The following is a 72,089-nucleotide window of genomic DNA, read 5'->3' as shown; positions in this document are numbered from 1 at the left end:
TCATGATCAAGATCTTAGCATAGCATAGTATAATAGAATAGTAGAGATGGAGAAGAACAAGCTTTCATTTGCTTGGATTTGTATCCATATTCAAGAGCTTGAACATAGAGTCTATCTCTAGAGCTCCCAACTAGGGTGCTTGTCTATAGCGTGAATTTATCCGAACATTTTTTCTTTTTAGAGTCGATGTGTCATTCAAGTGTAAGGTCTAGGTGGAGGCCCTTACAGGTTCACCCAAATACATTACAAGAAACTCACTAGGCCTCATATTTAAAGTCATGCAAAAACTCACCCTCTATAGTTGTAGCATACATGAAAGTCAACGTTGTCAAATGATTGGTTGGAAAGCACATGCATCTCTTGTTACCATGCTTTCTCAAAAAAACGATTGAACTCATTGGAAAAATATTATCCCCCTCCATCTGACCTCAAGCACTTTACATGTTTCCCAATCTAATTTTCAACCATAAATTTGAAGTTCTGAAAGTGCATAAACACCTCACTTTTTTTCTTCATGAAATAGACCCATACCTTCCTTGTATGGTCATCAATGAAGCTTACATAATATCTATATCCCCATGGGTGCAGTCTTTGTCGAACCCCATACATCTATATGCACTAATTCCAATACATTCCTACTTGTATGCTTTTATCATGAGGAAAGGATGTGTTTGCATGCTTTCCAAACTGACAAGCTTCCATTGCTAACATCATATGTAGTACAATCCACATATTTTAAGAGGGAGTTTATATTGTGCATCATTTCTCTTGAATTTGAATTTCTTGAGGATAACAACTTGTATGTGTTATTGAAATTCAGAGTACCCTTCCTAGAGATTGCCAAAAGTGCATTTGGGCAGGCACAATTAGACATTTGATTGGTTGGAATCTTGTTTTCATCCCTTGGGCATCTCAAGCGAACATGCAAGGGACTGCTTGGGCATGACTCAACATGCTCCACCAACATTGGCCTTGCTAAATATTTTCTTGGAAGAAGATGGACAGTGGAGCTCATTGGGCCAAGTAAGCCCAACATAGTTCAGCTTACACCATGGGATCGTGGGCATAACCAATGCATGGAAAATTAGCTTTTCAATTTGAGAAAAATAGCATAAAGGAAAACATAAGGAAAAGGAAAAAGATAGGACAAGGAAAAAGGGAAAGAAAAAGATAAGGAAAAAGGAAAGGAGAAGATAAGGATAAGGTGAGTAAGTAACTTGTTGAAGAAGTTTTGAAAAGCAAGATAAATAAAAAGAACCTATCGATAAGGAAAATAAGCTATAAAGATAAGAGAAGGAAATTATCAAAAATTGCATTAAAAATGGACTTCTCTTCTCATTTTACACTTATCTCCTTCATTTCTCAAGGTGCAAACTTGAGAGTAAGATTCAGGAATCAATAGCCAAGTCTCTTTCACACAGACACCCTTTCCAAGAGAATCCATAGCCAAAATCCTAATCAAGTTTGTCAAAAACTTGATCTTATTCTTCATCTTACACTCCTCTCTTCTCTTCTAACCCTCAAGCTTTCGTTAGCTTGAATCTCGTTTATCTCATTCCTTTCTTTGAATCCAAGTAGCAAAATTGGTGGTCTTCAAGTGAAGGTGAAGAGGGAGAGAACCGACTACGTCCAAGGTGAGGAGAAGACTCTACCGTACAGACACTAAGGTAATGTTTTTTTGTTCTCTTTATGTTGTTGCACTTGCTTGAAAGTGATTTTCCTTTCATGCTTACTTAAATTCATGCTTAAGCTCTCATGTTTCCATAAGCGAGCATTTTCCTTGTTTTTTTGGGAAGAAGAAAAACTTCTTAATTTTGTTTTCTTTCTAACTATGGTTAATTACTAGTCATAACTAACCACGTTGCTAACCACTATATTATTTTAAATTCCGTTATTTCAAGTTTCTTAGATTGCCAGACTAATATGGCATAGAGAGAGTAGAAAGCACTCTCTTTAACAATAGGTTTGTGACTATCATATTTACCTAGATAGTATGCATGATGAATGGTGACTAATATATTTAATTATTTCTTAATCTCCCACATAAACATTTTTATTTATTTTTAACATACTTTTATTCTCTTACCTAAAATACTCATATAAAGGTAAATGTCATAAATCAAAGGCAACTAAGTAATGGAATTGTTTTTGGAATTAACCTTATTTTTCAGGAGAGGGATTGTAATTTTTCCAAAATAAATGCTCTCATAAAAGGCTCAAAACTTTTTCTTGATTTTTACATAAATTAGGTGTGTAAAAGTTTTAGTGACTTACTTAAGTTAATATCTAATTCTCTTAAGAAGGAGTTGAGTTTTCAAGGGTAATGTTATCATGACCAAAGGAGTTCTCTTTGACAGAGGATTTCCCTTCTTCCAAGTAGGGTTATCCTCCCTCCCCTCTTGTCAACTAGAAACCCTCAAATCCTTAAACCACTCCTAGCTATGGAAATAATCCTCTCCATAGTATCCAGGTTTACCTAAATCCCATCTTAAATATAAAAAATTTAAATCATTCATACTTCATTGCATGCACATTTCTCACTACACTAGCATGTCCAGTCTTAGGAATGTCACATTTCTACTCTTGCACTACCATTCATTGAAGGGTTCTATTCTTGCATAACCAATTAAAGTAGAGGAAGTTTTGAGGATATTTACCTTAACATTTTAAATTGGTGCATTCTAAAGTTTTGTGTTTACAACTCATGGTTCACAGCAAAGCAAAGATCAATGTAGAGAGCATTTGCATTGTTCATTTCAAGTTTGTCTACTTTCAAATTTCTTTTATAATGATGAAGAAGGGGGGGAGAAAGGGGATAGATTCATAAAAGTGTCAACCGTGTTTCTTGAACATAAAACTTCCATCGCTTCCATGGAGATGTCCCATGGATAGAAAATGATCCAAGAAAAAAAAATGAGATTCACCCAAGACGATGTTAGCTTAAAACTTACTTCCAAACAAAACCGTAACTCTCAAGATACTCGTTGTTTTCTTTAAGTCTTACTTTGAGTAGACATCAGAAGGAAATAGGAACTAAGGGATGATAACTCAAGGAACCTAATGCAAATTTCAATTAGGATTAAAAACTTTACAAAGAAGATTTGACATGGATAGCCCTATACTAACATAGAAGTTTTAAGTGTGAAACTTGTCTTACATGTTTGGAAAAAGGCATATGCATTGTTCATTTCAAGTTTTTCTACTTTCAAACTTTTTTGACAATTATGAAGAAGGAGGGAAGGAAGGGGATAGCTTCACAAAAGTGACGACCGTGTTTCTTGAACATAAAACTCCCATCACTTCCATGGAGATGCCCCATGGATGGCAAATGATGCTAGAAAAAAAAAATTGAATTTGCTCAAGATGGGGTTAACTTGAAACTGACGTCGAGACAAAATCTTAACTCCCAAGAGATTCGTTGTTTTCTTAAGGTCTTGCTTTGAGTAGACATTAAAAGAAAATAGGGACTAAGGGATGATAACTCAAGGAACCTAATGCAAATTTTAACTAGGATTAAAAACTTTACCGAGAAAATTTTACGTGGATAGCCCTAGCATAACATAAAAGTGATAAGTGTAAAACTTGTCTTACATTTTTTTTTAAAGACCGATGCAGGTGTTTACCTATGGGATGCAATAGAGGATGGTCCTTTCTGGCTAAGACTGATAACCGTTGGTCTAGCTCGGGTTCATTCAATATCCTAGAATTGGGATTGGATGGGAGTGTGTCCCAGCTAGGTGTGGTGAGACCCGCGCATGCGTTTGGAAAACGACCTAGTCCGGGTAGGCCTGATGCTGACGAAAAAAGAAGGAAAAAGGGATTCTACGAAGGGATTGCATAAGGGAGGAGGATGTGATTCAATTAAGGAACTCTTCTAATTGTTTGGTAAAAAATGAACCTTGGAAAGGCTAGGAACCTAAATGGGCTATCCCACAATTGTCCTCATCAGACAAAACTTTGCTCTGCTTCTTGGAATATTTATCCAAAAGGAACTTAAGGTAGATTTATTTTGTAAGCCTTTTCCAAACAAGATAAAGAAAAATAAGAATTGAAAATTGTGTAAATGTGTCTCCTCCACACGTGACAGAGGAGAGAGGATACCCGATTCTTGGGACAAGGATAGGGATATGCTTGGAGTAGTTTATATGACTGTTTGAAAGATAACTAGATAACTTTAATAATATTAAAAGAAAAAATAATTAAAATGACCTGATAAATGACCTGATAAATACACACTTGTAATGGTATGCAACAGTTTGCATGCTGCTTTCAAATGCTTGATATGTATTCTTGGTTCGACGTGTTTGGAATATTGTTTTCTTAGTATCATAGTACTATCTTGGAACAGTGCATTTACCAAATGCTTCAGTGGGAGGGTGGATTCTAGAGGGTATATTTGTTGGCCAAAAAGTTGAACCCAATTTTATGTTGTACATTCGGCTAAGTCAAGAACAGGCGAAAAGGATTCCGATCTATGAAGTGAGGATCAAACTTGGGAATGAGGGATTCATGTAGTTAATAAATACACTCATCTTAGGGGAACGCATTGATGGCTGTGCTTGGTAATAACCAAAAAAAATACATCAGTGACCTTGAACCAAGGGTGATTTAGAGGACTCTCACCAGTTGACCGTGGAAGGTAGAGTTCAAATTTAGTTTGATGTCTTTGTTTGAAAAGTTTTGAATTGATAAGGAAAGATATTTTGGGGTTAAGGGTTCCGTATGAAAAAAAGTGAATATTATTACCCCCTTGAGTTGGTATCGAAGAGCAGGAGGAGTCATGTCTTGGTACAGTCTCAACCGAGAGGGATATCAAGAATCATGGTGTATCCATTTGGAGATGGTGCAGTCGGTGGTCATTGGCATGGCCCTCACAAGTGGTATCTAAGCGCAATTTCTATCATTGGCTAGATAAAAATTTTAGTAGAGCTTTTGTAGGAAAAGAGTGAGGTACGGACAGATAATGGCATAGAACTCTCAAGAATGAGAAGTTCTCAAAAACATTGTGTAATAGCAAACAAAAACATAAAATGGCCAAGAACTCTTGAGAAAGAGAAGTTCTTGAAATTTTACAAAGAGGAAATGGAAGTAGCTTTTGTCAAAAAGAAACGGAAACCATGCTAGAACATTTTTTCCACCTCATCTTTCTTGCAAAAGGGGTTGTTTGTTTTCAAAAAACAATTGGTGAACAAGTTTTAGTGTAAGGTAGAGCAAGAGAAGCTCTCTTGAAGGTACTCAAAAGACTAGTGATCTTTTGTAACAAAATCAGATGTTAACAAGATCGTTTGGGAAATTAAGATTTTTTTAGGAACAAAGAAACACAAAAAATAAAAGAAGACTATTTAGATAAGTTCAAATCTAATTTCCTCATTAAGAGGCTGCAACTTGAGGCTCGGCCCATGGGTAAGGAGTTGAGAGCATCACTGGGCTAGTAGGTCCACTATTTTCGTAGATGAGGAAGGCATAGATCTTCAGTATAGCTTAAAAGGTCATTCTAGTTCTCATTCAGTTTTGTGTATGCAAGATGAAAAAATATGTATAAATAATTTTAGGATGGAGTGGTTGAGCAAAGATCAAGTTATTGCAATCAAAGAAATGTAACATTTTCATACAATTAAAGGGAACAAGATACAAGTACAAGATAGAAGAGTAGTAATAGTTAATCAGTCGGTCAAGAGACTTAAGAAACGTCTATTCAATTGTTTCATCAACTTAAATAATTTCAAGAAGGAATCACCAAGCTTAGAACCAAGATATATTTCCCAAAATACTAGATATAGGAAACTAAGAACGAATTTCATTGTATCTGTCAAGAGAAATCAAAGAAGGAAGGACTTAAGACAAGATCCAAGATCTTAATATACAAATTTCATTGTATTTGTCAAGAGAATCAGAGAAGGAAGGACTCAAGACAAGAACCAAGATCTTAATATACGATAAGATTGTTAAAAAGTACAATGATAGATTTTTTTTTACAACTCAATAAGGCCATCCATCACAAGATCACAAAAACAACTATGACAAGCAGGGTACATATTAGGCTTTTGATCCATAGGAAGAATTTGCTATAAAATTGTTGCACTAATCTCTCTAGTACGAGGTGAGAAGTTAAAGAGCCCTGTAAGAGGTAAACCAAAGTGACGGTAAAGATATATCTTTCGATGAGGAAGGAATTGTGCAAGCAAAAAGACTCGTTCAACAAACCCCCAATGCATTGACCTCATCACGTAGTAATATCGAGGACCCAGACGGATAGCTTCAATAACCATAGCCAAGCGAACAATGAAAGTGCTCTCGATCCCAAAGTGTCACCCTCGTTATGCTTCAAAACGTCCACCATTTGGTATGTGCTACTGAAGTTCCCAAGTGGGGGAAGAGCACGCACTCATATCGCTCCACAAAATTTCTCATGTTGTTTGTTGAAGATGAGAAATGGCCACAGATAAAACCAGCTCATGCCACTGGTCCATAAAGTAAGGAAATGAGCAAGAAACAGTGTAAAGGATTAAAAGAGATAATCCTAAGAAGTTATTGATAGGAGTATGAAAAGAAGAGAGAAAGATGGAGGTAAGAATATTGTAAGAAAGAAGGAGAGATTGCGCCTTATATAGATGAGCCAACTAGCAAAGAATGGATTAGCATAATATAGAAGTTAAAGGTGTAACTTGCAGGATGAAGATATATCACCTTCCTATTTGTTTCTAGCTGAGGACAACTCTTTCTTTTTGGGGAGAGTTTGTAAGGGCCTCATCCTAGCCCTTACTCTTGACCGACACATCTAAGCCATCAACTTTTATATATATATAAAAATTCAGATAAATTCGAGCTATAGCCAAGCAACCTAGTTATTGATGAGACGCTTTCAGTTTACACCATGGGAACATGGGCATAACCAATGCAAAGTAAATTATCTTTTTATTTTGAAAAAATTATCATATACGAAAATATGAGAAAAAAAGAAAAGATAAGATAAAGAAAAAGGGAAAAAAAAGATAAGAAAAAAGGAAAAGAGAAAATAAGGATAAGGTGAGTAAGTAACTCGAAGAAGTTTTGAAAAGAAAGATAAGTAAAAAACACTTAACGATAAGGAAGATAAGCTATCAAGATAAGAGAAGGCACTTATTTAAAATGTGAATAAAAAGAGGGCTTCTTTTTCCATTTTACACTTCTCTCCTTCATTTCTAAGGGTGCAAACTTGAGAGTAAGCTTAAGAAAGCCATAGCCAAGCATCTTTCACACACACCTCCTACACACACACCCTATCCAAGAGAAGCCATACACAAAACCCTAATCAAGTTTGTCAAAAACTTGATCTTATTCTTCACCTCTCTCTCTCTCTCTCTCTCTCTCTCTCTCTCTCTCTCTCTCTCTCTCTCTCTCTCTCTCCCCTAACCCTCAAACTTTCCATAGCTTGAATCTTGTTTATCGCATTCCTTTTTCTCAATCCAAGTAGCAAAATCGGTGGTCTTCAAGTGAAGATAAAGAGGGAGAGAACCGACTACGTCAAAAATGAGGAGAAGACTGTACCATACACACTAAGATAATGTTTTCTTGTTCTCTTTATGCTATTGCACTTGCTTGAAAGTGATTTTCCTTTCATGCTTACTTAAATTCATGCTTAAGCTCTCATGTTTCCATAAGCAAGCATGTCCCTTGTTTGGGAAGAAGCAAAAATTCTTAATTTTGTTTTTTTTTTAATTATGATTCATAACTAACCAAGTTGCTAATAATCAACCACGATGTTATTTCAAGTTTCTTAGATTACCATATACTAATATGGTATAGAGAGAGTAGAAAGTACTCTCTTTAACCATAGGTGTCTTATTACCATATTTACCTGGATAGTATGCACGATGAATGGTGACTAATATCTTTAATTATCCCTTAATCTCCCACATAAATATTTTTATTTATTTTTAACTTGCTTTTATTTTCTTACTTAAAATACTCATATAAAGGTAAATGTCATAAATCAAAGGCAACTAAGTAATGAAACTGTTTTTGAAATTAACCTTATTTTTCAAAAGAGGAATTATAATTTTCCAAAAGAAATGCTCTCATAAAAGGCTCATAACTTTTTTTTTCATAAATTAGGTGTGTAAAAGTTTTAGTAGCCTACTTAAATTAACGTCTAATTCTCTAGAGTAGTAGTTAAGTTTTGAAGGATAATTTTATCATAACCAAAGGAATTCTCTTTGAAAGAGGATTTTCCTTCCAAGTAGGGCTATCCTCCCTCCCCTCTTGTCAGTTAGAAGACTTCAAATCCTTAAACCACTCTTAGCTATTGGAATAATCCTCTCCATGGTAGCCAGGTATAACTACACTAGCATGTCCACTCTTTTACAAATGTCGCATTTTTACTCTTGCACTACCATTCATTAAAGGGATAATTATATTTTTGCATAAACAATCATTCAACTCTTGCATAATCACTTAAAGAAGAGGAAGTTTTGAGAATATTTACCTTAACATTACAAGTTGGTGCATTCTAAAGTTGTGTGTTTACAACTCAGGGTTCACACTAAAGCAAAGATTATTGTAGAGAGCATATGCATTGTTCATTTTAAGTTTGTTTACTTTCAAATTTGTTTTGCAATTACGAATAGGGGGAAGTAAGGGGATATCTTCACGAAAGTGACGACTGTGTTGCTTGAACATAAAGGTCCCATCACTTCCATGGAGATGCTCCATGGATGGCAAATGATGCCAAAAAAAAAAGGAATTTGTCCGAGATGGGGTTAACTTGAAACTTACGTCGAGACAAATTCTTAATTCCAAAGAAACTCGTTGTTTTCTTAAGGTCTTGATTTGAGTAGACATTAAATGGAAATAGGAACTAAGGGATAATAACTCAAGGAACCTAATGCAAATCTCAACTAGGATTAAAAACTTTATCGAGAAGATTTGACGTGGATAGCCATAGCATAACATCGAAGTTTTAAGTGTGAAATTTGTCTTACATGTTTGAAAAAAGTTTAGCTCATGTATTTACTTGTGCGATGCAACGGAGGATGGTCCTTTCTGGCTAGGACTGATAACTGTTGGTCTATATTTTGGGCTTGGGTTCATTCAATGCCCTGGAATTGGGATTGGATGGGAGTGTGTCGCGTTGTCCGGTGGTGAGACCTGGGGATGCATCTGGAAAATGGCGGAAGGTGCCGTGGGAAGCGTGTGCGAGTGCAAGTGCGAGAGCAGAGAGAGAGAGAGACCTGCTTTGGATGGAGCACACAGCAGCATTATCTGTTGTCTTAAAGAATAAGTGTATACATGGGTTAAGTTAGTAGATGGATTAGTAGTAAGTGGGATGTCCGGCCAGCTGGACTGAATCAAAACAAACTCCCACTTGAAGGCCGACGCAGCCCAAGTGACCTGGTATGTACAACCGTGAAGCAATATAGTGGCTTCAACCTATACCCATCAACTCGCTGCAATGTGTAAACCGCTCCAAAGCTAAGCCTTTCATCAAAGCATCTGCTAGGTTATTGTCAATGTGTACCTTGACCAAATCAATGAGCATTTTGGCCAAGAAATCTCTCACGAGATGATACCTGACTTCAATGTGTTTCGATTGTAGTGAAACACGGGATTCCTTGCCAATGCAAGAGCACTCTGACTATCACAATATATCACTGGAGTCTCATCAATGCCAAGATTTCTAACCAAGCGAGATAACCATGCAGCCTCTTTACTTGCATTCGACAATGCAACGTACTCTGCTTCCATAGTGGAAGAAGACGTACAATCTTGAAGACATGACCTCCAAGATACTACTGCTCCAGTAAATATGAAGACATAGCCATATGTCGATCTCCTATTATCGACACAACCCGCATAGTCTGCATCCGCATAACCCATGATGGATGCATCGCTGTTCCCGAAGAGAAACACCTGTCGACCGTACCTTTGAGGTACCTAAGAATGTGCTTCATTGCTTCCCAATGCTTGCTGCCAAGATTTTCCATATATCGGCTCACCACTCTCACTGCAAAAGCAATGTCTGGTCTTGTGGCCACCATAGCATACATGAGACTGCCCACTGCCAAAGAATATGGTACCTTAGCCATTTCTGCTCTCTCAGCATCAGATTTGGATGCATCTTCCTTGTTGAGTTTCAAGAATGCCTGCATTGGAGTACTCAATGCTTTCCCCCTTGCATATTGAAACGCTGCAAAACTTTCTCAATGTATGTTTCCTGAGATAACTCAAGAATACGACATTTGCGATCTCTTTTGATTTGCATGCCAAGAAAGTGTGTAGCGTCTCCCAAATCTTTCATTGCAAAATTGTTGCTAAGTGTTTTCTTCAAGTTGGCAATCTCCGCAATGGATTTCCCAGCTATAAGCATGTCATCAACATACAGAACTAGAATGATCATTGAGCCATCATCTAGCTTTCTTGTGTACAAGCAATGATCCTGTTCGCTCCTTTTATGTCCTTGAGACCTCATACATGCATCAAATTTATGATACCACTGCCTTGAACCCTGCTTTAAGCCAGAAAGTGCCTTTTTGAGCTTACATACTAGCTCCACACGAGATGCGTTCTCCTGAACAAACCCTTCAGGCTGCTGCATGTAAACATCCTCATCCAGATCCCCGTGAAGAAATAATGTCTTCACATCCATTTGGACAAGTTCCATGTCCTCAATTGCTACAAGACCAAGTACGGTTGTAAGCGTTGTCATCTTGACCACAGGCGAGAAGAGTTCATCAAAATTGACTCCCTTTTGCTGTTTGAACCCTTTGGCTACAAGTCTAGCCTTGTACTTTGGATTTGGATCACCTGAGATAAATTTTTCTTGTAAACCCATTTGCAAGGTAAAGCTTTCGCATCATTTGGCAGTTCTACCAAGTCCCAAGTGTCATTAGCCAGAATCAAGTTATACTCAAATTCCATAGCCTTCTCCCACTTCACCACATCATCCGTCATCATGGCTTCTTGGTAGCAGCTTGGCTCACCGCAATCGGTCAACATCATGTAATCAAGACCTGGCTCGAAACGCACAGGTGGACGAGAGACTCTAGTAGACCGTCTCACTCCTTGACCATTGCTATCCACTCCCTCTGGAGCATTGCTAGTGGAAGGTACATCACTAGCCCGCTGAGTTGATTTCACTGTCTCTGAGGCAACATCCTCAAAAGTGACCTTTCGAATCTCTATTTCCTTGATAGGTTGTTTATGCATCTTCGACTCATTGAAGATCGCATCTGAACTACGCATGACTCGATGAGATTCTGGGTGCCAGAGGCGATATCCCATCTATCCATCTGCACCATATCCAATGAAAATACATTTGTGTGACTTTGGCTCTAACTTTTGTCGAAGTTGTTTAGGCACGTGAGCATAAGCTTCACAACCAAAAACACATAGATGGTCATAGTGGGGCTTATGTTTAGACCATAACTCTTCTGGGATCTCATAATTCAATGGTGTACTAGGCGAACGACTTATAATGTGAACTGTGGTCAAGACGTCTTCTGCCCAAAATCCTTGTGTGAGATTTGCCCTAGAAATCATGGTTATGACTCTTTCCTAAATCGTATGATTCATGCGCTCAACAGCTCCATTCTGAGCTCGTGTGTATGGTGCAGTAAACTGCCTTTTAATCCCCCTTTTAGCACAAAAATTGTCAAACTCCTTGGAGACATACTCTCCACCGTTGTCAATCCGCAACCTCTTGAGTTTCTTGCTAGACCGATTCTCAACAAGTGCTAAGAATTTATGGAACATGGGAAGAACTTGATCCTTATGTTTCAAAGGATATGCCCACACCTTTCGAATAGATTCATCTATGAATGTCACAAAATAGCTGGCTCCCCCTAGAGATTTAGCTGACATAGGACCACAAACATCACTATGTACTAAATCGAGAGGTTCAACGTGCTTTTGACCCGATGGTAAGTGCAGGACCTAGTATTTTTTCCATAGATACAGTGCTCACAAACAAGAAAGTCAACATAAGACAAGACAGATAAGTAGGCAAAACGAGTTAGAGTTCTCATTCCTTTTTTGCTAATATGACCTATCCGGCAACGCAACTCAATAGATGGCAGCTCGGCTATAGATATGTAATCATGACCAACATTTGACACATGCATGGAATACAAGGTACCATGCTTCTGACCTCTGAGTACAACAAGATTACCTTTGCATACTATCCACGAACCATTTTCCAAATGTGGTGTTGTGTCCCAAATCATCAAGCTGACAATCAAGCTTTTAGTCAACTTGGGCACATGTCTGACATTACATAAAGTAAAGTGTGTGCCATTCCTTAATTGCAATTTGACATTTCTGACACCCTCAATGTCTAGTTCATAAGCATCACCAAGTCTCACTTTGCCACAAGAGTGAGAATAAGTAGAGAACCACTCTCTATGTGGTGTCACATGGAAACTCGCACCAGAATCTACTATCCAATTCTGTGCATATTGCGCATCTTCTGTAATAAGAGTCTCGACAGGGAGATTTGTTGTGAAGACCAATACATCAGAGGTAAGTGGTATAACAACCACTAGAAGAGTCTTTACAATAGGAGCATTTGAAGACTCTAGCACATTGATCTCCTCTAACTTTGCTTTGCCCTTGTTTGAATCATCAGACTTAGAAATTTCATTGGATTGTTTATCCTTCTTGCTTTGCTGCCATTTCCTACAATCCTTCTTCACATGCCCTTTTTTATGGCAGTGATAGCACTCGACATTACGCAGAACCCCGAGACTTACTGCGTGAGCCCCCACGTTCCTTAATTTTGGCACGACTTTGAGTGCGATCCCTCTGTCTATCACTAGCAACATACGCCTCACCATCCTTCTTGCCTTCGAGAGATTTTCTACGAATCTCCTCGGTAAATAGACTCCCAAAGACGTCATTGTACACTAGACCAGTACCAGCTACTGAGTTGCTAATTGCAGTACAAAACATATCTCAAGATGAGGGTAAATTGCATAGCAAGAAGATACAGTTGATTTCCTCATTGAAGACCAAACCCTGAGTGGTCAACTGAGTGAAAATGATATTGAACTTATTAATGTGAGTAGAAATAGTGCCCTCTTCCTTCATACGAAGGTCAAACAACTTCTTCATCAAGGAAACCTTAATAGTGGCACTTTTGTTCTCATAACTAGAACACAACTTATCCCATACATCTCTAGCAGTCCTTTCTCCAACTATAGTAAAGTACACAGATTTGGCCAAATGCAAACGGAGGGTAGATTTGGCCTTAGCATCAAGTCTCTCCCACTCAACATCTGTATACTCGCCCTCTGGGCGCTCCATGATAGGATCCACCTGGACTTTTTGTATAGGAACATCTTAAATCTGCTCTTTCCATATGGCAAAATTCGTCCCATCAAATTTTTGAATATTGTAAATATCATTTTCACCACTAGATCACATGGCTGTAAGCTAAAGATAATATGGCGATAAACACTGGTAATTCTGAGAAAAATTCGATAGAGTTTTCCCAGAAAAACTGACAAAATCTCAATCCAAAACTGTCACAAGAGATCAGTCACGCATCAAAAGTAATGCTCTCAGAGCATAAGACAAGCGCATCAACCACTAACTGTGCATAAGAAGTCAAAAGTTGACCCAAGACTGCAAACACAGCGTCAAATACACCTAGCTCTCTCTATACATGTCCTATGGCGAGGCCACGAAAAAGGGGTATTCCAGCAACCTGTATCACCAAAAGGATCTCAACATTCGAGAATCCCCCAGCTCAAGAAAACCGCACGCTATCGACCCTCACAAAAGGTTATGCAGACAACAAACCAGCCCATTCTCAGAAAGGGCCTCCGAACCGAGTCTCAGAAACGGTCGGGGCTGCCAGAAACAAGCCAAATCGGCTCCACAAAAGGTACATGTGGCAGTTTCCGCAACTCAACATACATCCACTGTCAACAATATTGCAAGGTGTAGTATATGCGCTCAAACAGACGCCAAACAAAATGTGCAAGCAGTAAAAAAATCCCTATGGGGAGTAAAACCGCTTTGAAAAGAGCTCAAGCACTATCAAAAGTTTCAAAACAATGCATATGCGCATCAAGTACTCCCACTGAAATCTGTGATGATACAAAACACTGCAACCTATTAGATGCCTGGATGTCCTGTATGTATGCAAGAACCTGTGAGGAAATGGATGCCTGAAAAACCCGAGACAATGTCGATGCCGAAAAGTACTCCTAATCAGTCCATAAACACCATCTCAATAGCACATAATAGCCATAAAACGGCTATATACCATCCCAAAATAGTCTCTGAACAACCTGCACCCGTGTCCTGTACATGTACCTGTAGTTGTAGCAAAAGTGGAGTTGAAAAATACAACTCCTGAAGCGTAGCTCGGATTAAGCTTTTGACTACACGAACAACTTTGAAAGACGGGTAAAACCCCATGACGCCTACTGGAAACGCTCTCGGAACGCTGAATTTGCCGATGCAAAAATCAAAAACCTGTTTGCACTTTTGAAAGTGCACGCACGTAGACGCGAAAATGGCAAGCACAAACCTCGCTCTGATACCAATTGTTGAAGGTGCCATGGGAAGCATGTGCGAGTGCAAGTGCAAGAGCACAGAGAGAGAGACCTGCTTTGGGTGGAGCACAAAGCAACATTATCTTGTTGCTACTCCTTATTCTGTTGTCTTAAAGAATAAGTGTATACATGGGTTAAGTTAGTAGATGGGTTAGTAGTAAGTGGGATGTCCGGCCAGTTGGCCTGAATCTTAACAACGGCCTAGTCTGGGTAGGCCTGATATCGGAAAAAAAAAGGAAAAGGAAAAAGGGATTCCAAGAAGGGATATTATAAGGGAGGAGGATCTGATTTAGTTAAGGAACTCTTCTAATTTTTTGGTAAAAATGAATTTTGGAAAGGCTCAGAACCTAAATGGGCTATCCCATAATTGTTTTCATTAGCCAAACCTTTGCTCTGCTTCTCAAAATATTTATTTAAAAAGAACTTAAGGTAGATTTATTTTGTAAGCCTTTCTCAAATAAAATAAAAGAAATAAGAATTGAAATTTGTGTAAAGGAGTCGCCTCCACACGTGCTGGAGGAGACAGGATACCTGAATCCTAGGACGAGGATAGGGATATGCTTGCAGAAGTTTATGTGATTGCTTGAAAGATAACAAGATAACTTTAATAATGCTAAAATAAAAAAAAGTAAAATATTTTATATAGAAAAAAGGTGGGAACGACTTGATAAATGCACACTTGTAATGGTATGCAAATGTTTGCATGCTACTTTCAAATGCTTGAAATGTATTCTTGGTTCCACATGTTTGAAATATTGTTTTCCTAGTATCATAGTACTACCTTGGAACGGTACATTTTCCAAACGGTTTGGTGGGAGGGTCGATTACGGAGGGTTAAATTGTTGGCCGGAAAGTTGAACCCAATTTTTATTTTTTCCATTAAGTCAAGAACGGGGGAGAGGAATTCTAATCTACGAAGTGGGGATCAAACTTGAGAATGAGAGATTCGTGTAGTTAGTAAATACACTCGTCTTAGGGAACACATTGACGGTTGTCCTTGGTCATAACCGGAAGGAAAGCGTCAATGACCTGAACCAAGGGTGAATTACAGAACTCTCACAAGTTGACCCTGGAAGGTAGAGTTCAAATTTAGTTTGATGGCTTCGTTTGGGAAGTTTTGAATCGATAAGGAAAGATATTTTGGAGTTAAGGGTTCCATATGAGAAAAAGTGATTGTTATCACCCCCCTTGAGTTGGCATCGAAGAGCAGGAGTCATCATGTCTTGGTGTCGGTCTCAAGCAGGAGGAGGGATGTCAAGAATCATGGTGTATCCATTTGGAAATGGTAAAATCGGCGGTCCTTGGCATGGCCCTCACAAGTGGTATCCGAGCACAATTTCTATCATTGGTCATATAAAGGTTTTAGTAGAGCTTTTGTAGGAAGAGAGTGAGGTACGGACAAAAAATTGACAAAACTCTCAAGAATGAAAATTTCTCAAAAACATTGTATAAAAAGCAAACAAAAATAGAAAATGGCCAAGAACTCTTGAGAAGGAGAAGTTCTCGGAATTGTACAAAGAGATTCCTTCCCTCATTTCCATGAATAAAAATCCATTGTCATGGTGATAAAGATTGCCCAGTTCCGCATTCCAAACGGAAGAGATAAAACTCCATATTTGGCAAGCCAGGGGGCATCGTATGAATCTGTGTTGACTTGTTTCTTGGCAAGCTCAGTAGAAACAACAGTATCCATTAGAGAGATTTATGCGCTTCAAGTTAGATGCCAAAGGTAAGCCTCTCGTCATGGCTCTCCAAAGAAACGCTTTCCCTTCACAAGGAAATTTAGAATGCCAAGCAGTAAGAAGAATCCTCTTCCACCAAGATCCTGTTTTTCTTTTCCTCCAAACTTTGTTTCCAACATCAGCAAACCAACCTTTATATTGTACTAGATAGTGGTATGAATCATTAGCAGGGGCTTTCCTTAATCGTATACATTTATGTAAGATCCAATCATCCCAAGCATTTGAAGAATCAAGAGAATGAAGTTGCCCAATGATTGAACATATTCTGGCAATTGTGCCCAAACGAATCGATAATCAAGAGACAGAGGAAAATGATAACGCGCACAACGAAATGACAGCATTCGAAGTTGTCCCGGAATGAATGTACCAGATTGCCTTACCACACCCAATTCGGCCATGCAATTAAACTGATGTCTACATGAGGTCTTCTCCGGCCAGGAGATGTTGCTAAAACTTCACCAATAAGAGAATTCGCATCTCGACGAGATCTCAGAGGTTTCCATGTAGTACATTTGAGCACCTCCTTCCATGACTCAACCAAATTATGAAAAATTTGTGATTTTCCTATCCGCACTGACTGCGAGGCATTCAAAATATCCCACCAAGAAGCATGGATGCATGTCTTGCCCTGTGCAATGCCAATGTACTCTATAAGTGCAACTGCCATGTCAATCCATGGTTGAGTATTGTTGCACATTGCTTGAAAAAGGGTCCATCTTCATGCAATAAGATGCAATCAGACATCCAATAATGTTGCCCCACCTAGACGTTTCGGACATGTAACATGCTGCCAAGATATCCAAGGCATGCCAAGTTTATTACCTTGCTTTTCCCACAACATGAACCAGATTGGTTGAGTAAGAGTTGTCAATACTTTTTGAGACCAAAGCAATAGAGGCAATAAAAGGAAAGCATGGATAGCATGATGACTTGAGCAACTTTCAATCTTATATGGAATGGCCATGCTCGAGATTTCCAATAAACAAACTTATCCCCAATACGACCTGAAATCCAATCAAGTAATTGTTTATTGGATACATTGGCTCCAATGGGATATCCTAAGTGACAAAAAATAGTCCCCCTTTGCAGCAGAGAGCCTTGCTAGCCAAGATGCTCTAAATCTTTCTCTGTACAACTGATAAGAGAAGATTTTTATGCATTTATATGTAAACCACATGATGTCCCTCTCATATATACACTAAACGACGGTCACGGTGTCCCCTCTCTCTCTCTCTCTCTCTCTCTCTCTCTCTCTCTCTCTATATATATATATATATATATATATATATATATATATATATATATATATATACACTGAATGACAGCTCAAAACAGCTCCCCCCCCCCCCCCCCCCCTTCCTTTATCCGAGGACAAGTCACGCACTTGGTTTTATTACACCGAATCTTTGTAGATCCCGATTGAAGCCTCCGCTGACCCGTGCATGGGCGCCAACCAAACACTCCCCAAAACTCCTAAATGGAATCAAACCCAAATGGACGCTCACATGATCTCAATCAAGTTGTAGTAACCACCTCACCCAAGGGATTTCAGTGCTCCACGGACGTCCGCATATATATAAAACAAGTGAAAGGATCACAGTAGCTTTCTAAAACAATAAGAAAGCGATAAAATCATTAAGTTGAGTTCAACTAAAAATTTAGTGTTTGGGAAAGGAATGCCTCAACATAGCCTTCAACCAATTGAAATTCGAGACTAGCCGGTTGCAAACCATGGTAAAGGAAATGTTTGAGAAAATAATTCAACAATCATACAAATTTTAAATTTTTGCTAGTATTTCTAGTTTTCTTCTTTGTGAGGAGGAAACTCGACCAGTGACCACTTAATAAAAGGGACTTTTCCAAATATTGACTAGAATTAAGTCTTAGAATACAAGAAAAGTCAAGCCATGGAAGGCTGTGAAATGAAATGTAAAATAAAAACAACTCATCAATGTGTGTGTGTGTGTGTGTGTGTGTGTGTGTGTGTGTGTGTGTGTGTGTGTGTGTGTGTGTGTGTGTGTGTGTCTGTGTGTGTGTGAATATAAATGTGTGTGTGTGTGTGTGTGTGTGTGTGTGTGTGTGCGCGCGCGCATATGTGTTTATGTATCTATAGAATTTACTAGAACTAGCTCGCGCGCCCCACCTACCGGCGGGCCTCGCTCGCTCTTACCACCTCACTCTGTATGTGTTTGAGTGTGTGTGCATCGTTATACATCTCTCAATGACACACACACACGATCAACACTTTACATAAAAAAAATAGTTTACATTATTGCCAAAAAGGCTTAGGAACATATCTGCATAGCACTCTTAGTCGTGCTATTTCAACAGGATCAAGATATTGAGCTGGAGTTCTACAAACTTCTCTTAAATCTATTTTTTGAACCCAACTCAAGTAAATCTTGTAATGACGAATCATCCCAAGCTCTTGCTTTAAGAGCATTAGCCTAATGTTGGGAAAGAAATAGGGATCAATCAACTTGATGTAAATCGTGTCCAACTCTTCATCTATATATGACCCCCAAACAGTGTAGTTTTTCTCAATCCCTTCCCATGCCCATTGCCACCTCCGTTCAGCAGGTAACAAATTTTCTTCAAAGGCATCAATAATAAATTTTTTTACACTTGGAAAAATATTCACAATTTCGTGGGCCATTTAATTGGTTGCAAGAAAAGAAAACAACATTAGTACTCAAAGCTTAAAATGTGTGTGTGTGTGTGTGTGTGTGTGTGTGTGTGTGTGTGTGTGTGTGTGTGTGTGTGTGTGTGTGTGTGTGTGTGTGTGTGTGTGTGTGTGAGAGAGAGAGAGAGAGAGAGAGAGAGAGAGAGAGAGAGAGAGATGATCAACATGGCCACTTAAACACTTTAAAAAAGTATAAGCACAATACAAATACTTCAATTACTGATTGTCATGCCAAAAAGTGTCAAGAGCTTCATTAGGTCAAAGTCTTTACAACTTTCCAATTTTTTTGCTTACAACGACTCATATTCTACTCTATAATTGGACGGTTCAGGATCGCTCCAATATACCCCATTGATAAACTTCACAATTAATTTCAAAATTTCAAACTCTTCATCCGAAATGTAAGATTTGTGATTGTGATATATCTTTCGCAACTGAATATCACAACCACAAACATTGACATAATAAATATCAACCATATGTAGTTCTTGTAGGACTCTCATCAATTTTATTTCGCTCAATATTTGTGACACTTTGCATAGTGAAATGCTTAACCGTCCACAATTTCCATACCACCCATCAGCATATGAATACACCCAATGATGCCACCAACACCATGTACCATATCCTTGACAAATGTACTCTTCCTTAACTTTCAAATATATAATCATCCTTATATGTATTGGGAGAATAGCCAATACATCATGACCCATATTAACCTACATTAGCAATTCGCAAATCTCTCTCTCTCTCTCTCTCTCTCTCTCTCTCTCTCTCTCTCTCTCTCTCATTAACCTATCTAGTAGATAAAAATCCACTTCAATAAGCCACCAATAACTAAAAAAATATGGTACTTAGCATGCATATACAATGGATCAAAGTGTTCGATCATCTAGAGAAGTTGAGCCTACGACACACTCTACTTGGAACTCTCAAGATCCAAGGTCCGAACACGTCGAGCACTGCGACCGAGGCGTCGAGGTGATTCACCCAAAGAATAGATTCTAAACATCCATTCATTCACTCCATAGGGACCGTATGAAAATTTGCAATTGAGAGGCCGTTGCATACCTAACTCTCGTATAGTGATTCGCATATCATCTATATCAAACTCTATGTGATAATAACCTACAACACTTCTAAAATATCGTGCTTCATATAATGCCAAGACAGAATGTCTGCAATAATATTGAAGTCTGCAATGAAAATAACAACCAACCATTCAGACATAAAAAGTAACAACACATTTAACGTCATATGGATTCAAATTCAAGCTATATGCACCGAAGGATCTCAAAATCCTCGATAATATGAACAATATCCTCAGCATGTGCAGGACCCCTCCACAATGGAGGATCTAGAAAAAATGTAACACGTGTAAACATACAAAATAAAGGCCACAACGTTCTCATTTTTTGGAAATGTAAGTAACAAAGATAAGATTTTACATTTACATACCTCTAATATAAGTAGGTACATCATTGAGGGTGTATGAAACCATGATGTATCATGCCATTCTTTATCTGCTCTAACAGCACAGATTTGGAAGTTTAAGAGGAACAAAGATGAAACAGAATAAAGAAGACTTTGACGATCATGCCGAAGAGAACCATGTCCTTCTTTCTTTTGTTTTAGTGAAGGATTTAAGAGAGAGAGAGAGAGAGAGAGAGAGAGAGAGAGAGAGAGAGAGAGAGAGAGAGGAATGAAAGCAATTCAAAAGACTTTGAAATTTCACAACTTCACCAGAGACAATACAAAACAGTTATTCAAAGTGTAGCCTTCGAGAGACCACATTAGGGATTCTATAAGTCCAAGGACCTATGTTGTATACGTTTCGTAAGATACGGGGTGGTGTTTCAACTTGAGTAAATATCCTCAATTGATATGGTGTAGTGTGGTCTCCAGCAACCCCCACCTGTTGTGCATTGACTGGCCTCTCGTCACTCACAAACCAAATATTAACTTGAATTTGACGATGGTCGTGGTTCGAAGAAAAGGCAACATGATAATATCCAAGAACTTCCATGGGCATATCTCTTCCTAAGTATAGCATTTCATAAACGCCTACGATGATAAAACCTCGATAAGAGTGATCTCTGCAAAGGCATCCATGAATTATGTAGAGCAATAAAAGCTTAAAACTACAAATATACTATATATAAAAACTCTTACAATATAATATGATTTTGATCAAATAAGATCACCAAAAACATAGTAGGAACTCTTCCCCTCCATTGCGGTGGATCTTCAACATAGTAAGTCAATGTATAAGCCAATCTTCTCAAGAAAATAATAGGTCAAGGTAATAAACTAATTTAAAAAAGAAGATAAATACCTCGAATGAATTCAGTGATGTGACCCAGTACATAGGAGGCACTGAGTCGAGGATCCATCTGTGGGCAATACTTTGATCTAAGAGATATGAATATAATTTAACATCAAGTGTGTCTGACTTTAAGTGAGAGCCACAATGTCAATTTGAACTTATTGTTATGAGCTTGCTACTTGTAATACATCCTTGAATACAATGTTTAGAGTGTAGTAACACTCCGCTTGACTGTTTTCAGTATTGACAACAATCCTCATAGAAGCTGCACTTCGTACACGTGACATTGCAACATAAAACTGTCCATGAGAGAAGATCGATGATGCAAGATATAGACCAAGAATTCCAAGTGTTTTTCCTTGTGCTTTGTTGATAGTCATCCCAAAAGCAAGCCTGATTGGAAACTGACGACGCTTCATTTGAAATGGAAGCCCTTGTTGGTTTCCAATAATAAAGTCAATCCTTGGAAGAAAAACTCTCTCTCCAATATTCGATCCTGTAACTATCTCTGCCTCAATTACCTTATGATGAAATTGCTTGCATATCAATCTGGTTCCGTTGCATAATCCACGTCTTGGATCCAAATTTCGCAGCAACATGATAGGAGCATTTTCTTTCAAGACTAAAGCATGAGGTGGAAAACCACCACCAAGAGTAAGGGTATTAAGATATTCAATTGTGTACAAATGTGTGTTTTCCTCTGACATACAAATTGAATCTGCACTCAGATACTCTTTGCAATCTCCATGCATTCTTTGCAATGCATAGTCATTAATTAAATCCACCTCTTTATTCTGCGGAGCAAGTATTGCTCGATCTCTGAAAAAAGTTGCATGATCTTGCACATGACACAAATCTCCATATATAAAGCTTAGAAGATCTTCCAAACTATTTCCTGGAAGCATCATGTGTGAAGGTATTTTGACTCTATCTATATCTCCTCCATCATCCATAACCCCATTGCCAATATCAAGCACCCAACGGGAAAAACTTTGTTGAAGTGAATTTGAACCGCAATCAAGTATACGCATATTTCTAGTAAGCTTAATATCTTCGTATATTTCCATATGTGAGAATGACACAACAAAGCATTTACAATGTCTGTACGACTACCTTTTGGTACAACAGGTAGTATTTGTCGAAAGTCACCTCCAAGCAAAATGACTTTTCCACCAAACAAAGTATCTCGATGCATAATATCTCTTAAAGTTCTGTCCACTGCTTCAAATGCATAGCGATGTGTCATGGGAGCTTCATCCGATATAAGTAAAGTTGCATTCCTTAGAAGTTCTACAAGTTGACTATTTACCTTTATATTGCAAGTTGCTTCAGAGTGAAGCTCCAAAGGTATCTTAAACCTAGAATGAGCAGTTCTTCCATTACTCAAAAGCAAAGCTGCAATACCCAAGGATGCACATGCAAGAGAAACTCTACAACTTCCTCGCACTCATGAAAGAAGTGCATTATATCAGTAAGTTTTTCCTGAGCCACCAGGACCATCTAGGAAAAATACCTTCCCTGAATGTGTGTCAACAGCTTGTAGCACTTGGTGGTAAGCATCTTGCTGATCCTCATTTAAGGAAGTCTCCATACAATCTGCTATACTACACTGTTCATCAACATTGAACATTGTTTCTTCAGCCATAACACCATTTTCACTTAAGGATACCATTGTTGAGTCTATTGCAGGCAACATATAATCGCAAAGCCTCTTGCCATGTTGTTGCAAAAAGCATTCTATATAAAGCAAAGCTTGATTTTTTGCCACATCAAATCGCACGCTTGCATCTGAAATACGCATCCTTAGGGCATAAACATAGTCCTCACAAAATTCGGTACAAAACCTGTCCCAAAGAGCAGCAGGATGAAGTGGCTCACAAAAGACTAATATGATTGCAAACAGTTGTCTCAACTGCATTCCATTTTGAAAAAAAGATGCCTCTTGGAGGCAAAGTGACCATTCTTCATCATCTTGCAATAATCCTCTAGCTATACGTGCCTCCTTGTATGTATCATAAATGTGACCATCATACATCCGCAAGTCTTCAAAAGACTTACATCCCTTTCAAATATTGAGAAGCATTCGTAGGTAATAAACCTCACTAGCAATAGGGACAATATTATACATTCTCCCGATAGAAACACCCTGTTGTCGTGGAGACCATGTCTTTCGACTTTTATTCCATACCCAACCATTTGGAAAGTCAGTATATGTGAAGCTATTTGCTTCTGGATAGTTTGATTTGCAACAAACCATTCTGTCAAGGTATTTTTATTTTGCTCATTATCCAGCAAATGTGATACATCATCACCATCTTGAAATGTAACCATTCTGCAATGGAAGGTGTACTTGCAATCGTTGATAGCTGGCCTTTCACTATGCATGTCGAAGCCAATTATTCTCCACATAGCCTCAGATGAAGAAACATAACGTGCATTGAGATAACTCTTGATCTCATCAGTAGCTCCTTCACAATCTTGAAGAACAATAGTGGCTTGAGCAATCCCTTGTAGACATACTTATAAAGATATTTCACGGCAGTGATAGTTGAGCAGATCTCCACATTAATATGGGCTTGGTATCTTAGTGATAAGAGGGGGCTATAAGGTACAACCCAACGATTATCTAAATTGTAATTTTTAGACGGAACAAACCTTCCATCATCTCGTCTCATGTACACAGGATATCCACTTTCGTTTACATTTGTAGACGTAGAAAATGTTCGTGGAAACTTAAATCTACACTTTCCATCAACCATACATGGAGAACTTGGGTTCAAAGGACCACATGGCCCATGAACATTACAACGACTCACTACATCAAAGAATTCTGGAAACACATTCTTGTCAGGGAGCTCTGCACAAACCAACTTATCATAGTGTAATGTATCTATGGGTTTATATTCGGATGCAAGTATCAACAATACATGAGCATGAGGAAGACCTCTCTTCTGAAACTCAATCACTGAAACATGTCCAATCACCTCCCCAAACACGGCTTGCTTGATAAGTAAATGCATCATATCTTGGAACTTCTGATAAAACACTTGTATAGTCAGATCAGGATGATCAACAGCACTTTGTCTAGGTAGTAATGCATCATCTATTTCCTTCCATCGTGGATTACATGTGAATGTGATGAAGAGATCCGGTTTACCTCTGCTACGAACAATTGCCATTGCATCTTGAAATAGTTGGCACATATATCTTGGACCTCCAACAAAAGATGAAGGAAAAACAATTCTACGGCCAACATTTTGACCTTCAGCCCTCTCTAAGCCATCTATAGCCTCAACCATGTCCACCAATCCTTGGTGCACTTCACCACGAAGTGTTTTTTGGTTATTTCGCATCCACAAAAGCCGTGACTCCTCTAGAGTACTATAAGCATCCACGACATACTATTGTAATAGCCTACCCCCTCGAAGAAGACACTCCACGGTATCATCTCTTATTTGTAAGCGAAAGGCATAATATTGCTTTTGACTCATTTTTTTTCCATCGGTAGTCTGTAAATAAAGATGCCACCCATCCTCCCCACTTGGAAATAATAAAACATACAATAAGGACATGTAAGCTCGATGCATACTGGAGATTCTTTTCAAGCCCCCGTGTCAAAAATTCAATACAATGTCGCGATATCCAATATTTCTATCATCCCCTTGTCCTGGCATAATTGCAGCAACCTCCGAACCCCTTGGAGTAAGATATTGCCAACCATCACAACGATGCTCCGCAATAACCATCCTCATATTGGGTACAATAGTATCTCCAGACAAAGAAGCAGCAGATCATAGAGCATTTGCATAGGGATTTACTCTATGCATCATCAATTGTAGACACTCTAGAATACTACGATCTAAATTTGAAACATGATGCAATCTGTTGCTCAACTCATGTTCGGTATCAAAAAAATATAATTGTGCAAAGCGTGGAACTTCATTTTGTCCTTCAGCAGGCGCTAAAGAACCAATGCTATGATAGACAGAGCCATGAACCTTAAAAGTGTATACACCTCGCCCACCATAATTAATAGTCTCATCGATATGGGCACCAAGAGGCGCTAAAGAACCAATGCTATGATAGACAGAGCCATGAACCTTAAAAGTGTATACACCTCTCCCACCATAATTAATAGTCTCATCGATATGGGCACCAAGAGACACAAATGCCAATGCATTATTGTATCCCCGAATGTTTTGTAAGAACTGTCTACTTCTTGTTGTGGTTGAGCTCATCAAATCTTTCAATTCATTTGGTGGTTCATTCAAAGGAAGTAATCGAACTCTTCCATCAGAGCAACAATATTTACCCACAAATATTTGGATAGTCTTTCCTTCGTCCTTCCATGCCTTTGCTCCACATTTGGAGCAAACAAAATCTAAGCTTCCTAAGTTGTGCAACACACACTTTTTGGATAGAACTGGTGCCATAGACTTGTGATGTAAAAGGAGAGATGTTGGATATTCAAAGCGGATGGACAAACAATGCTTTTCTACTTTAGAATAGTTTCCCTCTACTATGTTCATTGTTGTCCCAACATTCATAGCTTCAGAGTTTCCTTCATGTACATCATGTATGCTCTGCCTTTCATTGCACTCCAATAAAGTTCCAATAGTACTTTGAAGTTCATGCCTTGTTCTCTCTCGTGCTATTTGGCACCTCGCCTTTCGCGAATCATCACACAGTCGACTACGTCGTGCATGACCAAGTGATAATATGCGTGGTCCAGATACCATCTATGAAATCAAGTGCAAATAGATCTTATATTATAATATAATATACTTGCTATAATTTTGGGCAATCACTAAAAGTACATTCTTATGCATAATAGAAAATCGATATAAAAAGGAACATCTAATTATATACTCTAACCTAAATGCATGTGCGCTCCTTGCCGCACTGTCGAAGCAAGGGACTTGCCAATACACCGTGTGCGAGCCACAAACGGCTCCAAGCACACAACAAGCCTAAACTAGCAAGCTCAAGAGAGCAAAGGGTGTGTCACTCACCGCTCTACGCTCGCCTTCGTGGTGGATTCCTCGCCGCGATAAAGAAGAAGCTGCAGTCGTGCCGCGCTCAACCGCCTCGCCGCCGTCGTGCCTTCGTAATGCTCGATTGCACACACACTCTCCCTCTCTCTCTCTCTCTCACACACACACACAAGGAGGTGAAGAAGAAGAAGAAGATGGAGATGGAGCAAGAGCACTCTTCTATTGCACAAATGAGAGAATGAGTAAAAATTAGGTTTAATTGGCTTTTATAGGAGCTCACCCCATTCACACTTGGGCGCCCATGCTTAGCCAACTAATCCCTTGAATGTCCAAGTTAAAGTGCGCCTCTCATCAGCGATCACTCTACCTTTCCCTATTGGTCCGACAAGCCCGGTACCTGACTCTAAATAATACATAATACGCGTCCATTGTAGGCGATAGGGTGTCCGTGTGCCATGAGGGTTAACATGCCCCCCTTCCTGATGTAGATTCCATCCTCGGAAGCTATTGAGTTGAAGCTGGTTCGTCGAGGTGGAAGAGCATTTGAGATGAATGTCCTTAGCCTTCTTCAGTCACTGCAAAATCAAACAACATTGGCACAGTAATTGCATTCTCATAAGTGATTAAAAAGCATATGCAGTTTTAGGTAGACACATTGATTGATAAAAGAATTTCAAACAATTTGTTAGCAATGAACATTAAATTGCAATGTAATCAAATGCATAAACAGATGTAAAGGTAAAAAATTAAACAAGTCTGGGGTCGCTAATTTGACGGTCGAAAGGCACTAGAGATCGAATATTAATACCATGGGTAAGCTTCTTAATTTTCTATGATCAATTAAGTTGTTTAATCGCGAGAGCCAAGTATTCATATTCGAGGGCTGACTAGAGGCTATATCTAGAAAACCTTGTAGTTAAGCTATTATAAAAGGAATTTCTCATGAAATCATCGCCTGACTGATTACTTTTTCTTTGACCCCCCAAAGTCTTTTCACATTGATTCAATTATGATGTGTGTGCTTATTTTGTATGCCTTGGGTTTTTTGCTTTTCAAGGAAAAGCGCCCACACTGGGAACCTCTAGGGCTCTAGTACCATAGGCAATACATGTGAGTGAAGTACCAAATCAAGCTGAGATTTCTCTTCCAACTTAAAATTTTACATTGTGGCACTTTGATTTTTTGTTTGTTCATTTTCAGCATTTAAATTTTGTAACTTTGGGGGGTCATATAACACTGTTACCCTCCCCAGGCTCATCACATTAGTAAACTCCCTTTATAATACTTAAGCTAAAGGTCACTAGGGTTAAGCCCACTAGAAATCCCTAGTACATTTCATACAATGCTGCCTAAATCGGATTAAGAACCTAAGTAACCATTGATTATTAGAAAGGAATTCCCCATGGTATTAAGAGAAGATTTCTAATACCTAGCTTGGTCAAACTAGCTTAGTCGGACTGCTTGATTTTTACACCTAGACAAGTGATTATGATACTAAGCCAATGCGCTGAATATTATGCTACCAATCACAATCAAAGCAGACAAACATGGATGCAAAAAGATAAGGGCAATGCTAATGGACAAGAAACACCTGTTTGTGTTGATGGTCGCGCTTGATCTGAAGTGTGAACGAGAGAAAGGTTCCATGAAGGTCCAAATCCTATCAATAGCAACACACTCCTGTACACACTAGAAAACAAAAGGAATACCTCCAGGAGGCACATTAGTGGGAAAAGAGAACTTCGCTAATCACTCAACTCTAAAACAGAAACACTCCTATCGTACTAATCTTACCTACCCTCCATCACTCAAGTGATGAGGATCAAAGGTGTTTTATGGCATAGGTTTCTGTTTCACTGTACCAGATGTGACATGTGTAGGTCTGAGTCAATGTTTTGGCTTTTAATGTGCATACTCGTTTGCTAATTGCTCTTGCTCTTTATTTTTATTTTTTTTGTGAGTATAAAGCTTTATATGTACATTCCCTAAGATCGGAGATTAAGAGCTCAGGAAAAAAGGTTGAGAGGGAAGCAAGTGAATAATGGATGTCCACAAACACTCCCCCCTTCCTTGGGTAGATCATACCGTTTGAAATGAGCTTGTCACCCTTTGAAACCAATTGTTCCAGTTGGTAATAGGTGAGGATTTTTGCCAGTAGTTTTCTATTACCCTAGGTGCCTCGTCAAGTTGCAAGGGTGGTAAGGTACTCTCCCAAGATCGAACTTGAAGTGGTTCATCAGGTGATTCTTGAACACTGGGAGGTGTGGATTCTTTGGTAGCTTCATGGAGGTCCACTACTATAGATGGAGGCTGTGTAGAAGCTTTCACCTCTATGGATGTATTACATGAGGAGCTAGAAGCTTCATGGGACTCCCCCCTTCTTGAGCTAGGTGGAACAAATCGTTCTTTCTTTGGTACCCAAACTAGCTCGGGAGCGGGTGTGTAGCATTCTATGATTTTTTTCTTTCCACGATCATTGATTCGTTTTGGAGCTACGGGATTGGGCTCACTTGGGTCAGGTGTTAGGTAAGAGCACAATCTACGTTTTGGAACCCATATTTGATCATTTCCTTGATAGTAGCCTTGGGCTTCCAATAGTCGTTTAGGGATCCATCGCAACATTTTCTTACTTTTCTTGGAGCGAGTGGTACGTTTCTTACAAGGCTTCTGTTTTTTAGCACTAGCTATGGTCACTAAAGAAGCTTTAGGGACCCACTTGTATGTTTTCTTCGTTACATTAGGATGAGTCTTGTCGGAAGCGATATGCATTGCTTGTAGCATATTTAAGGGTATAGGCATTTCATCCCCCTCAGGTGTTACCCAGGTCGTCCCCCTATTTCCCCAAGTGTCTATGGTTGATGCTAGGTGGACCCAATCCACATTGTCTGATTCCGTCATACCCGGTAACACATCCATGTAAGGAGAATCTTGGCCAATGTCTGTATCCTTCTTACAAGTGTAACAATATTGTAGTGGGGCCGAGTGAACTGTGGTGTCAGAGCGATGATCAATAATGGTTTTACTCCCTAAGGGTGTACCTTACCAGTCACCAAATCCACTCTAAGGACAGAGTCTTGGAATTGCAAATAGACATGATTTTTAGACCAATCGTGAACCATTTGTGCTTCCCTCATGAATGGTCGTCCTAAAATCATTTCATATGACATAAGGTGTTTAGAGAAATCCATTACAATGAACGTATGTCGTACCTTGTGTCCTAGAACTTTGATCTTAAGATCCTTGAGCATCCCCATAGGTTTGGCTATGGTACCATTTGCCATCTTTACCACAATGTTAGTAACACTGAGGCGGGGTTTTCCCATGGATTCCCAACAATCTTTTGTAACGATGCTAACTCCCGCACCACCATCAAGAATTCCCTTTATAGTTAATCCCTTGGTAGTGATGGGTAGGGTCGCATTAGACTCGTCGCCTTCAAAATACTGCCCTAATTCGTTAATGGGTACCTCGATCACAGACTCGTGTCCATCTAAGTCAAGTGATTGCACATGATTTTCCTCATCAATCATAATCGAGTCAGGCCTATTTGGTTGCGCAAACTGCGGTAATCCCGTTCGTAGCTCTCCGTTAAGGAATGCTCGAAGTGCAAGGAATAACTCAGGATCTCCATACAGCTTTGCTATGATCGTGGTTCGGACCTCAGAAGACATGAAGTCCACTAGTTTGGCAACATTCATTGGCGTTTTGCAGGGTGTAGGTCCTTGACTAGGAACTGGTGAGGATGGAATCTCATATTCCTCAATGGGATCAGGTATTCCTTCGTTAAACATCCTTTCCAACAAGAAGGGTGTATGCTCACTTTCTGATGTCCCGTCCTCACTCCCTTCTTGGATGATACTAGATATGGCTAACGGTCTATGGTTCATGTGGGGTGGATGAACTTGCGTGGGAAACACTGTGTCATGAATTTTGACATGCATGGGTTCTGGTTCTAGTTTCCTTTGAGTCTCCTCCACTAAACCTCTTAGATGTTTCACCTGCTCAATCTCGTCTACTGGGTTTGGGTACGTCCCAATCTTCTTTTTACGATTCTTCCCTTTTTGCCCCTGCGGTTTATCTTGGGGGTCTTGGATTGGATTTGGAAACACTTGTGGTGTTTTCAGAGGCTCTTTATGGTTTTCTCTTATTCGGTTTTCATTTGGTTCCATGTTACGGTTTTCTTTGTCGGTCTTTCCCTTTGTGGTATTGGTTCTAGTCTCCATTGTCTCGACTGAATCTGAATCATCCTCGAGGTCATTCATATACACGGGGTCATCTCCTGTTCCTATGTTTGTTTTGGAACTTGGCTTTGAATTTTCCGTATTCTGCGACTTCTTCCTTCGTGTCTTCTTTTTCTTTGCTTGGATAACTGACGCGGTATCTCTCTCTTCGAGGATATGGCCTGGCCCTTGAAGCATGGACCGTGTAATCGCATAAGCGGGTGCGACGGGTGGTATTGGCGATGTCACACTAGCAATTTCGACCAAATTTAGGGGTGTGATTTTAGGCGCATTTGGGTTATAGGGGCATTGGGCAATCAAGTGATCTATGCCACAACGATTACATGTGAGTATTGGCATTGCAGACGTGCTCCCTTGATTCATTTGCATCTGTGCAGCATTCTTTTGCAGCCTAATAGGGCACTCCGCTACTCGATGTGGTCCACCACACTCGTAGCATTGAAGAGGTGGCCTCCTAGCCTGGGTGTTGATATTTTGACCTCTGGATGCGAGAGCAGCAGCTTGATAAACCGGCTTGACTTGCCCCCAACAATCTTCCATGTAGTATATAGGACACTCTTCCAATGTATCAAGTCCGTAGGCAATACTAGTGTCTATTTCCTCCTCACAGCCATCTGGATAAGCATTTGATGGCTCGCAACCCACTTGGTTCATAGGGGCGACTCTTGGATGCGGGGGTTGCGGTCCTAGCACAGGAGGTGGTAGCGGTGTAGCTTGTACAACATTTTGAGATCTAGGGACCATGTGTTGCGGTAGTTGCTCAACAGGTGGAGTAGGCATCAATACAGGAGCTCGAGGCGCATCCGTCCAGGCTACAGGTGGTCTATTTGCCATCATACGTTTGATCATTAAACAATCCTTAGCTTGGTGACCATACCTACCACATGCGTTGCAAGTTCCATTAAATTTTACTCTAAACGTAGGGCACTCACTAGTGCTATGTGGACCTAAGCAAATGGAACACCATTGTTGCTCCCTTCTTGGATACATGTGACTATTTTGAGGGGGTCGATTATCCTTAAGAGACTCTTGGATTGCCTTGGTGAGGTCTGTCAAGAATGTCTCAAATACCTTTGGCTCATTGGCAATGGGCTTTGCAGTCATGGGTTCATACTCAATGGCTTGTGAGCTAGTGGATCTCGTGTCAGTAGACACCCTCATGCCTGCTATCATCAAGTTGTCCTCTAATTGGATTGCATTGGCAGTGACATCTTCCCAGGTTGTGATACCTCTAATCACTAGTCCATTATAGATTCCTTCATTCCTCAACCCTCGAATGAATCGATCAAGCAGTTGGTTATTGTTGAAGCGCTCATTTACAGGGCAGCGAGAGTTTAAGTGCTTTAGACGACTAATGAAGTCCCTTACTGACTCTCCTTCCTTACGTTCGGCCTTCTGTAGCTGAGATGCTACACCCCAAAGCACACCTTCTCGTATGTACTCCTTTAGAAACAACCTTCGAAGGGTAGGGTAGATTGTTTTCTCGTCCACCCTTAGGGTTCTATACCAATCTCCAGCCTTCCCACTTAATGTCAAGCTTAAGGCATTGCACTTATGTAGTTCGTTGCGTTCCCCTAAGGAATCACATACTTGTTCAAACACTTCAATGTGTTTCCTAGCATCTTCGTCCCCATTGAATTTTTGCGTGAGTTTGGCAATTTGTACTGCCTTACTTCTAGGCTCTCTATCAGATGCATGACGCATATTTTCCGCGATAGATCGACCTATGGTTTGAGCAAACGCTGCCAAGTCACCTATGTGAGGAGGCAGGGCCGGTGGAGGTACTCTTGGAATCATATGTGGGAGAGGAACGGGTACCGGTCTTGGCATATGTGTGGATGATGCAGGATATGGAACATAACCGGGCATAGGTCCACTCGGATAAGGGCTAGGGAGCGGCACTCGAGGAGCATAAGCAAGTGGTACAATTGGAGGTGTGGGGGCCATGTGTGCATAAGGGGCTAGAGGCACATACGGTCGAGGCCCCATATTAGGTACTACGACACTAGGTAGTGGCACTGCGCTAACCGTAGATGTCATCGGTACATTCTCTGTCAGGCTTATCCCTGGAGTGAGCACTGTGTTTTCCTTAATAGAGGGTTGAGCCAAGTTAGGGAAGCTAAAGTTTCGCTCGGAGGCTCAGATTGCATAGAGACCCCAGGTGAAATGACGTAAGATGGGTCCATGGGGCTCATTAGAGGAGTCTCCATTTGTGATAGAGTAGGCTGTTGAGCCTTGCTCGTATCCAGAAATCTCATGGGGCCAGTTGAGAGTATATTTACCCCTCGGTTTTGCCTTTCTGATTGAATAATGCCATGGATAACATTACAGATCATTTTCTGTTGATCTTCGATGCTCGTGGCACTAGAGGTGGATTGTACAATCTCTATCCATCCTACATGGTAGGCGTGGCCAGAGTGTAGATCCGTCAACACCTCAGTGTGGAGGTCGTATGTCCAATGATCATTAATGAACCATCCTTCTAGAGTCGACGTGTTAACGGTTTCTTGTGAGGTAGAAGCAATGTTGCTCCCCGTGGTTTTACTTGTCACCAACGGTACTCTAGAGGGAACTTCTGAAGGAGGCAGCTCAACAGGGCCTTCTTGGTAAGAAGTTGGTAGGATATCCACATGGACACTCTTTGGGGGTGTGGGGTCCACGTGCGATGTGAAAGGAGAGTCCACTTCCCCACCCCCTTTGTGTGCTTCATTTGCATCAGGTTCCGAGCGAGTAGCTCTACCTAATGTTTCCATGAAACGGCTAAACATACTAGTACTAGGCTGTGGAGCTTCGGGAGGTGCATGGCCTTCTCTCTCAGTGTTTTGGGTAGGGTATGCTTCCATGATTTCTGAGTCGGAGGAGGAATCACTAGTGGCTATCTTAGGGTCTTGGGTGGTGCTACCTTGTGTCCCCGTCGAGGGTCTAGAGCCTATCGTCGATGGGTAATGGGTGTCCGTATGAACAGAGGCACCCTCAATATGCTCGTGTTCTAGCACCCGCCCAGAGCGTAAGTGCATGTGCTTTTGATACCCTAAGGTGTCAAAAAGCTGCTCTAGGAGGCCTTGTGACTAGTTTTTAGCGTGTTTTTTGTTTGTTTTTTTGCTAGATTTTTTTAGAGCGTGTCGTGGAATGGGCCGTGTGATAGCTTGAAACGAGCGTATCGGTCAGAGGGTCGTGTCGTGCTTTACAGCCCTCCGTTTGGTCACTCTATGCCCTCGGAATCCCTAAAACTGTCAATTTCCAGTAGGGAACTAGGCCCAAACTAGAAAGTCTAAGGGTGCAAGTGGGAAGAGAAAGGAGGAGAGTGGAGGACTTGTCCCACATGCTCTCATTCTCTCTTGAGGGAGTAGGGTATATATATAAGAGTGAGTCTAGTATATATCATAAGACTGAGGACTGAGGCCTGGGCCTGGGCCTGGGCCTGGGCCTGGGCTTGATCCCGATCGATCTTTTATACAAACCAACCCGTCCGTTTTAAGAGTCACGTTTTTTATTTTCGAAAAATTTAACCGCCCGTTCACTCGCGTTTTTATTTTCCGTTTTTTTTTTCAGTTTTTTTTTCGGTTTTTTTTTTTTTTTTAACTTATGATGCAGAAAACGCAGAAATTGCAGAAAATTGAAAACGCGCAGAAATTGCACAAATTAAAATGCAGAAAACGCAGAAATTGCAGAAATTGAAATGCAGAAAACGCAGAAATTACAGAAATTGAAATGCAAGAAATGCAGAAAATTGAAAAAGCACAGAAATTGCAAAAATTGAAACTTGACAGAAAACGTAGAAAACGCAAAAAACAGAAATCTCCACACAACTACACACCCTCATTCCCTGCCTTTCCTATGATAGAGATTGCACCATAAGGAAGCGTAAAGTGCTAACCGAGCTTAGTGTAGGGCATATCCCCGGCAGCGGCGCCAAAAATGTGCGCTCCTTGCCGCACTGTCGAAGCAAGGGACTTGCCAATACACCGTGTGCGAGCCACAAACGGCTCCAAGCACACAACAAGCCTAAACTAGCAAGCTCAAGAGAGCAAAGGGTGTGTCACTCACCGCTCTACGCTCGCCTTCGTGGTGGATTCCTCGCCGCGATGAAGAAGAAGCTGCAGTCGTGCCGCGCTCGTGCCGCGCTCAACCGCCTCGCCGCCGTCGTGCCTTCGTAATGCTCGATCGCACACACACTCTCCCTCTCTCTCTCTCTCTCTCTCTCTCTCTCTCTCTCTCACACACACACACACACACACACACAAGGAGGTGAAGAAGAAGAAGATGGAGATGGAGCAAGAGCACTCTTCTATTGCACAAATGAGAGAATGAGTAAAAATTAGGTTTAATTGGCTTTTATAGGAGCTCACCCCATTCACACTTGGGCGCCCATGCTTAGCCAACTAATCCCTTGAATGTCCAAGTTAAAGTGCGCCTCTCATCGGCGATCACTCTACCTTTCCCTATTGGTCCGACAAGCCCGGTACCTGACTCTAAATAATACTTAATACGCGTCCATCGTAGGCGATAGGGTGTCCGTGTGCCGTGAGGGTTAACAATGCATTTGACACATTGATAGTGACTCAATTAAAAAGTATAGTTTGATGAAGATACAGCATAACATTACATATTTCTACCATAATTAGGACTAAATACATTTGACACAACGGCTTGACTCAATTAAAAAGAACAGTTTGATGAAGATACAACAAAACATTACATATTTCTACCATTAGTAGGATTAGTAGGATTAGTAGGATTAGGTCGTTGAGAAACTTGACGCTGCTTTGGTCGAACTAATCTAGCCAAAGCACTTAATTTATTTGAGGTAGCTCGGATATCTGAAAGTCTTGAACCTTGAACCTTTGTCAAAGCACCAAGCTTGTTGACGATACTTCTCAATCCTGGCACGATTTGTCGTAGATTATTGTCTTGCATTCGTCCTTTTGATTCACGTTGACTCCGCAAAGCCTCTTTTTGAAGATTCTCAATAGATGCCAATATCATCTTTTGAGAATCCTCAACTTTGGAAATTTTCTCTCTCATGTATGCCTCACTCTCTAGTCTCTGCAAGTTTGATGCTTTTGTCTCTTCTCGCAATTTCTATAGTATCCCACTTTCAATCTCCAATGCAGAGCTTAAAGTTTCAACCACATCCGAGACATTGGTTTGCATTGTCTCCATCCTATTGCAAGAGGCTTTGATCTCTAGCAAGGTTAAATAATTTGCTTCTTCGAATTCCACTCGACATTTTGAGCTGCTCTCTTTGCCACACGCATGTTTTGAATACAAAGAGATGAAAGTATCTCCCATTCATTAGCAGATGCACTATTCCTCCCGACATTTCGAGCTGCTCTCTTTGCTGCACGCACATTGCGAATAGTAATAAGAGATGACACTATCTCCTCTTCACCCGCTGATGCACTTACAGCTATCCCAAAAGATATCAAGCCGTTGGTTGCAATAGCCAATGGAATGGCACAACTAATCTCCATTTTACTGTACAGAAAAACCTAAAGTGGTTGCAAAGAGATATGTGACAACCAAAGAGAAGGTTTGAATGCTTGTAAATTAAAAAGTAACCCTCGTAGAATATTCACTTTTTAAGTACTTGCTATTTTAGAATTAAAAAAATACATCATCTCTATCTAGATGTGAAAAACAACAAAGGACTGCATGAGAAGTGGAAAACAAACCAAAATGGTCATGAATCACTTTTGTTTAGTAGATAAAAGTTTTGCTCAATACATAATCAACCCCATCTACATTTGAAAATGGGAAAAGAGCATTTAGCACTGGGATGCTTGAAAATAGGCTCCTTATGATTCTCTATCTTATCAGGTCCTACAATGCTCTTTAGCGCATTACTTTTGCTATAAACTTCAGATATAGAACAACAACCTAACTCAGAATCAAGGTAGAGTGCATCTGAGTATCCCATCTTTACTCGAATCTGCAAAAGGCGTAGGTTGCGAAACCATTGACTGGGATCATTCTGGATTCTGACAAACACCTGGTGAAAGGGTGTTCCATCTCGAGTCATGGAAGTGCGGTCGTAGGTTCTCCAAGCTTGTTCTATAGTAACACCCGGAAAGAAACCTCGAACAATGCTTTGAAAGAAGTCAGCTTTGTTTTCCGGAGAGTAGTGAATCATTATATGATTCATTACTATCTCCATCGCTTCCAATCCATGACCAAAACATTCAGCAGATACCCTAGGTGCCATAAAGTTCCTAAGAAAAAAGAGAGACATTGTAAGTGTAGTTGCTCTAGGACTTCATCCACAAAACTTGACTTTACAATATGTCTCTTTAAATAAGTCTGTTTCTAGGTGTGTTTCCTATCCCTCTCTCTCCCTTTCCATCTCTCTCTCTCTCTCTCTCTCTCTCTCTCTCTCTCTCTCTCTCTCTCTCTCTCTCTCTCTCTCTCTCTCTCCCTATATCTAAAATTTATAGGGGTCGACCGCAGTACTGGATCTTTCAATCACACGTGTTATTTTCTCTATCCAACCCTTTTTGAAATCTATAATGGTTTCATGTGATCTTCTATCAATGTGGTCACCTTTTGGTGATCAAACTATGGATAATCTCACATCACAATTACCAAAGTCGGCACGATGTATAGAACAATCAGAAGAATAAGATGTTGATTATCCAAATTCCCTCTTGATTTTCTTACAACAGGGCACTTATAATATCCTTGGGATCTTTTGAAACTATTCGTATGAAAGTGACAAACTGGTTATGTTAACTATCATTGGAATAGCATAGCTAGATTTGGAGTGCCTATCATTAGATAGATCCTTTAATACTTCCATAGACAGGACCCTAAAAAACTCTTCCTTATTAGGGTGAAGACAAAGATACCATCTTAGTTCAGTATGAAGGCTCTCTTGGGATTTCCTTTTGAGTATCATGCCTTGAATTTCAAGACTATGCAAGAATCTCTAAGGTCTATTGGAATTGCTCTAGGCATTTACGTCAAGCCCGAGATCTTTGGAAACCCTCTCTATGACATTAAAATCTACATCTTTGGATGGAATTGTTACTCACATTTACCTCTCCCTATGTCCCTCCCTCCCTCTTTCTCCCTTATCTTTAATTTTATTCACTTTGGTCTTTTTCTTCTCTCTCTCTCTCTCTCTCTCTCTCTCTCTCTCTCTCTCTCTCTCTCTCTCTCTCTCTCTCTCTCTCTGTGTGTTTGTGTGTGGTTGTGTAGCATGCACGCGTGTATGTGTGTAAGTACCTTTCAAACTCAGTTCATTTTCAACTTTTTGTCTCTCTATGTGTGTTTGTGTGTGTTTTCTCTCTCTCTCTCTCTCTCTCTCTCTCTCTCTCTCTCTCTCTCTCTCTCTTTGTTTGTGTGTGGTTGTGTAGCATGCACACGTGTATGTGTGTGAGTACCCTTCAAACTCAGTTCATTTTCAACTCTTTGTCTATCTATGTGTGTTTGTGTATGTTCTCTCTCTCTCTCTCTCTCTCTTTGTTTGTGTGTGGTTGTGTAGCATGCACACGTGTATGTGTGTGAGTACCCTTCAAACTCAGTTCATTTTCAACTCTTTGTCTATCTATGTGTGTTTGTGTATGTTCTCTCTCTCTCTCTCTCTCTCTCTCTCTCTCTCTCTCTCTCTCTCTCTCTCTCTCTCTCTGTGTGTGTGTGTGCTTAGTTCACGCCTACCAGTTTAGGATCCCATAGTACTTTTATCTTATCATTTTATCATTTTATCGTTTTGTCATTTCATTTTGTTACTCTGACTTTGTATCAAATTCAACACATTGTAACCCTCTGGTCTCATATGTCATTTTGGCCTTTTGAAGACATTAATATAACATTTCATTTCATTTTATTTCTCTCTCGATCAAGCACAGGAGCTATGGAGATCTAGACGGCTATGTAGCTATGGGGCTACATACCAAAGAGTACAACAGAGGATTTGAGCCATACTCTCTCAATATCTAGAGTGCAAATGAGGATGGATTGTAGTAGTAGTAGTAGTAGTATTTTTGTTCTAGTCTTTTAGCACCTAGAGATGGTATCAGATTCACAATTTTGTAGCAGTTTGGACTCATAGTTGATTTTGGCCTTTGGAAGACGTTAACATAACATCTCATTTCATTCAACTTTGTTCTCTCTCTCTCTCTCTCTCTCTCTCTCTCTCTCTCTCTCTCTCTCTCTCTATATATATATATAATATATATATATATATATATATATATATATATATATATATATATATATATATATATATATATCGATATATATCGTCACATTTTTTGTAACAGTTTGGTCTCATAGGTTATCTTGGCCTTTTGACCTAATTGTGAAGATTAGTAGAACATTTCATTTCTCTCTCTCTATCTTCACATTTTTTCTAACAGTTTGGTCTCATAGGTTATTTTGGCCTTTTGACCTAATTTACCTAAGTTCAGGTCAAAACATTCACAATTTTGTAACAAATTGGTCTCATATATCATTTTGGCCTTTTGAAAACATTAGTATAACATTTCATTTCATTTCATTTCTTTCTCTACTATGTAGCTATTTCTTTCTCTACTATGTAGCTATGGGGCTACATAGCAGAGAGTACAATAGAGGATTTGAGCCATACTCTCGAAATCTAGAGTGCAAATGAGGATGGATTCTAGTAATAGGAGTAGTATTTTTGTTCTAGTCTTTTAGCACCCAGACATGGTATTAGATTCACAGTTTTGGCTCTCTCTCTCTCTCTCTCTCTCTCTCTCTCTCTCTCTCTCTCTGTCTCATAGGTCATTTTGGCCTTTTAAAGACGTTAATATAACATTTCTGAGCCATCTTCTCTCGATATCTAGAGTGCAAATGAGGATGGATTATAGTAGTAGTAGTAGTATTTTCTAGTTTTTAAGCACCCAGACATGGTATCAGATACACAGTTTTGTAACAGTTTGGACTCATAGTTGATTTTGGCCTTTTGAAGACGTTAATATAACCTAATTTACCTAAGTTTAGGTCAAAACATTCACAATTTTGTAACAAATTGGTCTCATACATTAGTAGAACATTTCATTTCTTTCGATCTATCTTCACAATTATGTAACAATTTGGTCTCATAGAACTTTTAGACTTTTGAAAACGTTAATATCAATTCATTTCTATCTCTCTATCTTGTATTTTGAAGACGTTAATATAACTTAATTTACCTAAGCTTTTAGCACCCAAACATGGTATTAGATTCACAGTTTTGGCTCTCTCTCTCTCTCTCTCTCTCTCTCTCTCTCTCTCTCTCTCTCTCTCTGGTCTCATAGGTCATTTTGGCCTTTTAAAGACGTTAATATAACATTTCTGAGCCATCTTCTCTCAATATCTAGAGTGAAAATGAGGATGGATTATAGTAGTAGTAGTAGTAGTATTTTCTAGGTTTTTAGCACCCATACATGGTATCAGATACACAGTTTTGTAACAGTTTGGACTCATAGTTGATTTTGGCCTTTTGAAGACGTTAATATAACCTAATTTACCTAAGTTTGGGTCAAAACATTCACAATTTTGTAACAAATTGGTCTCATACATTAGTAGAACATTTCATTTCATTTCATTTCTTTCGATTTATCTTCACAATTATGTAACAATTTGGTCTCATAGAACTTTTAGCTTTTTGAAAACATTAATATCAATTCATTTCCGGTTACTTGTCAAATCTCTCTCTCTCTCTCTCTCTCTCTCTCTCTCTCTCTGGTCTCATAGGTCATTTTGGCCTTTTAAAGACGTTAATATAACATTTCAATTTCAATTGATTTCATTTCTTTCCATTACATTAACCTAACTTACTAAAACATCTCTCTCTCTCTCAAATAATCAACAAATCAAATAATTAAATTGAAAAAAAAACTAGCCAACACATTTTACCTGGCTGCACTAACTGATTGAACTGCTCACCACAACACAACTCCACTCTCCTTGGCTTGCACACTTGCTGCCAACAATAATAATAGAGATTTTTAAGAGAGAGCTCTCTGCCATATTGCATGTGTCTCAAAAAAACACACACACACAAATGGAGTCACCCAGTGATGAAGACCAGTGATGTAGGTTCCCTTGCCCCCTTTGTTCTCTCAAGGGCATATGCATAGACATTGCCTATTGCCTAATAAAAAAGAAAGAAGACGCAGCTTGAGCATGCAAAGAGAGAGAGAGAGAAAGAGAGACGTCGGCATGCAGCCTCTCAGGTCCGAGAGAGAGAGAGAGAGAGAGAGAGAGAGAGAGACGTCGGCATGCTTCTGCGGTGGCGACTCTCTGCAGCCTGCCCATGCCTCTGAAGGCAACGACAAAGCTTGACGTACCCAACATGAGGAGGCAGTGGCGTGTGCATGCGTGCGCCAATGCCATGGCGGGAGCAGGACGGAGAGAGAGCGGGAATGCAGGGCCGTTGCGGGAGCAGGAGGGAGACTGAGTTGGACTGCCGCTGCAGCAAGCTTGATGCCACTCCATCTTCAAAGTTGACGCCGCTGCAACTGCAAGATAATGAGGTGCCTTTGCTTTAGGGATTGCAACAACTGTAGCACTCTCTCCATCCCCTTTGCAAGCGAGAAAGGGCTAGCATCATTGCGTAGGTCTAGTCTCTGCATCATTGAGTGTGTGTGTGTGTGTGAAGCCTCATGCAGAGTCACCTGTCGAGTTCGAGCTTCCGAAGGCTGCCATGTCAAGCTCAACATCATCAGGCAGATTTGGCAGGTGCCCTGTTGGTATGACGAAGCTGCCTACGACGTATGGAGGGACACTGCCGTGCTGAGGGACAGTGGCGTGAAGGGGGGGGGGGGGGGGGGGGGGGGGGGGGGGGAGGTAGTGAGAGATGCAAATGTAGACAAGCAAGTACATGCAAGCAAAGGGGGGGGGGGGGGGGGGGGGGGGGGGGGGGGGGGGAGGAGAGAGAAAAAAGAGAGACCATACCAAGCCTTCCTCCTCTGCGTCTTCTTCTTCCTCTCTCTCTCTCTCTCTCTCTCTCTCTCTCTCTCTCTCTCAACAGGGAATGTAGCACAGCTATTAACTAAATGAGGTTCTCTATCGCGAGTCGCTTGTACTTCACTGAGAAGGAATGAGGTTCCCTGCAACGTACTTGACTGTACTTCAAGTCTATGCAAAGTCGCCCTCCAATGTAGCGCTGCCGTTTAAAATTTTTTTTTTTCCTTAGCTAAGAACGTGCAAAAGTTGACACGTGGCATGGTAACTCGTCCGCCATAAGATGTTAGTAGATTATGCAACGTGCAACATTCTAGAACAGTACAATGCAAGAAAAGTCAAGACATGTCATATGCTAAATGAAAGGTGAAATAAAAAGATCCATCGACTATTTTATAACTGCAATCACATTTAACGTAAGTCTCAATTATCACTGAAAACATTGAGAGTATGCCTACCCCAACTCCTCCTTTGAGAAAGCCAAAAAAATACTTCTGCATCAGCTTCTGCGAGCAACACTTAAAGCCCGACATGTTGCGCTCTTTCCTCAACTGCTCTCTACGTCGCCCAACGCCTCCAGTGTTCTTTTCTTCTTCTTTTTTTTGACACCTTCATCAGCATCTACTGAAGATTCGCATTAATTCAGATTTTATTTCACTTCAATTCAGTTTCTATTAAAATCGTCAGGACATACTCGTCTCTATAAAGTGAACTACGTAACAACATAAGAGTTTTGCACTTTGATTCACAGGCTTGCAATTTGTGCCATGCATGTGTCCATGTCCATGCCTCCAGGAATGGTGTGTTTGTAGTCTCTGATAAATGTTTTCAGATGGCTGTTGTTTTATACGAGCTTGCATGAAAAAGAGGTTATTTAGCTAATGTGGAGAGAGAGAGAGAGAGAGAGAGATGCCTCCAGCACACACACACAAAAAAAGAGAGAGAAAAGAGCAGCTCCACATCGGAAGGCTGTAGATGAAATCGTCATTGAAGCGATAAGCAGCTTGTAATTTTATGTACAAAATGCTGCAGCCTGCATAGAGGCACTATCATCACATTTTCAGCCATTTTTGTGCACCCATAATCATAAACATGTAATCAATTAAAATGAGTTTCTTGTCTTCAGAGTACTCCATCAAAACGTGCTCTCCCATATAATTTTGAAGAGCAGATTGGCAGAACATCATCAGAGCAGCTTCCATCTTATTCAACTCTTGGAACAGTAGGACTTAAGGACTCTGGCACAAGAAGATCCATTGTCATTCAATCAACAGATTCAGGCTAATCGATACAGCAAATGCCAACAAAAGAGTGTGATTCTGAAGCTCCATGGCAAGATCTGTCAATGACATGCTACTTCGGAGTCTGGATGACAAAACTTTACACTACTTGGTATATGAGCATGCGCCCTATGTCTATATATATGTATATATTTTCAAAAATGCAGCTTAGTTCGACGATCCTGCTGCATGCTTGCGCCCTGATAGTTGTACATGCTTCCTTCGTTAGGGCTCTTGCATTGCCACTCTTTGTCTACTCTATTGTCTAGCTATGTCGTGGTTCCAGATTGCATATTGCATACACTTCTGTACATTTTGGAGTCATCGCGCTGGGCTTTGCTGCTGCATCTGGAACAATGTCACGCCTTGTCAATGACTTTGATAGTGATTTATGCACTTGAAGTGACTCATAAATGAGCAGCACCTCTGTATATCGCACGCACATACATACATGCAAGCACAGATGTGTGCATGTACTCACACAGGCATGCACACATCCACACACTTTGTAAGTCAAGTCTGTTGTACCAGTAATCCATTGTTCTGCCAGAAGTATTCAAGTCTTGGCTTTACAAGGTCAGCTTCTTCCTCCGAGCTTCTCGTCATTCTATCTGCAGAAGTCATGGCGGTAAACCTTTCCAAATATTCTGCAGCTGAGAGGGAAGTAGAAGTAAGCGATTTTCTAGCCAGCTCCCCTTTCTTGGAGTGGGCAATTTCCTTGTCGTGCTCGTTGTCTAGTAAGGTTATCTGCTTGTCTTCCCAGTGCCATGAAGATAGCCGGCATTCTTCGAGAAGATTTGGGGACATCATTAATGAAAAATTAACATTCCTGCTGAAGCTGTAGTCTCGAGCCCAAGACAGCATCTGGAGACCCTGAACAAGAATAGCTCCCAAACCATAGCTTACAATCAAAACAATCTCACAAGACAACACATGGAAAAGAAGGAAAAACCAGGAAGGTGCATACATACTTGGTCTCGAGATGCCATCAGCGGCCCGAAGTCGCTCATTCTTACATTGTTCTCTGGGACCAGAGTGGCAAGAACTTGCACGACAAAGGTCATGTTAGGCCTGGACTCCGGATCCATTTGTAAGCAAAGCCATGCCAAATAGGCCATTTTTTGCACACCATCCACAGGCAAGCCTTGCTTTAAAGCAGGGTCAACAAACTCACTCAACAGCTTGGAGCCATTTCGTAAAAGAGGCAAAGCCTGCACAAGCCATTGTTAACCTCAGAATACAAAGAAACATGGAGTTTTCAACTTTCAGTATGGTTATCTCTAAAAAGTTTACAATGGATTTTCAAGTGTCCACTTCAGACTAGAACGTACCCAAACAACTAGGCTTTCTTGCCCTAATGGGACACTCTTGTCTACAGGCTTTCGCCCACTAAGTAGTTCCAGCAGTACAACCCCGAAGCTGAATACATCTGATTTGACACTTGCTCTCCCCATCATTGCGTACTCAGGGGCAAAATAACCAAAAGTTCCCATCATCTGCGCTGGAGAGCTTGGGCATGCATTTGAATCCAACTCTTTCACAATCGTTGCCATTCCAAAATCAGCAACCTGAAAATCTCGAGCATGTCAGCTCTCTCTTCTCTCTCTCTCTCTCTCTCATATTTTCAGATACAGCGCTCGAGACGGCCCCGACTTCATTCAAAGGGCATCACTGTACTTATGCCACTAACGAAGGAGGATCCAGGCTATCATTACCAGATACAGGTAGAGGCCTACTCGCTTCTTTATTGGGGAGAAGATAAATACCATATTGCAAAGACCCACGTGATAGTTCATGGGATATTCCTCCCCTGCTTTTGCTTGTATTGCACCCTCTTGAACCCTTGTATTGTAACCTCTAGTTACTATTTCTTCAAGACAGTGATCTTACACATATGATGGTTGTAATACTGAGAAACGAGACGACCACGACTGAGGAGCGGAGCCACGCAGCACCGACCAAGATTGCAGCAGAGGATCCACAGAATTCTAGCACGACAACCAGAGTGTCAATGAGGATAGACTTCATGCTATTGCTATATTGTATCATGGTGACACTTATCCCCATTTTGTACCTTTGTGGCATTATACCATTGCTCAGCTTACAAGCCACCCATAGGAGTCGGTATCTCAGTTTCTAGTTTGTAGTTTTCTTTGTTTGTACCCGGACTTGGTACTAGACTCACCATTGTAATCAGTTTGGTCTCATAGGTCATTTTGGCCTTTTGTAGACGTTAATATATCATTTCATCTCTCTCTCTCTCTCTCTCTCTCTCTCTCTCTCTCTCTCTCATGGGGCTAGCATAGTGGATTATGTTATGGCCCACCTATGTCTCATTCCATCCTTTGAGGATTTCATGGTGGGCACTAGGCCAGTTGGAGTAGCAATTGATCATGCTATCTTGTCTCTCACTCTCACGTTTCAGTTCAGCACAGCTCCACTAGGAGAGGTCTCCACACACACTCAGAATACCTTCACGAGGAAACGGATTCCGTGTACATGGATGAGATATATAGGCTGTTTATGAGCCACGACTCAGGCGAGGCATGGAGACTATTCCATGAGCATTCACCACCACCACACCACCAACCATCACCTCCACAAAGACATGGGGGAAATATGCCACATCTCTCTACACAGCATCAGGGTCACCTTTGCCGGACCCAAAGGAGACATGCCCTGACACATGTACTTTCTTTACGGCTGAGAGGGTAAGGAAAGCCATTGACAAGATGAAGACAGGGAGAGCACATGACCATGATGGTCTGGTAGCAGAGCACTTCATCCATGCCAGAGATATGCTTGCAGAGCTTCTTGCTATAATGTTTATCGAGCCATTATGAGGGTTTTCCTAAGACTTGGAGTATGTCCACCATTGTACCTATTTTCAAATGAGGAGATCCCATGACTCCCAGAAACTATCACACCATCAAGGTTGGTCACACATTGGCTAGGCTGTATGCATTTATTCTTGAGAGGGAGCTGAGTAAATGGGCAGAGAGAAAGGGCATACGAGCATCAAGGCGGGCGGGATTCAGGAAAGGCTTCTCCACTCTTGACCACATTCTGACACTAAGAGCTACGATTGAGGAGGGTACACACCATTGGCAAGACGATCTATTGTAGCTTTGTGGATTTCCGCAAAGCTTTTGACACAGTGATGAGAGCCAGACTTATACATAGACTACAGGACATTGGTATACCCACAGAGATGATTTGGGGGATCTTGGCTTTATACAGGACACTGGTAGGGTGGGTACACACTACTAAGGGTATGTCTAACATGGTCCACTCCACTATTGGGGTGAAGCAGGGATGCCCCCTATCTCCGACTCTTTTTGGGATGTATATGGATGAGTTTTCAAACTATGTAGACCGAGAGGGAGACAGAGGTGCTCAGCTAGCAGGGACATGGATTCCAATGTTGTTATATGTGATGATACACTGTTGATTTTTTATTCTCCGGAGGGGATGCTGTGCCATTTGGATGCTTTGCACACATTTGCTCATGATAGTGGATTGTATGTCAACCAAGGTTATGGTATTCAACACCACATCACAGTGGCTTAGGAAGTCAACACCCACCTTTACGTATGGCCAGGAGACAATGGAGTACACAGATGCATAGACTTATCATGGGGTACTGACGAGAGCTTATGCCGCCTTGGGAGGATTGGAGAGGATGGAGGATCTTGATGAGATTCGGCGGTGACCGATGAGGGACATCATCTAATGATTTGTATCTCATTTGATCCATCTTTGTTTCAGCTTTGTATCAGCTACCATTATATCAACCATCACCCCTCCCTACCTATTTCGTTTCAATTTCAATTTCAGTCTTTCAGTTCTTTGTACTTTTTGTACTCGAACACTGATCAGATTCACCAATTGTAACTTTTGGTCTCATAGGTCACTTTGGCTTCTTGAAGACGTTAATATAACATTTCATTTCATTTCCTCTCTCTCTCTCTCTCTCTCTCTCTCTCTCTCTCTCTCTCTCTCTCTTCGAAGGAGGCTACAGCAAAGGATTCAAGCCATACTCTTTCGTCGTCCAGAGTGCAAATGAAGATGGATCTCTACTCCCCTCCCATATTGTCTTCACATTGTACTACTTAGTTTAGGATCCCACAGTATTTATATTTTGTTATCCTAGTTTAATTTATTTTGTTAATCTGACTTTGTATCAGATACACTGCATTGTAACTTTCTGTTCTCATAGGTCACTTTGGCCTTTTGAAGACATTAATATAACATTTCCTTTCATTTCTCTCTCTCTCTCTCTCTCTCTCTCTCTCTCTCTCTCTCTCTCTCTCTCTCTCTCTCTCTCTCTCTCTCTTGGAGGAAATTGATGAGATTCGCCAACGACCGATGCTAGATCTCTTGTGATTCAGCTATCCCAACAAGCCGCCCATTATTCTGCTTAGTTTTTTGCCTGACTCACATCGACCAACTTAGGACCCCATAGTATATATCTTTGTTTTGTATTGTTGTTAGGTTATTTTGTTACTTTGACTTTGTATCAGATCCACCACTTTGTAACTTTCGGTCATTTTGGCCTTTTGAAGACGTTAATATAACATTTCATTTCATTTCTGTGTGTGTGTGTGTGTGTGTGTGTGTGTGGCCTGTACATCGAGGAGATATTAGAGTACAATCTTCTTACACAAGATGCGGGCGTGAATCTAGCAACTCCAGATCATATTATCTTAAATAGTGAGGATAATGTCTTGGTATCTGAGTCACAAAAAGGACGACAACTCCATCTATAGGCCTTGGATGAGTTTTGCACACACACAGGCTCACAATGAACCTTGGCAAGACCAAGGTTACAATTTCTCATCTATCAAGACAAGTCAGGAGTAGAGTCCTATTCACACCAACTACATTTGAGGTGGTAGACTCATATATATACCTTGGGATTTACTTTCATAGCCCCCACAGGCTGCTTCTCTGTGACGAGTGCAGCCCAAGACAGGTTTACTAGAGAGTATGCTGCTCTAGATATGCTAGAACATCGCTGTCATGAGACGAACTTCTAGGAGCCCCACACAAAGGGGTGGCTTTTACCTCACTTACACCTGCCATGATGTATGCAAGAGTACTTTGGGCACGTGAACTTTCAGCTTCATGGTGGACACACGTTGAGAGACCACAGCCCATGTTAATGAAGACTCTCTTTCAGACAATATGTCTCGTTATCCCCATAAGTACTATCACAAGCACTCGGTAGTCTGTAATGTACATCGTAGACATGTTGGGGCATGGCCAATTTGAGAAGTCCAAGTGCCAACAGGTAGTCCCCATGCGCTAGCATCCACAAGAAGTATGAAATGCGCCGCTGATACCCACATCCAAAATACATAACCAGAACTGTGAAAGGAAGGCATGTGAAATGTGCTGATTAATAATATAGAAGGAATATTGATCTCATTGAGCACATTTCATGCATACCATTGAAAAAAACATATACAACAGTTTTGAACGTTTCTTGCATTTTTATAAACAAGCCTCTAAACAAAAAGTCACTCTGAATAAGTTGCCACCTTCCTATCATGTCACTTAGCAATGATCTCTCGTGAAGAAAGCAATGTTCTCTTTAAGAAAGCAGTGAAGATTCTAGCATGCAGAAATATGCATGGTCCAGATTATAATGGGCTGAATACATGCATCCATTCAAAGCACTCGAAGGGAGGCATAGACTCCCTGCATTAGATACATGTACTTCACATGCTGACAAGCATGTGATGGCACTCCTACTGAATTGCACCCATTCCATGAACATGACCTCAAATATTTTAAGTCCCGAATTAAGGTTCCTAAGAGTACCAACTGACCTTTGCCCTCCATTTTGCATCAAGTAAAACGTTGCTTGATTTCAAGTCACGATGAAGAACTCTTGGGTCTGCAGCTTCATGAAGATACTCCAATCCTCTGGCTGCCCCCAACGCAATTTTCAAGCGTGCTGCCCAATTGAGATTTTCTTTTCCCAAGGACTGGTTTAAATGTTCACGCAAGTTACCGTTAGGCATGTAGTCATAGACTAACAACCGTTCAATATCCCTCCTTGGCATCTCTATACAGTAACCAACAAGCGGCACCAAGTGAAAATGATGAAGACGTGAAAGTAGCTCAACCTGTGCACAAATAAAAACCCACTGACTATCTTGTGAAATTTGAATGTAAGCAAGCTTCATGTTGACTAATCAATTACCTCTAGCAGAAATTCGCGATCTAAACTCTCCCCTGGTATTGCATTCAGCTTCTTGATTGCAACATCTCTACCATCCTTAAGACAGCCCTTGTAGACACTGCTACTTCCACCAGTACCAATTAAATTGGACTTACAAAAACCTCCAGTGGCTTCTTGTAATTCTAGAAAGGAGAACTGCCTAATCACCATTCCTAGAACAGGACCCAACTTGGGGCTCATCTTAAATGATCGCTTACCCATGCAACCTATCATAAGCGATTAATGGTGTCATAGAATCAGTTTTCACAGAGCATAAAACTGAGAACAACAGATTGCAGTTATGCATATTGACGTGGGGGTGCACTTAGTTCATAAACACAAGGGGCTTGAAATCCAATGTATGGAATAAAGCTGAATTAAGGCACCTGCCTTCATACACGTGGCAAGATTTCTTATACACACCTGTACTTCCAGAGAAGCATGTGTTGTCATACACCTGAAATTTCTCAATAGGTGAAGAGCGATGGCTTAACAAAGTCCTGAAACCACTGGAGCTATTGTCATCGTCAAGCCATAGCACAGGAGGACATTTGGAGCTTTTCCTTTTCTTATGCAACAAGATCATCAGAGAGAGTAGCAATAATGCCACTGCAATGGTGGCACATAATACAAGAATCAATATGAAAAGCTTCCCGTCAAGATTTTTTTGAGGACTGTGAGAAGATTGACCTGTTTAAAGCAAGAGAGCAACCATATCAGCTCAATCAAAAAGGAAAAGGCGTAATTTTACAACAAGAAATAGATATGATTATCTCTATCAAAAGGTGAGCATGAATGAAATAAGGCTATCTACCCGCTACATGATATGATTGAAATGAAAACGTCCTGATATTAATCACCTAAGTTTAAAGAGGCATTCCCAACATAGACCAATTTCCAGAGTCCAATTGAATTGTCCCACAGAACACCATTTTGCGTACTATTAATCTGCAACAGCTCAATTCTAGCATCTGTCAAGGACACCAAGTTTGGATGCTCTGAAAAAATGTACATATCCAAGATCACACTCCCATTCCGCCTCCCACTAGGGAAAATCTGAAACACACACTTTTTCAGAGATGGATCTCAAACTTACTAAAGATGTACAAAGAACACAACGGCCACAGAAAAGTACCTGCGAAGGTGAGAGCTTTAAAAGAGACGCTAATCCCTCTAAGTAAGCTTTCTCCAAACTCGCAGTGTAATTTGAGAGCCCAATTTGTACTAATCGCACAATGACAAAAAGAGGATTTGTGCAAGCACAGGTGCTATTGCGACTCTGCGAGGGATCCACAACAAAACCTGCAGGACACACTAAGCAATCTGTACAGAAAATATAGTTAGCAATGGAAAATAAATATAACCTAGCTTACAAATCGTGATTTCAAGACAAACAGTGAATGCAGTTTAAACTCAGAGATTCATTCAACCCTGATGCTGTTACCGATCCTTTAAATGGAAAGGATGAGCACCAAGTATGACATTGAAGTAGATAATTGGCAGTAAGAAAGAAGGCTCCATAGGAAAAACCCTCTTTCCAATGTGTAAATATGATAACCAGAAAATTTCCCATACAGGGAAAACTGGTACAATGAACCTGTCCTATGTCATAGGAACTCATACAAGACACCTGTCCTGCGTCAAAGCTTAAAATCTCAATAAATCAAAGCAGTCTGGTATGCATACTATCCAGAGGCGATTTGTCAAAAATTTCTCTTTCTTGTCCAGATATTGACCGAAACAAGTTTTCTTGTAACAGCCCTGTACTGGCTTTGCTTAAATTATATGTTCTTGGTTACTTAACAAGCACATGTATGATCACAACACTGAAAACAGGGTTCTTAGGTGCAAGTTTTTTCAGGCTTTCAAATACGAAGCTCACATATAACAAGCACATATATGATCACAACACTGAAAGCAGGTTTCTTAGGTGCAAGTTTTTTCGGGCTTTCAAATCCGAAGCTCACATCTAAAGGGGCAATCTTGATGATTCCTTCCTTTTTAGATTTGCAAAGTGATCTTGAATAGCATGCATTTAATTTATCATCCAGTTCATGATACCAATACAATCTGCAACACAATGAGATTTCAACAGAAAGTGGCGCTATATTGTTAGGATTTTGAATATTAAGAAAGAGATAACAACAAGAAATGTAGTTATTGTGCAATGTCCCCCCACATGTGAGAGATACATGATCCTCCAGAATGATATCATCTAGGGTGGAATCAAAACAATTGCTCGGCATACCTACCTTATTGATAAGTAGGATATCACCGTCTAAATTGAAAAGAATTCACATGGACCCTGGGATTAACCCTCCAGCATTTTCTCTTAAAAAGTAAGAAACATGGCTTCTTTAAATACCACCGCAGCAGTCCCCTTCCATACCACCAAACTTCTCACTTAAAAGACTGCAAAAAAATTTGAATAGCACACACAACCTAAACAATCTCTGTACCCACTAACAGCCAATGTCACAAGTGGCACCATCTAGGCTGCCCCTTCATGTGGGAGAGTAGTACGTTGTTCTCATGGGATTTCTTTTAATTTTCAACTGCGTGCTCAGTACTTCAAAATGCTTCTTTTCTCTGCAGAGTGTTGCATAACTACAACTATTCCTAAACAGCATGACAGAAATAAGATTGTAAATGACCAAAACACAATTAAGTGGACAGAATCTATGGAGCCTTTACCTCCCGCTTGTGGGCAGTTGCATTCCGTGAAACCCAGCTTCTCATCTCCAGTGTAGAGCTGAGTACCAACAAGGCCAGTATGACTGCATATGCAGGCCCAACTCTCATTCTGATCATTCGCAATAACTGCATATAGCAACAACCGTATGAGCCGATCTTAGATAAGTTTCACACACATACACACACACACACACAGAGAGAGAGAGAGAGAGAGAGAGAGAGAGACAGAGAGAGAGAGAGAGAGAGAGAGAGAGAGAGAGAGAGAGAGAGAGGAGCTACTTACCTTTTGCACAGGCAGCCATGGCAATCAGAACGCGAAAGACTGAGAACCAAGGGCTTGTTCTCCCCATCTTTTGCTGAATCTTCTTCGTATCTTGACCGCTATCAAAAGCTCCCACTATTTGTCTGCATCTGGAGCTTCCAACAGTAAGAAATCCTGACAGTTAAAGGAGGCTTCAGCAAAGGGGCATTGCCGCTTGAAGCCTGGCAAGGTTCAAAGCTGGGTAACTGGGCCTTTTCTATGGAATGCATGAAGACGATCTTAGTCCCTAGATTCCAAATGAGCCTGCCGCCTCTGAGAGAGGAGGTTACTGATTTGATTCAGCTAAGCGAGAGCTGCTGAAGAGCAGGAAAAGCAGGTGAATAAAAAAGGATTAGAGCTACAATTTACAAAAGAGCTGAGATTGGCAATGCAGCAATCATGCCAATCAGCTTCAGCTTTGTACGAATCAACAAATCCAACTTCCGCGCTTGCAAAATGATGAATCAATACTGAACTTCTCGCGAATGGGTAGCAATGGTGGGCAGTCATGAATCGAGATGGGCGATGGGTTGCACAGCGTACTTTTGTGAGTGCATAAACAGGGAGGAAATGACGGGTTGTGGGTGGCGCCACAGTTATTTTTAGTTGATGGCTTCTATTCTGTTGATGAGAGAGACCCAATTCGATTGTATTATATTCACAACTCAAAAGCGAATAAATTATTCTTTTTCTCATGAGGAGAACTTTGTTGGAACAATGATGTGCATCCAGCTGCTATATATGCATGCATGATTACCCGAAAAGAAGAACCTTTTTCGCTTGATGCGGTTATTGATTAATCGCTTCAATTAATAAGAAGCTTAAACCCTCTTCTCACTTCTTCTTCTTCTTCTTTCTTCTGATTATGCACATCAGGCCGGCATTTTGCAGCTTTTCTGTCCCGCTGGAGGATTGTCCACCTCGTCTCCTAGCTTAGGACCACCACCTACATACACTAATCAAAATATAGATATGCTTTCCTTTTCTGATGTAGAGTGTAGTGAACTTGTGTGGGGCGTGCTCGTATCAGCCAAGAAGTCGAGAGCGAGAAGCGACAAAGTAAAGTCGGTGGCCAGGCTCCGGGGAGCTTCTCCTCCTCCTTGGCTCCTGGGTTAACGGCTACATTTTTGTAAATGGTAGGTCGCCGTCGTCCACAAAATAGGGGCTGTGTGAGTAACTGTGTGTGCATGTAGGTCTTCTGTCTATTATTCACACATCAGCACCCTTATTATTGCCCCTTCTTCTTCATTGGACACGTGCCAAGGTTAGCCAGGGAAAGAAAAAAAGGCCGAGCATTTCAAAAGTTGTTACAAACTAGTACGCCTTCGCCTGCCTCTTCTCTCTCCCCCTCTCTCTCTCTCTCTCTTTATCGCGTGCAAAGGGGTTTGTTTTTGTTTTGGACTTTAGCCTTCAGGTCGCAGATTGCGACAGGTGTAAAGGGTTACCCCTTTCGCTATATTATGTTAGTAGATATCTTGTGATTACGGTAGAGGGGCTAGTAGGGGTATGACTAACTTTGTAGTTTCTCTCTCCATGACGAATTTTCGGTTGCAAGAGGCGCAACAGATGCGGAGTGAGCAGGGCCTTCTGACAACATAGGCGACTCTGAAGCTATTATCGCACAGAGCATTTGCGACAAATAGACACGTTATTCAATGCTAAAAGCATCGTCAAGATATTAAGGACGGCAAGAGGCCAATCAGGGACGCACACAATCGGGGTTTGAACCTTGGTTTCAACGAATAGTAAGATCCCACATCAGCAAGCCAACAACCCAAGCACTGATGTGCTTCTTTAGGGGGGTGTTGCGTGATATTATTGGCACTCGTCTTGCAACCTGTCTTGCAACCGGCCCTTCTACCCTAATACATACATATTTAGAGGTCATGGGACTCGCTCCCTACCCCCGCTTTAACTTTTCATGCAACCTTCTTTGCTCTTGCTCCCTTCTCGCTCTAGTCACTTAGGACAAACTCAAGGCTTGCTCTGTTGACCTTCCCTATTGTCCTTCCCCATGCCGCGCGGGGGGGGGGGGGGGGACGGGGTAACGTTTGAAGGATGGCACTGCAAGATGCCTTGATTAATGGCATCTCAAGTAGGGATGGATACCCCATGAATGTCATGTTGTCTTCCCCAAACTCCCCTCAAAAGGGTTTTCTTCATATACATCCGATTGGAGGCAATACTCCCCAACTCAAACGTGGAGGGCAATCATCTTTATCTTATGCGTAGGCGGTACAAGCTCGCCCTTCCTTCAACCCTATTGCCTTTATGCATCAGCACTTGCAGCAGGACCTCTTTCATTCATCAATCCTAACATGATTGTACAGAGGGAAGCTCCCACACCACTAATGGGCAACCAAATTCCCCAACATCAGGTAAGTTTCAATACAATCCCTCATAATGGTCCTTTTTCTATTTTCTCCAATGTTTGATAAAACATTGAAAATGCTCAAGAGAACAATAACAATAAGCCTCAATCACAATACTGGACATGTCTCACCCCCCCCCCCCCCCCCCCCCCCCTCCCGCAAATGTAGTGGAGGATCACAATTGTGCAGATAAAGAACATGCAAACTTAGAGGGGTCCTCCCACAATGCTAACGAACAAGAAGCAACTCAAGGCCAAATCATGGTCAATATTGTGGAACTATCTCAGTGGTTCAAACAATTGCAAGAGAGGGTCGTCATCTCATCGTGATCGGTCTCTGTCATGGATTATGTCCCTCCTGTTGAAGTTTTGAAGCAGTGGATAGCACAAGAGTGGGAATCTAGAAACATATTCCCCTCTCATGTACAATACCTCCCTAACAATTACTATTTGTTCTTATTTGAAGATTCTGATAGTGCTTTACAAGTGACTAGTAGAGGGTCAGTGGTTATTGAGAAACACTCCGATGTCAGTTTTCAAATGGCATAAGGGGTTTGATCCTAAAGGAAAGAAAGTTTGTCATAAAATCTAATATCTAACCAACCCAAATGATTTTCTCATATTAAATTGATCACTTAATGTGGGAGAATAAATGGGAACAAGTGTTAAGATATAGATATGTGCTTGTAGATCTATCTCAACACGGGGCCAATAGTAAAGGGGCCCAAATGGGAGATGGTCTATCAAGAGCAAGGCTAACCAATGGAGCATAAGACCTTAGGGTTAGCTTCATTGAAGACCTCCAATAATGTGTGTAAAAGTCCTTTGACCTTAGGTAAGCTTGAGGTGGGAACCCGCCGGCCCAAGCTCAAGGTGCTTGTTGTGCTTAAGGTGCTTGTCCTGCTTGAGGTGCTTGTCATGCTTGAGGTGCTTGATTAAGATGCTTGAGGTGCTTGACTGACTCCATGCTTGAGGTGCTTGACTTGGTGCATGATTAAGGTGCTTGAGGTGCCTTGAGAAGCTTGCCTGAGATGCTTGTGGGAACACCCCCTACTTCAAGTGCTTAGTCATGCTTGATGACTAAGGGGCTTGCTCATCCAAAGTCAAAAAGATCCCTACAAGGAGGGGGGCGAGCCTACAAGGGGGGGCGGATGAGAGAGAACACACACACACACACAAGGGAAGCCCCAGCTTGAAGAGGCAGCAAGGGCACTTGTCAAGTTCCTCCCCATGTTACCCTCATGGTGTGCCTGAAGCCTATTGGTTGGCCACCCAAGGGGTCCAATGATAATTTAGGATATTTAATTAATTGATTTTGCATTTATCAAGTCCTCTCTCTCAAAGGGGAAAGGGGGACACTTGTCCCAAGGCTACCCATGTTGCTTGTAATGGCTCCTGCTTGTGATTGGCTAGGCCTGGAGGGGTCCAATGAGCTTCAAGCATGAGCTACAAGGGGGGGTCGACCCAAGCAAGCTAGGCGGGTGCTTAGGGGTTATACTCACCCACACACACTCACAAACACTCTCATTGTGTACTATGCAAAGTGCAAGAACTCCCTCTCCTTCTCCAAGCAAGTAGAGGTTGAGAGCCTACACCAACACTCTTGGCTATGGAGTGCAAATCCATCCAAGAGCCATGCTTCAATGCTTGAGCTTGCCATCTATTTCTTCTTCATTACTATGCTATTATGTATGATAGCACAAGAGTTATGATAAGTGAGGAACTAGCTCTTTCTCGTATGAAATGTTTCTTCTTCCTCTTCCCTACCCTCATTCCCTGCTAGCTATCTCCACCTTCGAAGGTGTTTGAGGTCTTGGGACTGAGGCTTGGTATAGTTAAAGCTTTCTTCAAGTTTAGGTTATGCTATGATGGTGATGCATGAAGCTTTCCATCTTCATTGCTTCACCTAGGTCACAAGGAACACAAAGAATGTATTGTAACAAGTCTCTCTTTATGGGAGAAATCATAATACAAATGCCTATTGGAGGGGGGACCGGCTCCACATAAATCTTGTCCTCAACTGTTGTCATGTTCTCTAAATTATCTCTCTTGCAAAAGTATTGTCTATGCCAAGTTAACTAATTGCTATGATTATGTTGCTATCTTCAATTATGTCAACCCGCTATGCTCACAAAATCATTTCTTGAAAGTACTCTCATTAAATTCCGCTACTCTCAAATTGAATAGGCAAATTCCATTACAAAGTTTCTAACATCCTGGTTTGGGTAGATTTTCTTGACTTTCCTATTGAGTTTTACCCATGGTTCAAATAGCTAGGTGGTCAAGTAGGGAAAGTTTTAGGGCAAAAGCCCTCCGATGGCATTGATCCCAAATGGGATCCACAGCTACTCATTGAGGTTAATATTGAAAATCCTTTAAGAGATAGTGTTCTTCATAAAAGACCAAAAAGGGCAGATTCTCCATGTGCAAAAGGTGGTCTACAGAAACTTACCTAATGCTTGTTTTCATTGTTTAAAGCGAGGTCATCTCCTTAAGAAATGCCCAAAGTTGGCTAGCGAATTGCAGAAGGAAAATCACAGGAACAAAGGAGGTCAAAGACAATCAACAAGGGTTTTTTTCAACAAGTTAGTTGGAGAGGTAGTTACAAGAACAGAAATGCCCCTAGAAGCAACAACAATAGAAATGTGAAAAAAGTTTGGAGCTCTCCTAGTGGAGTTCTTTGCCCCTTCCCTCTCAGATGAAGAAGGGGAACCTAAAAGTACCCATCATCCTCTCACAACCCTAAGGAAGATGGACTCAAATACCCATCCCAACAGGAAGTAAATAAGACCCATGGGCCCTGTTCGTACTAATGCCATGTTCCCTCCAGAGAGCCCTATAGACTATGCCAGAGGTCTCTCTCTTCAAAGTCAGACTCTGAGCACAGTATTTCTGCTACTCACTCTTACAAAATTATGGCCAACAAGAGGCTATGCAAACAAAGGAGGAGTATGTTGATGAGGACCACTTCAGTAAAGAGTTACAGGATCAGGACAATGCTGAGCTAAAGAAATTTTCTCAATTTCCTTACGCTTCAGTGGATATCCTAATGACACATGTAGAGGAAGAAACCTTGCCCCAGCCTGGTGTTAAACCCAAAAGGAAAATGGAAAAAAACAATGATACTAATAGAGTATCAAACCTTCCAAAGCCTCAAATAAATGACTCAGTTCATCATAGGTTTTTCTTACAATTACCATGGTGTAACTAACCCTGTGAGAGCTTTAAGCATTTGAAAATGGATTCTTGACTCTGACCTACAAGCAGATTTCATGTGTTTGCAGGAGATTAAAGCCAAAGGTTTTGCACTGGATTCCAACTAGCAGAGACTTAGTAGAGATCAAAATTGGTTTTCTACTAACCATCTTGCAGGTTAAAAAGGTGATGTCATTGGAATTCAGCTCAAATATGAACATGCTATTACTGATATCAAAACAAAGTAAAAAATGTCAATGGATTGTAGTGTCTCTAAAGGAGCCCTTCAATTACACAGTAGTCAGTCTGTATGCATCCAATTCCATCTCTGAGAGAGCTAACACTTAGGCAGAGCTTAATGAGTTACACTTCCCCTTGCTCATTTTTGGAGATTTTAACGTGGTTACTTCTATTAATGACAGACTTAATGCCTTGGGTTAAGTCATCCAAGGCAATGAAAAACATTGCGGGGAAGAGCTTACTGGTAGTCACCTCTTGATGGGTGCTTCATAGCACACAGGGTTTACTTGGTGCAATAATCACCAGGGCTCTTGTTTCAGAGCTATTGGGTTGGACAGAATGTATGCATCCCCAGAGATCCTTCATAAGCACTAGTTGGTTGACTGTAATATGGACTTTTCTATCTCTATCTCTGATCATAGACCTTGTCATGTTTGAACTTCATAAAGGTGAGCACTCCTTCAGAGCTGGTTGGCCACATTTGGATAGTTCTTTAGTCAAATTGGTTTCTATCAAGCCTAAAGTCAAAGAAATTTTTGTTGGAATTAAGGTTGCAAGGAAACACACACAGCCTGGAGAAGACGAAGAAAGCTCAAGGCACACAACAGAGAGTGTATTACTTAGTGTGCAATGGAAAGATAAGATAGCCCTAGAGTGATGGGCGTGTATATAATGCACGGGGGAATAAACCTCCTAGTGAGGGGGAAAATGCTCTGGCGGTCTAAGTGTGTTCACACACATCACAATCACATGTATATGGTAGCAAATCCCCCTTGGGAGTGATGCAGTGAACGAGAGCTGACACATAAATTTTAGGGAAGTTTCATGCCTTGAGGACATGATCAGTCCACAAAGGAGAGTAAGACCAAAGCTTTGCGAAAAGATTCGAACTTTTCATGGGACAACGCCTTTGTGAAAAGATTTGCAAGGTTGTCCTATGTTGGCACATAAACTAAGTTGATCTCTCCAGCTTAGAGTCTCTTCCTGACATAGTGGTAGTGCACCTCAATGTGCTTTGTGCGAGCATGAAAAACTATGTTCCTCGCAACTACCAATGCACTCTGACTGTTAGTGTAGATGATGTTGGTAGTGTCCTGTCCAACACTCAAATCACACTCAACCGTAGCTATGAAGACTGCCATGTACTCAGCCTCACAATTGGAAGTGGCCACAGTAGGTTGCTTCTTGTTCAACCATGATATGCATGAACTGATGAGCATGAAACGAAAGCCACTTGTGGACATTCACGTGTCAAAGCAACCAGCCCAATCTGAGCCCAAAAAAGCATGTAAATCTGGTGATAATGATCCCCACTTGGGATAAAACAACCCAAGATGTAAAATGCCACTCAAGTCGTGAAAGATCCACTTGACATCTTGCCAATGCTTAGAACTTGGGCTATGCATAAATATGTTGACCTATGAGATTGCAAACTGAATATATGGCCTTGTGTTGCATACATAAATAAGGCATCCAACAAGATTTTGGTGAAGAGTGACATTGGCAAGATCACCAACATCATGAAGGCTCAATGTCAAACCTGTTTCCATGGGAGTGGCAATAGGTTTTCAATCCTCAAGTCCAAACTTACATATCAATGTCTCTATGTAACTTGTCTGACACGTCACACAAGGCAATACCACCATCACACTGCTTAAACTGTATGTCCAAGTAATGATGCAACAGCCTCAAATCTTTCATCTTGAAAGTAGCATTCAAATCAGCCTTAAATTCAGCAATATGTGTCTCATTCAAACCAGTGATCAGCAAATCATCCACATATAGAACAACGATGAGAATTACATCACCCTCACGCTTCACATACAAAGTGCTTTTTGTTGGACTCTTATACAAAAGCCTCGTTTGACCAAATGAGTGTCAGCTTTCTCATACCAAGCACGAGGAGATTTCTTCAACCTCATACAAAGCTTTTGTAAATTTTCATGCCAAGGGGTTGTCAATCTCTCATCTAAACACAATACACTCCGATGAAAATATCTATGTGTAGTCTATCTACGAATAACCAGGTTTTTTCTCTCTATGTCATAATAATCAATATCTAATTCTCCTAAATGATTTTCTCATGTTAAACTGATCATTTAATATGGGGAAGTGCAACGGGAGAAAAAGCTAGAATATTGGTTAAGCTAGCAGACCGGCCACAGTAGGGATCCAAAGGAGGAAAAATAGGGATCCAAAGGGGGGGCCATCAGCAAAAGAGTAATGTGCAACAATGGGCTTACGTACCCAATTCCTATTGGATGGCCTTGGAGTTGGACCAATGAGAATTAGGCTAGAGTAAATCTAGTTTAATTAATTTAAAAACACTTAATAAAAGTACCAATAAGAATTAAGCTCTCTAGAAGACTATTGGACAATCTCCCAAGGGGACCAATGAGCATTCAGCAGCCCAATGGCTTGACTGATTCCTATTGGCCAAGAGGCAAAGGGGTCCAATGAGAGTTTAGTTTAATTAAATAATTACCTAAAGCTCTCACAAAAGGGGAAAGGGGGACACATGTCAGAAGGCTATCACTTATGCTGCTTAATTACCATTGGGTCCAATAGGATGCTAGCAAGAGCAAAAAAGCAAGAGGGGTCGACCAAGAGAGAGAGAGAGAGGGGGCTGATTTTTGCAAGGCATTATCACACACACACACACACACACACACACAATCTCATGTGTGAAGTAAAGAAGACTCTCTCTCCTTCTCAAGCTTTAATGGAAAGCTTACCACCTACTCCAAGCTTGTGAGAAGGGGGGCCTACACCAACAACTCGTGGCTTTGTGATGCAAATCCAACCAAGAGCCAAACTTCAATGCATGCTCATCTCCTCTACCATGATAATTACTAAGCTAAGCTATGCTAATATGAGTAATTATGTGAGGAGATGTACATCTTTCTCGTAAGAATACTCCTTCTTCCTCTCAATCTACTCTCATACCTCGCTAGCTCTCACCATCTTCAAAGGTGTGTGAGGTCTTGGGTCTGAGACCGTGAAGGAATTGATGTTGTGTTTGATAAGTGTTTTGCGTAGTGCATGAAGTTTCCATCTTCATTGCACTAGCTAGTATTGAAGGAACACAAGAAATTGTATTGTAAAATGTCTCTCTTGATGGGAGAAACCATAATACAAAGCCTTTTGGAGGGGGAACCGGCTCCATGCAAATCGGGTCCTCAACTGTTGTCAACTGCTTAATTTCTCTCTCTTTTGAAGTATTGTTCATGCTATCTAACTAGGTGTTATGCTTTTTGTTGCTCTCTCCACCCAAGCACTCTTATTAATCTCATTAGGAATCTATTCTAATGAAATGCTCACTTTGTTCATGCTATTTTCCGGTACACACAAAACTAGGCTAGTAAATGTTACATTGGTATCAGAGCACAAGGTTTCTCTTTTCTTGCTCAAGAAGGGAGGTCCTCAAGCTAGCTATAAATGGTTGGTACTATTAATTGCATGTGAGTAAGTAGAATAGGGATTTTTCAGCCTTGCAGTGCGCCTACCTTGTGCAGTTAACAAGGCATCACCGTCGAGAGCTATGGTCTTAATAGTGGAGTCCTACGGGGCTTGCCTATGACTTAACCACTATTGAGCTACTAGAAGCTTGACAGGAGCCGATGTTGTTTTGGTGTTGAACGACCCTCTCTTCTATTCCTTGCAATTAATGGTATTCGAGCCACGGGTACAGTAGCTTGAGTGATTTTTCTAAAGGGGTAAAGAGGAGTAGCAAGTAGGGCTTGAAGTGCCAAAGTACACCTAAAAAGTTTACACCTAAAAGTTGTTAGAATGGCTGACAATAGTAAAGAGAGTGAAATTAATGCTGATAACTTTGATTTTGCTACTGAGCAAGCTACTAATGATGCCCCGATGCTTGTTAACTATCTTGTTTCTAGGCTTCAACAAGCCATGGGCAATCCATCCCTCCAAAGTGAAGTGCAACGGCAGCTTCGTGCTCATGGGATTCTTCAAGTTCCCCACCATGACGAGAGAACACCTAGGAAGCCTCCTTGGGATACTTCCAAAAGAGGTATCTCTCCGATTCGGGAAGAAGAAGAGGATCCGTATGAAGGGCTCAGAAATTTGCTCCTTGATGACGCATCTCCTTCTCAAAGGAGAATTTTAGAGCCTCCACCGAAGGAACGAGAAAGAAGTGACTCTCTTGCCACCTCGGCTGAGATGGCTCCACGAAAACGGCGGGCTAAACGCTCTCCATCACCTCCACAACGGAGAAGACCATTGCATAGTTCTCCACACCATACTTCAAAGAGGGATGACAAAAAGCAAGAGAAGAAAAAGGCGAGAAAGAGGACACCCTCTTCTCCATCTTCTTCATCCTCTTCCTCTTATGAAAGTGGTGGTGAAGACAAAGAAGATCAAGGAAAGAAAAAGGCGAGAAAGAGGTCACCCTCTTCTCCATCTTCCTCAAATTCTTCATCTTCTGAAGAAAGTGATGGTGCAACCTTTGAACCATGAAAAAGAAGAGGCCATAGGAAATCCTATGCCGCGTGGAAGAGGTCATCCAAGCTCAAGAAGTTCAAAGAGGGAGGAAAGAGCATCTCTTTCCTTACCTACGATGGCACTTTTGGTGCTACGGACAAAGTCTTGGCCGTTATCCAACAATTCGATGCGGCGTTTGGAGATGAGGGCTTCACGGAGTCCTCTAAGTTACACCATGTAGCTATGCACTCTTAAAAGTCCGCCAGACAATGATGGTCTAGCCTACGGGCCAACAGTGAAGCTCCATGAACATGGAAAGCTTTAAGAGCTTCCATTATGAAGCAGTTTTTGGCCACCGATGCCAAAGACAAAGTACTCACCTAATGGCGAAGCTTGAAGCTCTCTCCCTATGAATCCATCCACAAATATGTAGACAAGTTTTGGGACCTACAACTCAAAGCCACTGTCTTCAACAAGTGGGATTTTGGAGAGCGAAAGCACCATTTTTTTGCGGGCTTAACCAAAGAAATGGCGGAGTATGTCAACTCCCAAAGGCCACGCACCATATCGGCGGTAATACATCATACTATGGTGGCCTCTCGAATCAATTTCCAAACAGGGGCTAAGAGGAATTCTAAGCCCCCTGAAAACAAGGGTTCCAATGAGCCTAAGGGGAAGGACAATGTCCAAAAGTCTCCTAAGAGCAACTCCAACAAAGCTAAGGAGAAGGGAGTTTACAAAGGAAAAAATAAACTCTCTTCTGAAGAGCTTGAGCGTTATCGCAAGGATAACCGGTGTTTCAAGTGCGGCAAACAAGGACATGCGTACCGCGCTTGTCCCCAAAAGAACAACCACCATGATCCTCCTAGAGCTACCTTGGTCAAAATCCAAGAGGAGGAAACTCACCACAAAGGATCTCGTCTATGCCATGCTTGGGGAAAGGTAAGAGAACATGATGATTTTATTCTCTTTGACCCCGGTTCTACTCATAATTTTATATCTATAGAGTTGGCCACAAAGCTAGGCATACAAACCTACGAGATGGGAGATGTCCTACCCGCAGACGGTGCTTTCAAGGGGCAAGAAGCTTCAATCACTCCCTTAATTGGGAAATTGAGGCTCCATGTCCAAAGCTATCTGGACAAAGAGGACTTCTTTATCTCTCCTCTCAAGCATGAGGATGTAATCCTAGGGGCACCATGGTTTGTCGCATGGCTGCCAATGTTAAATTCCCATAAAGGAGAATCTCGTTTAAGTTCAGGGAAAAAGATATGTATATAGATGCTAAGGAAATGGGTAATACTATACCCATTGTACATACACAAGCTTTCAACAAGTCAATAAAGAGCTCTATTTTCGTGTACAAGATTTTTGTCAAAGATTCTCAAAACGAACCTAACGTTTTAGCAAAAGAAAATATACACAATCAAAAGGAATAGAGTTATCCAATTTTCTCAAGGGGTTTCAAGATGTCTTTATTGACAACATCCCTTGTGAGCTACCTCCTAAACGAGGTAATGATGACCATGTAATTGAACTTCTTCCAAGAAGTTCACCGCCTAACAAACCTCCTTATAGAGTTTCTCAAGCTCAACAAGAGGAGATTATGCGGCAAGTGCATGAGTTAGTTGAGAAGGGCATGGTTAGGCCTAGCTCATCTCCATTTTGTTCTCCTATGCTACTAGTGCAAAATAAAGACGGCACATATCGTATATGTGTCGAATATAGAGCACTAAATAGGATCACTATAAAAAATAGGTTTCCCATTCCACGGGTAGAAGACCTATTTGATAAGATACAAGGCTATACCTACTTCAGTAGAATTGACCTAAAAAGTGGCTATCATCAAATAAGGATAGTTGATCAAGACATTGTAAAGACCGCATTTCGCACTATGTTTGGTCTTGATGAATACATTGTTACTGCAATTTCATTTTCATAATACTCACATTGCTGGCAAGCATGATCAAGTAGCCGATGCACTCTCAAGACGGCCGAGAGTGAATGCAGTTTCCATAGCAACTCACAGTTATCTATCTTCTATGATAGATGAGTATGCTATTGATCTCGATTTTAGAGATGTGATTTCAGCCCTTGCACTAGGGAAGAAAGAGGAACCATTTACTTTACAAGATGGTTATCTTCTCTATGGCAATAGACTATGTGTTACTAGCTCACTCCGTGAGAAAGTAGTGTTTGAATCTCATTCTCCTCCTTATGCGGTACATAGAAGGATTCAGTCTACCCTAAAAGGGATTGAAACATATTTCTATTGGCTTACCATGAAAGCAAACATACAAGATATGTTTCTAAATGTGTGGTATGCCAAAAGACAAAGTTTGATAGAGGGAAGCAACTTGGATTGCTTCAGCCTTTGCCAATCCCTAATTCACCATGGGAGAGCATATCCATGGATTTTATCTTTGGATTGCCTGAGTCTATCCATGGGAATACGGGAATATGGATGATAGTAGACATGTTCAGTAAACAAGCTCGTTTTATACCTGTCAAAAAGACTATCAAAGCCCATCAAATGGCAACCCTCTTCATTTCTCAAATCTTCAAGTACCATGGCTTGCCAATGTCCATAGTGTCGGATAGAGATCCTAGAATGACCAGTAATTTTTGGAAGGGTCTCTTTGAGAATTTAGGAACAAGGCTAAACTTCTCTTCGGCCTATCACCCACAAACGGATGGCCAAAGTGAAATAGCTAACCTAACAATCCTCGATCTACTAAAATCCTATGTAATGGAAGTAGATCAAAGGGGTTTGGATTGCAAAGGTAACACCCAGGGTTACATGTGCAATACTACTTGAATTTCACTAATATTAAATTAGTGTTCCTACGCCTTTGCAGGCGAGAAATTTGGGCAGGTGCCTTTGACTACAGGTAAGTAAACGTGATGTTCAACGTCCAAGTACGCATCTGATTTGGTTTTGTTTCTTTTTTTAATATTATTTTGTTTACTTTCCCGAGTAGGATGTATAAACTTCTATGTTTTCATCCATTTTACTCTTTAAGAGACATGACAATGTCATGTAAGTGCAAAGCATTTTGGACCATAGTGTCCAACATACTTTCCTGCATTATGCAATTATGGACCTACATGTAGGGTTTTCTTTGTCACATGGGATACAACATGGCCGAGGAACTCAAGGAGTTCAGTTTAACCAATGTGGAGTAAAGATAACAAGGGTCCGTCTCACTCATGTTGAAAAGTGTTTACAGTTATCTCCACACACAAGCACACCTCGTACTTGAAGGAGGATGTTCTTTTTTCAAAAATCCTTTTTTGAGACATATTCCTCATGTGAAGAATATGAGTCTCTGGGACTGACATTGGTGCCCGTCATATCAATAATCTGTCATGATAAAGTCTCTAAATGCTGGTCAAATCCGTTTTCTATACCATTTTTAGCACGACATATCAAGAACAATTTTAGTGGCCCGAAATTGTGAAATACTTCGAACTACTCGTTAAGGTATAAGTGTTGTTAACCAACTTTAATGGATGGTTATACATACATGTAGCAAGACTCTTTTTTGTTGATGAACATGTTTCAGTGGTACCTAGGTGTGATCAATTTTCACATCCTGTTATGGTCCAATGTCAGGCCAAGGGCCAACCCAGGGGGTCATGGATATGAAGGTTCGGATCTATTTTTGTTAAATGCATACACATTAGGTGTTATGGGCCCTAGTGTTTAGCAAAGGCTGATTTGGAGCAGCATGCATATTCATCACATTAGTTGTTTATGCAGCATTTTGCACTCTATGTGCAGTATCTCTACGAGATTCCTTTTGGATCTAGAAATCACCAATAGAGGTCATGGCTTGGTTTGGGTGCTTGTGGATCTTTCAGGTTAACCAAGATGGTTATTCATGACATTGTTGATTCCTCAACCATGTTGTATGACATTGTGATCCCCGTTTGCCAGTCATTTTGGAAGACTGTCTGTAAATCATGGGGAAACACACCTCAATACTTTCAGTTATCCAAAGAGGATAGGAAGATTACAGGTGTAATCTTGTGCTAAAGGATATGCAAAACACGTACGTTAGCACCAAGCAATCCAATTAGTAAGCATGTATCACTCTAGTTGGAGTTTGCTTGCCATAAGATAAATCATGTTTGCGACTAGGTTTAGTCTCTTCATGTGCAACTTAGGTTCTCAACCTTGAACACGAGTTATGGTGGGGTTGTTTACTGATTTGATAAAATACCAAGTCAAGGACTTAAGTTTTGCTGATGAGTTACGTCAGCCAATTACTTTCATGGAAAGTGAAAAGAGGTACTCTTTGCGGTACATCTTTGTTGTGATAACTCGTTTAGCATGCTCATGTGGCTTCTAAATGGAGTTTACACACTATGTTGGTTATAAGCCGGTTACAACGGGACAACAATGTGGAAAATCAATATTTTAGTCTTGGTTGTATTGAATCTCCTTTTATACCATGTTCTGGTCAAACAAACAATTGGATACATGAAGGATGCCATACGGGAAAACATTAGTGTTCTTATGAAGATATCACCACTTTTGTTTTTGAGGACGACAATGCTTCTCCAAGGGGGGAGTAATGTAATGCCAAGGGTAAACCCAAGGAGGGTCACGGACCCAGCCCAAGGGTCGGCTGCTAGGTGTGGATAGGGGATTCTAAATATAGATGGCCAAGGGCCTATATTATGGGTTGTAGGGCGAAGAATCATTCACAGTAGTTCTTGGGTTTCTCACAATACATGCATGGTCGGAAACACATTCGAGTCACCAAACCTAAAATTTGCTCATTTAAAAATGCATCTTTTAGAATAACATATTTTCAAGTCATCAAATCTTATGTCAAACATGCCTATTAGGTGCTCCAACGTGATAGGAATCTAATGCAATTGAAAGAATCACAAAACAACAGTTGGATAGTGAGATATTTCACCTAGAACGTTGTAGAAGTCAATGCTTGGGTCTCACAAAACTCTTGCAATGTAGATATGCATGCGTAGAGCTACTACAAATAAGAGTGTGGAGAGCCTTGCAAAACACAAAACACTATACTCCATACCATAAAATCCACAAATCCACGTACCTGATGAATCACATATCCACATAATCAAAGCTATGCACAATCTTAGAGAGAGAGAGAAAGAGAGAGAGAGAGAGAGAGAGAGAGAGAGAGAGAGAGAGAGAGAGGAGAAGAAGAAGAAGAAGAAGAGCATGTGTTGGCGCACCTCCTAACATGGAGTTCTACATAGGCACGGAGAAAGGAGAAGTGAGAGAGGAGAAGAATGACACAGACGTTGGGTGCAATCTCCCCCCGTGCAAGAGTGAGCATTTCCCTCTTGCACGTACTTATTTATAGGTTCTTTAATGCTTAAAAATGAATACACATTGGCCGGTCGGAATAAATGGTCATATCTCGTAATGAGCACTTGAGTAATAATGTGCATATCCCTTATCCATAACATACTCCGGGGTTGGGAAAGCAATTGTCCTCAGTTGCAAGGTACATAAGTGGTGGGGTCCAATGCGAGGTACAAGATGTTGGGTACATGCTTGCATAACACAATGAGTAACTGAAAACCAAAAGAGTAACAATGATGAGTAGGAATCAATTAAAGGCGCTACGCCTTTGGACGTCCAGTGTCTGACCGCCTGCCCACTGTGTATACACGCTTCCTTATTCTTTCTATACATAAGAATAAGGAGCACCTCACTCACTTGAAACTTCTTCCAAAGGTTGCTCCACCCACACGGTCGCTTGCTTCTTCCCTTTCCTGCACGCACGCATCCGCACACACGTGCATTCACAAGAGCTATGGTAGCGAATGGCATGTGCAACGGCTTCCCGACGAGATGGAAGCGACGGAGCTTGGCTATGGTGGCTTGAGCTTGGTGGCGGTGGAGAGATCAAGAAAGGTTGGAAGCTTTTTGAGAATGCAATGGGAGCTTGTGAGCTCAGTTGAAAGTGATGTATGCTCTTGTGGAAGCTCAAAAGACAGTGTGGAAGATTGTGTGTAAGTGAAGGTGCTGCCCTAAAAATTGTGTGTGTAGAAGCACTGTTTTTCGATTCGTTTTTCTCCTTGTAGAATGCAGATTTGAGAATTCTACCCACCTAACCCGTCCATTTTGACGTGGTCTACAACTTCTCAAAAGAAAGTTTTTGCAATTTCCTTACCGTTTTGCTGATATTTAGCTCAGATTGACTGTATACAAAACAGGTTTCCTGTTTTTGGATAGTATAAGACCTAGGAGACTAAGACATAGGATCCTCCTCCCTACCGCCCTTTATATAGGCCTAGCTCCTAGCTCTTGCCCTAAGCGGATCCCCAGTCCACATTGGTCCAGTCCAGGCCCTTGGCCTAGGTCCCTGACCCCCTAAGTTGGGCCTTGCCCCGTAGGACCCTTGTCCTGACATTACTCCCCCTTAAGGAAGAGTTTTCGTCCTCGAAAACTAGAGTGAAAAGAATAAGTTTTCACAAAAGTTGTAAAGCAATAGAGTTGACTGTAGACTAGTCAAATCATCCTAAAACCGTACCATAAGAATCATATCAAGAGTTGTAATGTGCATATGCTATTTAGCATATCTTAAATGTATGCTCTTAGCACCTCTGAATGGTGTAGCCACCTATTTTTTATGCTCGTAGCAAGTTTATGCTCTTAGCATGTCTATTTTCCTTTCTTAAGTTGCAGAATATAAACCTTTGTTGCTCATAACTTAAGTTACAAGAATGATTGATGATTTACTCCTTCCATTCGAAAGAGAGGTTTCATCCTTGAAACAACTGGAGATGTAGTCTCATGCCGCCTTAGACAAAAGAGTGTTAAACAGTAGGGCCCATAACACCTAGTGTGCATGCACTAACAAACCTTTATCCTAGCCTGTAGAATACAAGAATGCATGAATCATCATAGATGGATAGCATTCATTTACTTAGGTAACACATTAGATCATAACAGGAAACACATGTTTCAATCTAAAGCGTGTAAGGTTTTTCAGTTTCCTTGAAAGTGACTTGCTGACGTAACTCATCGGCCAAGTTTAAGTCCTTGACTTGTTCTCAAATTTCATCAATAAACAACCATAACTAATGTTCAAAGTTGAGAACCTGACTTATACATGAAGAGACTAAACCTAGTCGCAAACATGCTTTAATGAATAGTAAGTAAACTCCAAATAGAGCAATAAATTCTTATTAATTGGATATGCTTGGTGCTAATGTATGCACTTTGCATATCCTTTAGCCCAAGATTACACTTTGTAATCTGCCTATCCCCTTGGATAGTTGACAGTACTGAGGTGTGTTTCCTTACGGTTTACAGACAATCATCCCACATGACTGGTAAATGGGAATCACAATGTCGTGTAACATTGTTGAGGAGTCAACAATGTCCGGAATAACCATCGTGGTTAACTTGAAAAATCCACAAACATTCAAACAGAGCCATGACCTCTATTGGTGATTAGTAGACCCAAAAGTAATCTCCTAGAGATACTGCACATAGAGTGCAAAATGCTTCATAAGCAACAACTTGAGGAATATGCATGCCGTTCCAAATCAGCCTTTGCTAAACACTAGGGCCCATAACACCTAGTGTGCATGCATTTAGCAAAAAACAGATCCGAACCTGTATATCCGTGGGTAATTTTTGCCAATACTTATGGCAAATGTGATGTGCCTAGCACACATTAAGAGGAATGTAAATAGTTCTAAAAAGAAAGTAAAGACTTTCAGTTGCAATCTTTTGCAAGCTTTGCTGAAACCTCTGAACCATAGGAGGTGAAACAAAAGTCACTTCTAAGTGCAAACAATGAAACTTTTTCATTAACAACTCATAGCCTTGCTATATGGTAAAACAACCATCTGTAATGTTGTTTAGCAGTACTTGTACCTTAACAAGTCATTCTAAGTATCCGACAATTGTTGGACATGAAATTGCTCCTGATACATCATGCTAAAAATGGTCGAGAAAACAGATGTGACCAGCACCTCGGGGCTTTGTCGTGACACATAATTGAAATTATGGCGCTAGTGTCAGCCCAGAGACTCATATATTCTCCACATGTGGAATATGTCTCAACTAAGGATGTCTGAAAAAAGAACATCCTTCAAGTACAAGATGTACTTGTGTGTGGAGGTAACTCTAAACACTCTACGACAAGAGTGAGAGGGACCCTCATTCAGTGCTCCACACTGGCTAAACCGAACTCCTTGAGTTCCTAGACCATGTTGTATCCCATGTGACAACATGTGCCAAATCGAATCCTACAAGTGGATTCATAATAGCATAATGTACTTTGGACTCTACGGTCCAAAATACTTTTTTTGGCCTGCCCTTGGTATGGCCCTGAAATATTCAAGCATATTTAAACGACTTGAAAAAACCAAGCAATGCATACTAAAAATTGGAATAACACCAAATCAATAGATGCGTACCCGGAGATTGAACTGAATATTCCCTTACCCGTAGTCAAATACAGAGGAACACGTCGTCCACATGTGAAAAAACAAGTAACATTGCACTAGAAACCATGGGTGTTGCCTTCGCAATCCAAACCCGTTGGGTAGAAGCTACGTAGTCAAACGCCTTGGTAAGACCCTTTGTAGAACTGCGCAACTAGCAGGTAACGGTAACCAACCTAGTTAACCGTGTACAGAATTATGAGACTCAACTTAAAAAGTTGAATTTTCCCGCTACCGCATGGTAGATTGCGGAATTCTTTCCTTGAAAGTATAAAAGATGAAATTGTGATCCTTAATGCGTATGAGGTGATTTAGTAAGCACCCGCTGGGTCATACCCCAAAACTGTGATGCCATAGACACTTGTAGTGCTATAGAGAGAGCCAGAGATCCACACGAGTGAAATGCCTAGCTCTTATGGACAGCCATGCTGTCTCAACCTATTGCTGCATCTATACTTCGTGGTAGAGATCAGCTGATGGGAGTTTAAGGTTATCAAAAAATCAACTCGAGCGTCGCACGAAAAAAATGTAGTGCAAAATGACATACTGAACATCAGTAATGAAAAGACTCTTGCTTGTCAATTAACATCAATGTATACTCCACTGGGTAGAGCTGTTCGATCTTGAGAACAAGCATCCAAGGAATACCAACAATTGGGTCTTACCCTAGATTAAACAATGGCTCTTAACCTGTTTGGATCATAGCCCTTATGCGAAATAGTGTGCGATCGACGAACCGATGAAGACTAATTTGAATAGCATCTTAGCCATGTGCTAGCTGTGAGTTAGAGTACCTCGGCGCAAGCTGACTCACGAGCAAAACATGTATGAAAAGCTTCTTAGAAGATTTTCAGTTTTTCCTTAGAGAGAGATATAGAGAACGAAAAGAAGAGCATGCTGACTGATGAACTTTCCTTAAGTTTTCAGAGTGTGTGCCCAAGCTATGTGTTCTTACGCCTCTTATGCCTGACTTGCAGCTTATCGTATAAGCATTTCCCAGTTTTTTGGTATGACCGTCTCATCGAGAGAGGTAACAAAAAAACACAAATCGCAGTCCGATCCACCGGACTTGCCGGGGTCGCGATTATCCTTGACAGAGTTGCAAATGTGATAGCGGAAGTGTAATGCATGAAGCGGTAGAATTGAATCCATCTAGCTGATATGTTGTGCATGCAAAATTGTAAGCTTGTGGCTACAGTGACGGTCGCAGACGTAAAATCCACAACCATAAGTGCCTTGCACTAGCTAGACTAATAGGGAGTCGATGAGGTGAGATCCCTATTATGTCAGTTCCCTGAACTTGTGTGCCAATGCCCTTGATTCCAAGTGAATGGGCAGTATCTCGGCACAAGGAAGAAGCCTTGCTTCGTGTAAAATTGCCAAAGCACTTTGCTTGCACAACGATAGTAATTGCCAAGTAAAGTGTAAACAAGAAAAACTTAAACTTG

At 40.9% G+C, this 72,089-nt stretch overlaps 1 protein-coding gene across 1 annotated transcript; it reads right to left on the bottom strand.

Moving 5' to 3' along the window:
- Positions 1–42,518: 42,518 nt before the first annotated feature.
- On the bottom strand, positions 42,519–53,054 carry LOC147445110 (receptor-like serine/threonine-protein kinase NCRK). Its single transcript, XM_086527587.1, has 11 exons — positions 51,921–53,054; positions 51,638–51,763; positions 50,079–50,266; positions 49,804–49,999; positions 49,367–49,633; positions 48,926–49,170; positions 48,549–48,848; positions 44,046–44,282; positions 43,686–43,925; positions 43,243–43,587; positions 42,519–43,062 (listed from the first exon to the last, which is right to left on the bottom strand). Exons 1-11 carry the CDS (start codon positions 51,985–51,987, stop codon positions 43,036–43,038), a joined length of 2,238 nt encoding a protein of 745 aa, XP_086383713.1. The 5' UTR covers positions 51,988–53,054; the 3' UTR covers positions 42,519–43,035.
- Positions 53,055–72,089: the final 19,035 nt, after the last annotated feature.

Source organism: Adiantum capillus-veneris, chromosome 13, assembly GCF_014529385.1.
Source record: "Adiantum capillus-veneris isolate H3 chromosome 13, ASM1452938v2, whole genome shotgun sequence".
NCBI lineage: Eukaryota > Viridiplantae > Streptophyta > Polypodiopsida > Polypodiales > Pteridaceae > Adiantum > Adiantum capillus-veneris.
This window is presented reverse-complemented; position numbering and strand designations above follow the sequence as displayed.

Bases quoted from the DNA above. Each gene is read 5' to 3' on its own strand.
- LOC147445110 (XM_086527587.1), bottom strand. From the start codon at position 51,987: ATGGGGAGAACAAGCCCTTGGTTCTCAGTCTTTCGCGTTCTGATTGCC. The intron at 51,764-51,920 runs GTAAGTAGCTCC...TGCTATATGCAG, and splicing joins CATGGCTGCCTGTGCAAAAG to TTATTGCGAATGATCAGAAT. The intron at 44,283-48,548 runs GTCAGTTGGTAC...CGAGATTTTCAG, and splicing joins ATGCAAAATGGAGGGCAAAG to GTTGCTGATTTTGGAATGGC.